Source organism: Pinus tabuliformis, chromosome 4_2 (genome assembly GCF_031772625.1).
Source record: "Pinus tabuliformis cultivar Carrire ecotype Pingquan chromosome 4_2, CPIR1, whole genome shotgun sequence".
NCBI lineage: Eukaryota > Viridiplantae > Streptophyta > Pinopsida > Pinales > Pinaceae > Pinus > Pinus tabuliformis.
The window spans coordinates 170,107,532-170,179,620 of record NC_142304.1 but is presented as its reverse complement, the minus strand read 5'-3'; positions in this window follow the sequence as shown (position 1 = coordinate 170,179,620).

The window sequence follows — 72,089 nt, the reverse complement described above, 5'->3', positions numbered from 1 at the left end:
CAGCCAATACCTGATAAGGCTGACACTCTCATTGTTAGTGTATTCTTGTTGATTTTTTTCTAAGACTGATAAACGCTGATAACCACATTATCGACATTTCCCTGTTTATTACAAGTTGCTTTCACTAACACTGAAATTGTCATCATTTTACAAAAAAAAAAAGAATCAGACTCAAACTAAAAAGAGACAACAGGCTAAAATATCAAGACTCTTCCATAACGGAGCATGGCATAAACACAATTATATTGAACAACGTCAAGTATGATATCTAGAAGAATGAAATAGAGTTTATAATGAAAAATCCAAGGAAGATATTATAGCTTGCAATTCAAGTTCGATCCATGGGCACCTTGATTAAAAATGAATGCATGGAGAAGGACTCTTGCACAATATGGAGATGAATCTTGTGGAAGGGTGCCGATATCAAAGGATTCAAGTAAGAAAATACTTTTATGAAAGGGCCATCATGTTAATATTTTGGTATTGGTTATCGAGTTGACATATTATTTTGCTACCTAGAAGAATATTGCAAAAATACATAATGGTAGTTGAGGAAATCTCAATTGTTGGTTTTGAACTCGATTCAAAGAACATATGGATTGAGTTTATAATAATTAAAGGATTATGCAGTAAATATGTTTATATCATCATCTTCGAATTGAAAGGTAGCAGTATAAAAGGATAACCTAATGTTCATGAAGACCACTTTCATGTTTAGAGGGAACTATAATTAAATAAGGCTCAATATAATGCCTTTATTGATGATGATAATTAAAGGAATGTGATAAGAAAGGTTGATGGCTTGAAACTTGTCACAATATTAAAGAAATAGTATCAATCCATAATATCCAGGAAGGTAAAAACTAAACATGATGAGATGAAAAATAAACGAGGAGGCATGCAACTACTACTTGAAGATCTCCTTGAAGAATTGGTAATTGACACACTTATGAAGACAAGCTAAAGAGCTTGTGGTTATAACTTCCCATTTGAAAGGAAGTGGAAGAATCTCTATGTTTTAGAGGGAGTAGGAAGCCTCCTTAAATAATTGAAAAGGGTAAAATATCAATTCCCTAATCAAAGTGGGAATGAGGATATCCTCCCAGGTTGAGAGGGAGTGATGATGGACATTATATTCTATTTCTATCATGTGTCATAAACCAGGCTAAGATTAATAGTCGTACATCTAAGTGAATCCCATTGTAGGGAGGATGGAGAATTGGATAATAATTTAATATTACTACTCCTTGAGGACAAAGAATCCAAGATAGGAATTATTCTTGTTGACCAAATCTCTTTGAGGATTGGATAGGTATCCAAGACAAGAGTGCTCGAAGAGGACTAATATTCTTTGAGGATTGTTATAGACATTTTTGGGCACTGCAACCCCAATCATATATGTCCATAAACCAAGGGCTCCTAATTCCCTAAAAGTTTTGTGTCACACCCTAAAGGAACAAGGTCAGCTGATTACATCATCTCCCAGAAGTTCTCCAAAGAAAACTGCTCAGAACTGGTCAAATCTGGACCATACAGACTGCCCAGTGCAGAAGGTGCGATGCATCCCACCTGCCTAGAGTAAAAGGTGCGATGCATACTGGATATCTCTTCTGCAGGGTGCGATGAGTGAGAGTGGACAAATGGCAGAGATAGTTTGCAAGGTGGTTCGACATGGAATCTTCCTGAAACTTCTCCTATGACACTTGCCTCTCTGAATTTGCCCAGGGATGAGTAAGAGACCATCAATCTCCAAGTGGAATCAAGAACTATCAGAGAGAGGACACTAATCAAATCTCAAAAGTTGACTCACCTCCCTGCAATCATCTATATATGGATCCCTCATCCCAGAGATCCGGAGGCTGGAATTTTGTATCTTGTAAGGAAGTGTTGTTGGTTTCTTGGTGTAACATCATAGTGTTGGGTGATCTAAGCTTTTCATGAGGTGAAGAAGGGCTCTCTTGCTGAGAGGATGATGCTGGGTCAGAACAATTGGTTGTAATCCTCTTTGCTATTCTTGATATTAATAAAGTTATTCAAGTTTTCCTCCACATTCTTGTATAATTGATGATATATACATTTGTGTGGTCAATATATATCTGGTCCTCTATTGTTTGTGATAGTAGATCTCTGTTCTTGGATAGTGTTATGCTGCTTTGATTCCACAGGTGCTCTTTGAAGCTAGGTAGACGAGGAAGCGAGTGGCAAAGACCTATCAGAAGGGAGAGGAATCAAGCAAGGAACCAATCGCAAGACAGAGGTTGATCTCCTTTTTTCCCCTCTTATCTACTTCTCATAAAGGAAAATGAAAGTAGTTTTAGTTTGTTTGTTTCTAAGATAGCTACCAGTCTTAGTGGGACTAGCAACTCTGCATAGAAACTAGATTTCTCGATAAGAAGGATTATAAATCCAATATAAGAATAGTCCTAAAAGAACTTACCAAGTGAACATTTAGATGGGGTATCTACCTTGAAGAGGTAGTGTGGTGTCTCATGTAAAGCCTCCCAACATTATGCTCTAATATAAGAACTTGTCATGTTAAGGCCTTACTATGTTGACAATGTTGGGCGTGATGTTTATGCTTAGAGATGGCTTACCAATCCAACTCTTGTTATGTGAACTCTTTAGTTTGGGAATATCCTTATACCAATTGTGAAATTCTGAAGACATCCCTAGTTAAGAGGAAGTGTTGGAAAATATAACTAGTTTTGGTCTTCATAATTTTCATCGTACTCATTTCATTATGTATATCTTATGTTACAATAAAAAGAAGAAAGAATAATATTATTTTACATGGGTTTCATGCTCCATATTTTTTGTCAACTAGGTCAAGCATGTTATTAATTCTTCTAGGATTTTTCAAGTCAAAAGAATATTTTTCTTGAGTCAAGAAAGTCTTTATCATTTTTATAAGACCCTATTAGGAAATTTCTAACATGTAAAAGATATTGTTTTGAGTCTAGAAATTCAATGTGAGCCTCCAAGAATAAGTGGCCCTTTTAGTGAAAATTTGGCCTAAAAGAGATTATTCGACCTCCTCATATTGGTATACATAAGAGTATCTTTGACCTCCTTAGAACATAATCAATTTGCAACATGAAGGACTCAATCTTAAGCAAGAAAGACATAACAAAAGGAGAGAAAGTCAAAGAAGAACAAATAAAGTCAAATTAGAAAATAAGAACTCAATTTGTACCTATTTTCTCTCACACGTGTGAAGGAATTAAAGTTTCCGGATTTGTTGTAGGGTTGAAGATCGCAGGTTAAGATTACAGGCTTGGAAGTAGGGCCAAAATCTTGTTTTAACCTAGTTTGACTCTTGTTTACTTTGGAGACTTTGACTATTTTGAAGGAGGATCTTTTGGAGATCTTAATCTTGAATGCAAGCTAGGGTTTATGTTTTATAGAAGCCAAAATTACAAATCTGAAGTACAAGGCTGAAATTTCTAAAGTGAAGCAGATTTGAAGAGATTTGACCTTGGTTTTCTTGGTCAAACTTTGAATTTTTTGGGATTGATTCTTGGAGGGCTAACTTGGGGCTTGGAGGAGGCCTTGAATTTGGTCTTAGGGTCTTGAATTTCTTAGTTGATTAGATTCTATAAGAAGAAAAAATATTATTTCTGGGTTTCCCCTTGAAGGGGTTTTCCCCTTGAAGGGGTTTTCCCCTTGGAGAGGTTTTCCCCTGGCTTGGAGCATAATTCTTATGTCTATTCTTTTTTATCCTGATAATTGTTTGATTAAAATAATGTAACAACGAATAAGTTCACAAGATTTTATCAAGGATAAGGAGAATTTGTTTTAATAACTTCCCTACTACATTCTCCAACATGGTATTAAAGCTACGGTGAAGAAAGAGAAGGGAACTTGAAGATCATATTGAGAAGGGATTACTTGTCAAGGGGAATCACTTGTAAAGGAATATTAGTACAATTTTTCATTGAAGACCTTATCATCCAAAGAAGGATAAATCTCTCACTGAAGGAAGGAAGTATAAGCCTTAGTTGAGGGCTCTCTAGTGAGCTACATCATCTTGAAGAGAAATTAAACATCTAAGAATTTTGGGATCATCACCCACAATCTGAAGATGCTTGAAGATACTATTATTGAAGGCATCCTAGAATTCATCATTCCAAGACATCTTTGAAGTACCTTTGAAGGTCCTAAAAGTATCAGTATAGTTGGATACCTCTTTGAAAGAGAAAACTCTTGGTTGACAAGTAAGTGTCATATTGTCTTTTATGTCTCAATCTATAGATCATATGGCTACATTTTGCAAGGAGAGAAACAAGATCGTTGGATCAACAGACCTCCTAGCATGGAAGAAGAGGATTGACTTGGCAATCACATAAAATGAAGTTATAAAATATGTTCTTCGTGAAGTTTTTAGAAAAATAAAAGAAGGGAGAAGTGGGGACACAAAGGATCATTGTTGAATCCATTGAGTATAATCTTGTTCCCTTTCTTGTTAATTTTAATACATCCAAGGATATGTATGATAAGTTGGTAAAGTTATACTCTATAAGTACATCAAGACAAATATCCTTAAGAAATCAACTATATAGGATAAGGAGGTAAAAAGATTAAGATATGGCAACTTATCTCGTGAATATATCAAAATTAAGGGACCGGTTGCAACAGATTGGGGAAGTTGTTTCTTATTCATAAATGACAACTTATGTATTAAATTCTTTGTCACCTAATTAGAGAAGTTGTGCAACTAGTATCTACTCGAAAAAGGATACTATTCATTTTGATGAGTTATGGGCTCAATGTATCTTGGAAGAAACTAGAATAAAGGAAAAGGATGACATTGAATCAAATGAAAATTCTCAAGCCTTTATTGCAAGGTCCAAGAAGAGGAAGAAAGGGAAGTGTGGAAAGTCCAAATGGAAACCAGATATGTCCAAGATTCAATGTTTTGGATGTGATGAATATGGAAACTTTAAGAGGGATTTTCCAAAAAATATGAGCAATAAAATAAAGGAAAGAAGTGAAGCCCTCATAGCCGAAGAGAAGGGAGAACTTGAGAAGAATCCAAAAGGAGAAGATCCCAAGGATCCTTACTATTAAAGGAAGCTCCATCTCTATCGGGTTCATTATGAAATTTATCTTTCTTTTATTAAGTATAAAATAGAGTAGAATGCATTATTAGAAGAGTCTTGGTTTTTGTAAAAGAGTGGAATCATAAAAAGAAGCAAATGATAGTAGAGAAATTAAAGTCTACATAATCAATTTTATTTTAAAGGAATCATATAGCTTAAAAGAATGATAAGATTGGGACCATATTGCATATTATACTTCATCCAAGCATTTTATAACATCATGTTAGAGGTATTCATTTTGCAAAGAGGGATCATCAAGATCTAGTAAGAACCATTATTTATGAAGGTTATTGGAAGAATAATTACGATAGGTATATATTCCATCTAGTATGGAAACAATACTCTTGAAGGATGAAGGAATGCAAATGGTTGAGTTGCAGTATAAGAGGCATAATCAAAGTCTTTCTCCTTTTGGAAAAAGAAACCTATATTCTATAGGTATAAGAAGTAAGATCATTCAAGAAAGGATGGCTAGATGGTTGTATGGAAGCAAAGGTATGCATATATTAAGTAACTCTTCTCTAGGGTATGGTTCATATCTACAAGAATCTTGCAAAACAGTTGGTTATAAAAGTATGCTTGATAAGTCTTCCATGTGATTACTAAATGCTTGAAATAAAAAGTTTGATATGTTTAGTAATGGTTAGAAGATCAAGACTCTTCCACAATGGATCATGTCATAAACAAAATGATATTGATCAACGCCAAGTATGATCTACAAAAGAATGAAATAGTGTTAATAATGAAAAATCCAAGGGAGATGTTGTAGCTTGCAATTCAAGTTCGATCCATGGGAACCTTGATTAAAAATGAACGCATGGAGAAGGATTATTATACAATATGGAGATGAATCTTGTGGTGGGATGTTGATATCAAAGGATTCAAGTAATAAAATACTTTTATGAAAGGGCCATCATGTTAATATTTTGGTATTGGTTATGTAGTTGACATATTGTTTTGCTACTTGGAAGGATATTGCATAAATGCATAATGGTAGTTGAGGAAAGCTCAATTGTTGGTGTTGAACTCAATTAAAAGAACATGTGGATTGAGTTGATAATACTTTAAGGATTATGTAGTCCAGATGTTTACATCATAATCTTGTATTGAAACATAGTAGTATAAAAGTATAACCTAATCTTCATGAAGACCAGTTTCATGTTTATAGGGAACTTTGATTAAATAAGGCTCAATATAATGCCTTTATCGATGGCGATAACTAAAGGAAAGTGATATGAAATGTTTATGACCTAAACCTTATCACAATATTAAAGAAAGAGTATGGATCCAAAGTATCTGAGAAGGTAAAATCTCAACACGATGAGATGTAAAAGAAAGGAAGAGCCATACAACTACTAGTTGAAGATCTCCTTGAAGAACTGGTAGATGACACACTTATGAAGAAAAGCTAAAGATATTTTGGTTATGGCTTCCAATTTTAAAGGAAGTGAAGAATATCCCCTATGTTTTAGAGGGAGTAGGAATCCTCCTTAAATAATTGAAAAGAAACAAAATTCCCTAATCAAAATGGGAATGAGGGTATCTTCCTTGGTTGAGAAGGAGTGATTATGGAATTGTATTATGTTTCTATCATGTGTCAGGAACTAGGCCAAGACTAACAACCATATGTCTAAGTGAAGGCCATGATAGAGAGAATGGAGGATTGGATAAGCATCTTAGATTAGTACTCCTTGAGGACAAAGAATCCAAGATAGGAAGTATTCTTGTTGACCAACACTCTTTGAGGATTGGACAAGTATCCAGGACAAGTGTGGCTAAAGAGGACCAATATTCTTTGAGGATTGGGAATCCAAGATAAGAATAGTCCTAAAAGGAAATAAATAGTGAAGCTGCAGATGGGGTATGTACCTTGAAGAGGTAGTGTGGGGTCTCACGTAAATCCTCCCAACATTATGCTCTAATATAAGAGCTTGTCAAAATATCCCTTACTATGTTCACAATGTTGGTCATGATGTTGATGCTTAGAGATGGCTTACCAATCCAAATCTTCTTATGAGAACTCTTCAGTTTAAAATTATCCATATACCAATTGTGCGATTATGAATACCTCTCTAGTTAAGAAGGAGTGTTGGAAAATGTAACTATTTTCGGTCTTCATAATTTTCATTGTACTCATGTCATTATGTATATCTTATCTTATAATAAAAATAAGAAACAAAAATATTATTTTAATCATTAGTTTCATGCTTCATTTTGTTCGTCAATAAGGTCAAGCATCTTCTTCATGCTTCTAGGTTTTTTCAAGTCAAAATACTATTTTTCTTGAGTCAAGAGTGTCTTTATCATTTGTGTAAGAACCTATTGGGAAAGTGGTAACATGTAAAAGATATTCTTTTGAGTCTATAAAGTCAATGTGATCCTCCAAGCACAAGTCATCCCTATCAGTGACGAGTCAGACTAAAAGAGGTTATTCGACCTCCTCGGATTCATACATATAAGAGAAAGTTATAACTCCTTACAACACAATTCGGTCTGCAACAAGAAGGACTTGATTTGAAGCAAGAAAGACATAACAAAAGGAGCGAAATCAAAGGAGAAGGAAGAAAATAAAAGGAGAAAAGAAGAACTCACTTTTGGACCTAATTTCTCTCACATGTGCAAAGGAATTAGGGTTTCTGCAGTTGTTGCAGAGCCAAAGATTGCAGGTTGAGATTGTAGACTTGGTTAGAGGGCCAAAATCTTGTTTTGACCTGGTTTGAATCTATTTGACTTTGAATACTTTGACTAGTTTCAAGAAGGATATTTTGGAGAGATTACTCTTGAAATTAAGCTAGGGTTTATTTAGTCTAGAAGTTGAAATTATAGATTTAAAGCAGAAGGCCAAAATTTTTGACATGAAGCATATATGAAGATATTTGACCTTAGCTGACTTGGTCAAACTTTTACTTGTTTGGGATTGATTCTCGGAGGGCTGACTTGGGGCTTTGGGGAGGTCTTTAATTTGTTCTTAGGTTCTTGGATTTATCATTTGATCAGATTATATAAGAAGAGAAGAGATTCTTTCTGGGTTCTCCCCTTGGAGGGGTTTTTCCCTGACTTGGAGACTAATTCTTGTGTCTATCATCTCTATTGTTTTTTCTCTTGATAATTGTTTTATAAAAATAATTTGACAAAGAACATAAGAAGATAACACAAGTTCACAAGATTTTATCAAGGATAAGGAGAATTTGTTTTAATAATTTCCCTACTACATTCTACGACATGGTATCAGAGCTAAGGTGAAAAAATAGAGGGAAGATTTAAGATCATCTTAAGAAGGGATAACTTGTCAAGGGGAATCATTTGCAAAAGGACACAAAGAAAGGATAAGAATACTTATTGAATTAGAAGGAATATTCCTACAATATTTCATTGAAGACATCATCATCTTAAGAAGGATCAAGCTCTCATTGAAGGAAGGAAGGATAATCTCTTGCTGAAGGGTCTCTAGCATACTCTGTTAGGTCCCTATACTATATTTCCCTTATTGTTATTGTTAGTGTAACCCCTATTGTTATTGTTGTGCCCCATAGAACCGCGCTATTGTTATTGTTGTGCCCTTGCATTGTTATTGTTATGTAGGCTTTGATTATATTGTGACCCCTTAGACTCCTATATATACCGAGGCCTTATCATTTGTATAATCCAAGAATTTTTCATTTATGTGATGTAAAGGAGGTTGTTGTTGGGTGTGGAGCCTAATTATCTTCTTTATTCAGAGGTATCACCGCATTGGACCCCAGTTCGTAATATCGTGCAATACCACCCGTCTGCAAGGGGGGTCTCGGGGGGCAACAACGATCTTTAGGATATCCCCCCCCACCTGGCGGCACAGTGCCCCCAAAGCTAAAAATAGATCTAAAATTTCCTTGTAAAATGTTGTAATTTCATAGTCAATCTAGGTTGTTCATTAGGTTGAGATCTAACGGTAGAAGTTATGTTTAATTTAGGGTTTTTTCCCTAGAAGGCAACCCCTCCCTATATATGAGGGAATTGTATTACGTCTATGTATATTTGTATTCTAAGTGAGAAAGAGAGAGGAGATTATGTGAGAGAAAAGAGGGAAATACAACGGATCTATTGTAGGTTGTATCTCTTCAGTTTGCTAGATAATATAAAAGGAAGGATTGACTATTTCTCCATGGACGTAGCCCAAATTGGGTGAACCATGTATATCTATGTCTCTCTTTTTTAATGTGTTTTATGTGTTTATATTTCTGCAATATATTTATGTGTTCCATTTCTCTGTAGTATATAATTTTCTAACAACTAGTATCATAGCCGAAGGTCTATTTGGCTAATAAATTCGTAGGAGAGAAGGGTTCTTGGTTTGAGTGGGAGCAATGGTAGAATATGGTAGGTTTAGGGTCGAAAAATTTAATGTGCAAAACTACCAGCTATGGAAGATGCATATGGAAGATTATCTGTATCAAAGAGATGTGTACCGACCATTGAGCGGAAAGACAAAGAAGCCGACGAGTATGACAGACACAGAATGGGATATTCTCGACAGAAAGGCACTTGGAAAAATACAATTGTGCCTAGCAGCGTCGGTATCATTTAATATTTCAAAGGAAATGACAACAAGGGTTTAATGAATGCATTGGCCAAACTATATGAAATACCTCAGCCTCAAATAAGGTATTTATTATGAAGCGTTTATTTAATATGAAGATGTCAGAAGGTGGATTTGTTACTGATCATTTAAATGAATTTAATATAGTTACTAGCCAGTTAAGTTCTATAGGGGTAACTTTTGATGATGAAGTTAGGGCTTTGTTATTTCTGTGCTCATTGCTAGAAAGTTAGAATGGTTTAGTTATGGCTTTTAGTAACTTTGTCTCCGTATCTAGTACTTTAAAGTTTTGTGATGTTGTCGGTGCTATCATTAGTGAGGAAATGCGACGAAAAGCTCTGGTGAGACATCAAGTAATGCTTTGACTGCAAAGACTAGGGGAAGAAAAATGGAAAGAGGAAAGATCCCAAGATATCACAGTAAGTCAAGGAAAGGCAGATCCAAGTCCATATCGAGGATAGTGTGTTGGAAATGCGGGAAGAAAGGACACTTGAAGAAAGACTTCAAGTCTCGGAAGGGAAAAGAAGGAGATGTGCAACAAGAAAACAATCATGAAGCGAATGTGACAGGTGATGTGTTGCAAGATGCTTTGATTCTTTCATTAAAAAATATTATTGATGCCTGGGTGGTAGATTTAGGGGCATCATTCCATACCACACTTGATAGGAAACATTTGCATGATTATGTTCAAGGATATTTTTGACAGGTTCTATTGGGTGATGATAAACCATGTAAAATCATTCGAATGTGTACAATTTTCATAAAACAACAGAATGGAAATCAATGGCTATTGAAGGAGGTAAGGCATGTTCCAGATATGAAGAAAAATCTTATTTCAATAGTTCAGTTGGAAGGTGAAGGATGTGTGACTACTTTTACAGATAAAACTTGGAAGGTCACTAAAGGAGCCCTAGTAATAGAAAAAGAACAAAAGGTTGGTACATTGTATTTATGCATTGGTAATTCTATTTTTTTTAATGCTTTAACCTCTACATTAGAAGACATGGCATTTTGGCATCATAGGCTTAGAAACATGAGTGAAAAGGGGATGCAAATTCTTCACTCAAGAAATTTTTTTCCAGGTTTGAAGCATGTTTATTTAAAATTCTGTGAGAATTGTGTTTATGGAAAACAAAAGAGAGTCAGATTCCTCAAAGTTGGGAAAGAAAAGAAGAGCGAACAATTAGAACTTGTGCATACAGATGTATGGGGACATGCTCATGTATCATCTCTCGGTGGATCTCGCTATTATGTTACTTTTATTGATGATGCAACCAGAAAAACCTAGATTTATTGTATTCGAAATAAATCTGATGTATTTGATACTTTCAAGAAATGGAAAGCTTTGGTTGAAAATGAGATAGGAAAAAGTTTGGAGTGTCTCAGATCAGAAAATGGAGGTGAATATTGTAGCAAAGAGCTTGATAGGTCCTATTCAGAGAATGGAATTTGCAGAGAGAAGATAGTTCCAGGAACACCACAAGAAAATGGTGTGTCAGAAAGGATGAACAGGACAATCATGGAGCGTGCAAGGTGCATGAGATTGCATGCAAGTTTGCCTTTATAATTTTTTGCAGATGTTGTAGATACTATTGTTTATCTAATAAACAGAGGGCCTTCAAGTTCCTTGGAAGGTGGTATTCTAGAGGAGGCATGGATAAGTAAAAAGGTAAACTACTCTTTTTTTAAGGACTTTTGGTTGTGAAGCCTTTGTCCACATTAATAAAGAAAATAGAACAAAGTTTGAGGAAAAATCAAAGAAATGTACCTTTATTCGATATGGTGTTAATGATTTTGGTTCACTTTTATCAGTATGAAAAACACAAAATAATTATAAGTAGAGATGTCATATTCAATGAAAAGGTTTTGTATAAGGATCAACTGCAGGAAAAGAAACAGTAAAAAGAAAACAAAGAATACACAGTGCTTGATGAGATCATAGAAAAAGTGATGGTGCCTGAAAATCATAATGATCAACAACCAGAACAAAAACATTAACCACAACAACAACAAGCACCTCAAACACCTGAAATTGGTGTTAGAAGATCTACCAAGATAAGTAGACCCCCTGAACGATACTCTCCTTCATTACATTATGTATTGTTGACTGATTCTGGCGAACCAGAATGTTATGAAGAAGCAGTGTAGGTAGAAACCAAGAAGAAGTGGGAGCAAGCCATGAAAGAAGAGATGGACTCCTTAGCACATAACCAGAATTGGGACTTAGTCAGGTTGCCTGCAGGTAAAACAACATTGCAAAATAAATGGGTTTACAGGTTGAAGGAAGAAGATGGAGGTAGAAAAAGGTATAAAGCTAGACTTGTGGTGAAGGGATTTGCACAGAAAAGGGTATAGACTTTGATGAGATATTTTCTCCTATTGTTAAAATGACTTCAATCAGAACTATTTTAATTCTAATAGCAACTAAAGATTTGCATCTTGAGTAGCTATATGTAAAGATAATTTTTCTCCATGGGGATTTGGAGGAAGAGATATATATGCAGCAGCCACAAGGATATGAGGTAAAAGGGAAGGAGAAACTAGTGTGCAGGTTGAAGAAGAGCTTGTATGGCTTAAAACAAGCTCTAAGGCAATGGTATCTAAAATTTGACAGGTCTATGTCTGAACAAGATTATACTAGATGTCACTTTGATCATTTTGTTTATCTCTAAAGGCAAAATGATGGCAGCTATATTATATTGTTATTGTATGTAGATGACATGCTTGTTGCGGGTTCTAACATGCAGGAAATAAATGTGCTCAAAATAAAATTGGAAAACTCATTTGCAATGAAGGATTTGGGTGCTGCAAAAGAAATACTTCGTATGAGAATAACTAGAGATAGAAAGAATCGAAAATTAACATTGTCTCAAAGTGAGTACATAGAAAAGGTGTTGAAATGATTTAATATGCAGAATTCAAAACCAATTAGTATACCTTTGGCTAGCCATTTCAAACTAAGTAAGGAGGTGTGTCCCAAGACTCAGGAATAAATGAATTATATGTCTAAAGTTCCATATGCATCAGCAATTGGAAGCTTAATGTATGCAATGGTCTGCACAAGGCGTGATATTGCACATGCAGTGGGAGTTGTAAGCAGGTACATGAACAATCAAGGAAAAGAACATTGGATGGTGGTGAAGTGGATTCTCAGGTATTTGAGAGGTACCACAAATCAAGCATTATGCTTTGGTGGTTCAAACTTTTCTCTACAGGGATATGTTGATGCAGATATGGAAGGTGATAAAGATAACAGGAGGAGAAAAATAGGGTATTTGTTTACTGTAGGTGGAACAACTTTCAGTTGGGTTTCAAAACTGCAAAGTGTTTTTTTACTCTCAACAATGGAAGTAGAGTATGTTTCTGCTACAGAGGCTAGTAAAGAAATGATTTGGTTACAAAGTTTTCTGGATGAATTGGGTAAGAAGCAGGAGTTGGGCAGGTTATACAATGAGAGCCAGAGTGCCATACTTCTTACAAAGAACTCTGCATTTCATTCCAAGACTAAACATATACATCTCAAGTACCATTTCATATGGCCAGTGTTGGAAGATGGATAGTTGAAGCTAGAAAATATACACACTAGCCAGAATCCTGCAGATATGTTAACAAAAGTTGTAACTAGGGAGAAACTGAGATTCTTCTCTGTTTCAATTGGTGCTCAAGTATGATGAAGAATATGAGAAAGAACCAAGTCCAAAGTGGAGTCATTTTCCAACAAATGAAGCAGCGGTGGAGTTGCTATAATTAGTCTCCAAGTGGGAGATTGTTGGGTGTGGAGCCTGATTATCTTCTTTATTCAGAGGTATCACCACATTGGACCCTAGTTCGTAATGTGATGGCAGCGCCGCCCATAATATTTGCACTGAAAGGGGGGTCCAGGGTGGGGTGACAATGATCTTTAGGAGCTCCCCCCCCCCCCCCCCCAGCGGGGGATCAAAAGCTAAAAATAGGTGTAAAATTGCCTTGTAAAATGTGGTAATTTTGTAGTCAATCTAGGTTGTTCATTAGGTGGAGATCTAACGGTAAAAGTTATATTTATGGTTATTTTCCATAGAAGGAAACCCTCACTATATATGAGGGAATTGTATTATGTCTATGTAGATATGTATTCTAAGTGAGAAACAGAGAGGAGATTGTGTGAGAGTAAAGAGGGAATTACAACAGATCTGTTGTAGGTTGTATCTTTTCAGTTTGTTGGTTAATATAAAAGGAAGGACAGGCTGTTTCTCCGTGGATGTAACCCATTTTGGGTGAACCACGTATATTTGTGTTTATATTTCTGCAATATATTTTATGTGTTCCATTGCTCTGTAATATATAATTTTCTAACAGTTGCCTCCTCGAAGATGATATTTCTCAAGCCATTCATCTATATTTTATTCTATTTTGTAAGATGGTGCATAATATTTGGTATTAGAGCTTTGGATTCTAGGGTTTCACTTCTTCAAACAAGCCATCTTGGAATTTTCACTATAACTTTTTTTCTACGAGGCTTCAAAAGCTAAAATTGAAACCACATGGAGACGAAATATTGGTGAACTTCGTATATGGATTTCAAATCCTGGTTAGCTATATTTTAGGAGATATGATTTGAGTAATTTATAGTTTTTGTAGGCTCCAAAATTCAATCTCAAGCAGGTAACCTAGGTAAAATCATCATAACTTTCTCTCTGAGCATCGGATTTGAATATAGTAAAAAGAGGTTGAAATCGAGTAGAATGTAGTTTTTTGGGTATCAATTTTAGGGATGAAGGTCAAAACAATTACACTTGGCACACCGTACAATTTTGATCTACTGAAAAGTCTACTGAACTAAGGATTTTTAAAAACTTACCACAAGGTCAAGAAGAAATCTTTTTGGTGTTAGCGTCCTATCGCAATAAGTGTTCATATTTCATGATTGACAGTTGAAAGTGCCAAATATGTCATCTTTTCATGCTGCAAGGTTCCATATTTCCAGAAAGAGGCTAAAGAAGAGGCCATGAAAGTGAGCCAGTCTAAATGTCACTACTGCATTCCAAATTTTGATGAGTTAATCCAATTTTGATGAGTTTTTCAGTTAAGGGAAGTCAAAACAACTTAATCTTGGCTTCCTTAGGTTTCAATTTCTTGTTTTAGAATATAGAGAATAAATATATGTCCAAACAGCTTAATCTTGGTAGATTTGTAGATAGGTAGAGAAACAAGGGTGCTCAACAGCTTAATCTAAGCCCCTGGATGATATAAGGGTACGTTTAGATAGGAGGGAAATCAAAAGAAAAAGGATAATTAGGGTCTGCAAGTCCAAGTGCAGCCATGCAAAAAGAAGAAAAAATGCTAGGTAAGTAGGCTGGGTAAGTAGTTTTTGTGGTTGCAGAATCAAGCTATGTGATCCATTTCATGTTTTTCTCAGATCACAAGTATAAGGCAATTTCCCTTTGAAGGAGCTCAAGTGAGGCATGTCTAATTCCCCTTTCTTCTAAATCTCCAAATCACTCACTAACATCCCCTTGAGGACCTTGTGATCTGCCCAACCAGTCCTATCATAACTTCATTTTTGTAAAATACCAAGTCAAGCTTTGACTTTCTTCAGTGAAAAGAAGCCACATTTCTTGTGTAAAAATCATGTCTCCACAGTCCATTCACTTCCTCTGTCTAAGTTTCATCTCACAAAATTAGCCTCTCCCCAACACTTCACCTCACAAATTCATATTAACTCCTAACTCTACTATCTAACTCCCTAGATCATCTCCTTATCCCCTATTACACAAAAAACTATATAAAATCCCAAAAATATTACATATCCCACCCTATAGCACTATAGCTATGTACATACAATTCTAGGAAATAATAGTCCATCTGGGACTGTTATTAGCCCATCCGTGTTATAACTACGGGATTGGTCTAACCTTTGGTTAGGCTAATAACCGATTTCTACCCCTTCCCCCTTAAAACCTTATATTTCTACCCCTCTACAGTCACTTTCCCAAAGTTAATGTTTAAATGTTTTATTAAACATTAAATTATCATTTCCCCCCACTTAAAACTAACCCATAAAACCCACATTTCCAAAGTTTTGGACCCCCCCGTCGCACATTTTTGTTTAAATATTACAGGCGGGTCCCGTCCCTAACCTCCCGCTACCTCACCTACCCCGCCAGCCGTCCGATGGCCAGCGCCCGAGATCAACGGTGGGCAGTTATTCCTGCACCCCGATCTACCGGAGGTTAACGTCCGGGGGATGGGTGGTTTCCCTGCCGTACCCCCGCCACGTGTCAGCCTCCCAATGTGTTCGGAGGCCCCTCCCCCAATACCGCCTGTGCCGAAAGGTGGTGCGGGGAAAACTGGATACCACCTTCCGCCCTCCTACGTCAACGCCAGGTCTTCATGATGTCATCAACCTGCGTCGGCCTCCTGCCACCGTGTCCTGTGCCACGTCACTGCCACGTCGCTGCCACCGTGTCACCACCACGTCACCCTACCATACTGCTGATGTCACCCTGCCACGTCACTGCCGTACTGGGACCCACTGCTGACGTCATCACCGAAAAGGGCGCGAAGCACGAAATCTGTAGCAAGGGATGCCCGGAATGAAAAACCGAGGCAGTTTTTGATGCGCGATTAGCGCACATCGCTAAGAAAAATAGGCCAAAATGGAAGCCCTCTCATGGCGCAGCTACCAGCAGGCCCGAAATTCACAAAATGACAGGAATTTCTTCACGCAGGATTCGGAAAAGGGGCAAAGACAGTTCTTAAGGCAAACAGAGGGTCGAACAGGAGCCATAAAATGTCGATGGGACAGTTTAAGGCATACAGAAGACAACAAGGAGCCCAGGTTCAGTGAAAGTGTATCAGAGGAAGCAGTGAAGACTATCAGTTAGTATTTTTGGTGGAAATCTGCATTTCCGAAGCAGGTAAACATTAAAGAGGCCCCCATCAAAGTCAATAGAGCAATGTTGGGCCATCAAATCTCACCAGATCGAAGTTAATGCATAAGGCCACCTAAGGGCAGCGCTGCAGAAATCAAAGCACAGTTATGGCCAAATGCTAGCACAGAGCTCTAAAGACATCATAGTTACTCATTTTTAAGGCGGTTGCCCCCAGCGCAGCATTAGATAGATATTTTGGGCATTTATTTCAAGCATAGGTTAGGTTAAAGGAATTTATTGCATTAGATATGTCTCAGATCTGATTCTTGTAGATATTTTGCTTATAAAACCACCCTAATTTACTGTTTAGAGGGTGGGTTGGTTGATTCTCTCCACTAGAGACTCGCTCTGTATATTTGATGTTTTCCTTAATCAAAGACTGTTGAAAAGCTTGGAGGATGGATTGTTTACTGTTTGTTTAATGGTTGAAGAATGAATATGGAATTCTTGTGCTGCAACATGACTCAATAAGTGTTTTCTACCTCTATTTTCCATTGATATATGCTCATATCATACATATGTCATCATCTAAAATAGCAGAAAAAATGAATAGCTTAGACTTTGTTTAACTACACTCTATGCTCAATTTCTGTTGTTTCTTTATGTTTTCCTCTGAATTGGTAAATATGAATTCCCTTTGGCTCATATTTCTCCTAATTCACCCATGTTTAACAGTTATCTAGGGATTCTTTACTGCTCCTAGATAGAGCTCATTCTCCTTCCCTCTGTTAAGCTGAACGAGAGATTCTTAATTTCCTCTCATTCCTTAACCCTCAATCCATCTCCATTTAGCTTGAATGTTGTTTCGTGTGTAGCTATCTTGCTCCATATTCCTCTTGTGACCTAGAAAACGCACCAGCAGTCCTACTCCTTGACTCCATTCCCAATGGTTTGAAACTTTCATACTATACCTACCTCTCTACTTGGAGGCATCATCCTTCCCACCAAAACTTAAACAAAACCCCTTGAACTCAATAACTAGCCTAAAATCATCATCAACAAAGCTAAATCATTAAGAGATATCCCTCTCTGATTGCAGGCGGGCTAGCACCTGCAGTCCAAAGATTGGTTTGTGGTTACCTCGGTTGTATTCCCTTGGGAGTCAAAGGGAACAACCTGAGTGATAACATAATGGCGACTCCACTGGGGAAACCAATGAATGTTCTAATTGTTGTATATTCCTTAAAACTACAGATGAAGCCTGAATGTCAGCCAGGGAGCCTTTGAAACTGTTCTTGCTTTGCATTTACAGGAGTAAATAAATGTTGCTTCAGTCAATCTTCATGCTAGTTTTAAGCTGTAGATAGCTATTCCAAAATTTGATCAGTTTCTTGCTAATTCTAAAAACATTCACAGAAAATACCAAAACAAGTTCAGAATCTGGCTCCCAAAAGGAACTCACATTATACAAGGTCAAATCCAGACCCAAATCCCCCAGCTGCTTTTGAAAATCCCAATTTAATCCCAAGGAACCTCAAGAAGCTAGAGCGAAGAGAAGATTTTGCTGATTCTAGTCCTGAAACAGTCCAGCCAAGCTGTGTTCCAACCCCTGTCAAAGTTTTATTTCGTTCAACCCCTACTTCCCCTTGTTCATCATCCACCTCTCAAAGCACTCCTTCCACACCTCCATTCACTACACATACTCCCATTACCACTATTATTACCACTGTTCCAGTTGTTCCATTTATCCCTGTTGTTCCACCTATCCCTGTGAATATGGCGAATAGATATGCTCCGTTACAGTTGCCTGCTAATCCAGGGGCTATGCCTCAGGATTACCAAACTAAAATCACATACTTCGATGGTACTGGTTCTTGCACAACCCTTCAGCATACCAAGAATATGCAAGACTATTTTGAGAACTACGAGATAGATGATGATAGCATGAGAATGAAGATTTTTTTCCAAAGCTTAACAGGAGATGTAAGACCCTGGTTTAGAAGCCTTGCTGCAAATTCCATAGCTAACCCTGAGGCCCTTTACCAAACATTTCTTAACATATGGGAGAAAAAGAAAGATCCCTTGCACATATTATCTGAATATGACACCATCAAAAGAGGCCCTCAAGAGTTTGTCTTAGACTATTGTGCGATATTTAATAATGTCTATAATGCAATACCACAGAACTTAAGACCTCCACCTAATCTTGCTTTGTATAAATTCCCTGATGGTTTTGATACTGACATGGCTTATCAGTTAAGGGAAAGAGCCCCTCAAAGCCTAGCAGACATGCAAGATGTTGCAGTTAGCGTAGAGGCAAATCTGATTGCCAAAAGAAACAGAGCTAGAACTGAGAGAAGAACCACCTTTAAGGAAGAACCCACAGCCTTAGACCAAAAGATGGATGCCATTATTAGTGGCATGCATAGGCTAGGAGATAGAGTGGAAAGCGTTGAAAGGAAATCTACATGGGAAGGACAACATCCCAATACCATAAGGAACTCAAATTTCAGGAAAACTCAGAACACAAATGCTGGTAGGTCTAGCCCAGACCATGATATAAGGCCTCCTTTCCAAGAGAACTACACAGAAGCATCCACATCTAGTGAGCAGACAGAAGACACTCACATGAATTTGATGGATCTAAAGGGTGAGCAACAAATTTTCCTAACCCAAGAAGACCAAGATGACCATGAAATAAATCAATTTCGGACTAAGTCAGGTGAGTCTTTTGATTTTAAGCAAGGTTATGATTCAACTGTTTATGAGGTCCACAAACAGTATAAGCTGAGGACAAGAACCATAGATGTGCCCGAAAAGGTTAAACCAAGTGATACCAAAAAGCCTAAGAAGATCAAAGAAAAGGCTGCCCTCATAGAAACTGCTGATAAAACAGTCCCAAATCTAAAGGATGTCACCATAGAGGATGTCACAGACATGCAGCCCTCTAATGATCACCCTCTACCACCTTCTTCCTCAAAAGAAGATTTGAACAGCTCTCCTAAAAACCTTTCCAAATCAGAAATAGTTCAAGAAATCAATGAAGAATAAGAGAAAACCACTGAAAGTGCAATTGAAAAGGGAAATCTGCCAGTCACAATACTAAATCAAAGTCAGAAAAACCTTTTGATTTAGAGGCAGAAATAGGTAAACTGAAGATATCCATCCCTTTATCTGAACTTGCCAAACATGATATCTATAGGTAGCAAATCAAAAGATCGCTGCAAATGCCAGAGAATAGGGATGATGTGAATGTATTAGATGATCAACCTGAGCTCCTTTTCGGTCCTGAAGTCAATGGTAAATCAGGAAATGGAGTTGTGGTACCATTCTATGTCAGTTTGCACATTCATGATAAAGTATTGCATAATGCTATGTTTGACTCAGGTGCCCCACACAACCTTATGCCCAAAGCTGTAATGGAGAAGCTAAACCTTGATGTTACAAGACCCTACAAAGACTTATTCTCCTTTGACTCAAGTCAGGTCAAGTGTTTAGGCTTAATCAAAGACTTATGTGTCTCCTTAGTCCAATACCCAAACAAGACAATCCTCATGGATGTGGTGGTTGCTGACATTCCACCAAAGTATGGCATGCTATTGTCAAGATCTTGGGGAGCAAACCTCCAAGGATCTCTCCAACTAGACCTCTCCTATGCCACTATATCTGTCTTTGGGCAACCAAAGAGACTATATAGAGAAACACTCATGAAGTATGTGGTAAGTAGTGAGGAAAAGCCCCAAAACTTCCCTATCTACTCAATCCATTTTGATATGGATTCTTTTAATTTATTTAATGATGAAACAAGTCCTCTCACTGATGATAAACCGTTGGCTTTATAACTGGACATACACATCAATGAAGAATCGGTTGTCCATACTGAGTGAAACTGTCAAAACAATCAAGGCAACCAGCATACAAGAAGAACCTCCCCAAATAGAAAATTCAAATCTGCCCACTACAAGAATGACTGAAACTCTTAATACTAACCACAAGCAAGAAATCACATGGTATTTAGAGTTTGATGGCTCTGTTAACAAGTTAGGAGCAAGGGCAGGTGTATGGATTCACAATACACACAACAATCATGCAGAAGGCCATGCCTACAGACTAAACTTCAAATGTACCAACAACATGGCAGAGTATGAGGCTCTCCTTTTAGGCCTTAAACTGCTCAAAGCTCTAGGAGCTGCAAAAGTATCCATTCTAGGTGACTCCAATTTAGTCATACAGCAAATGAAAGGCAAATTTATCACTAATGACAATAGGATGAGGGCCTATAGGACTGCTGCCACTAATATACTCAATGCATTCACTGAATCCAAGCTTGCCAAGATTTCAAGAGATCATAACATTCATGCACACAGCCTAGCCACTTTTGCTAGTACATGCAAGCTGCCCTTTGAGCCAAATCACCATTTCACTGCTGAGATAAAACATAGGCCTGCTATCCCAAATAATGTTAAATATTGGAAAGTGTTTGAAAATTATGCCCAGATTAACAATTTCCTCACTCTTGAGCATGAGTTTTCAAATATTAACATTGACATGGATGCTATGACGGATGAACAACAACAAACAAATGAAAATCAGCAAGCTGTAACAGCTGTAACAGCCAAACACATGCTAAACCCAACTGTTTTTGACAATGCAAACATAGAAGAGCTGAAACAAATGCATTTGGAGGAACTAGCCGAAACAGAGGTCGAGATCGTTGATCTAAAAGATAACTTTCTCCCTGCTGGCCTCACTCCGTTAGAAGATATGTTTGATGCAAATGATGTTCCCAAAAAGCCAAAGATGCAGCCCTTAAACGCTGCTATAGAAGAACACAACATTGGGACAACAGAGAAGCCCAAAATGATCAAACTATCTCAATCTTTGCCACACGATCAAAAGCCCAAATATGTTGATTTGTTTAAAGAATTCCAAGATGTTTTGCTTGGAGTTTTGAGGACTTGAAGTCCTATGACACCTCAGTGATCCAACACACCATTTCCTTAAAACCAAATCAAAGGCCCTTCAAACAGAAACTAAGGAGAATCAATCCTGTGCTTCTCCCTTTGATTGAAAAGGAAGTGAAAAGAATGTTTGAAGCAGGTATCATAGCACCCATCAGATTTTCTGAATGGGTATCCAATCTTGTTCCCACAAGAAAGAATACAGGTGAGATTAGGCTATGTGTAGATCTAAGAAATTTAAACCAAGTCTCCCTAAAAGACCACTACCCATTGCCAAAAATGGACCACATCCTACAAAGAGTAGTGGTCATCTAGAATCTCTTTGCTAGATGGCTTTTCAGGTTTTAATCAAATACTGGTTCACCCGAATGACCAAGACAAGACAGCCTTTACCACACCGTGGGGAACATTTAAGTATGTTAAAATGCCTTTCGGACTAAAGAACGTTGGTGCTACCTTTCAAAGGGCCATGGACATTGCATTTTCCAAGGAAATCCATGATTTCTTGGTTGTCTATCTTGATGACCTTACCCCTTTCTCCAAATCTAACTAAGAGCACCTCAAACACCTAAGGCAGATATTCATGACATGTAGGAAATACGGCATTTCCTTGAACCCCAAGAAGTCTCTCTTTAGCCTTGAAGAAGGTAAATTACTAGGCCATATCATCTCAAAAGATGGGATCAGAATTGATCCTGAAAGAATTCAAGCCATCCTTCAAATCCCATTTCCAAGAAACATAAAAGAGTTGCAAGCATTCCTTGGAAAGATCAATTTCCTAAGGAGATTTATCCCAAATCTAGCCGAGCTAATAAGACTTTTAAGCAACATGTTAAAAAAGGATGCCAAGGTAAAATGGTCTCTTGAAACCAAGCAAGCCTTTGAGAGTATCAAAATTGCCTTAACCCAAGCTCCAGTCCTCACAAATCCTCAATTTGACAAAGACTTTAGCATTTTTTCTTTTGCATCTGAACACACCATAGTTGTTGTCCTTTTGCAAAAGGATGATCAAGGAGCTGAAAATCCAATTGCATTTTTCAGCCGAGCCTTAAGAGATGCCCCTTTGAAGTACCAAATCATGGAGAAGCAGGCCTATGCCCTTGTTAAAGCAATCAAAGATTTCCGAGTTTACATTTTATATTCACATGTGATTGCCTATGTCCCAAATGCTGTTGTAAAAGACATATTAACCCAAGAGGGGTTAGAAGGCAAAAGAGGCAAGTGGATTACTAACATCCTTGAGTATGACATAGAAATAAAACCAACCAAGCTCATAAAGGGACAAGGTTTAGCCAAAATGATGTCCGAAACAAACTTTCAAGCCTTAGACATTAACCAACTGGACAATGAACAGGAGCTGGCGACTCCACAGATCAATGAAACCTTTTTGTAATCCCCATGGTATGCTGATATATGCTTTGTATTGTTAAACCTGTTTGCTCCCCCAGGATTGTCCAGAACCAAGAAAAGATTTTTAAAGATGAAGGCTTCAAAGTTTTGTGTCATAGATGGTGCTTTATTTTGGAAAAATCATGAAGGCATATTGCTTAATTGTTTAACCATGAATGAAACTAACGATGTCATGAAAGAATTCCATGCAGGGGACTGTGGAGGACATCTATATTGGAAGTCCACTGCTGATAAAATTTTAAGGGCTGGTTTTTATTGGCCCTCTTTGTTTGCAGATGTAAAGAAGTTTTCCATCTCATGTCATAAATGCCAAATCTTTGAGGGCAAAAGAAAGCTGTTACCTTTGCCTCTTAAGCCCATCTCAACCGAGAAGCCTTTCCAACAATGGGGTCTTGACTTCGTTGGAGAAATCCACCCCTCTTCCTCAGGCCAGCATAAGTGGATTCTAACATCCACCAACTATTTCACTAAATGGATTGAAGCCATCCCATGTAGACAGGCCAATGACTCCATCATTATCCAATTCCTTGAGACCAACATCCTTTCTAGATTTGGCTGCCCTGAGAAGATCATTACTGACAATGTCGCTGCCTTCAAATCCAAAAAAATGATCAATTTTTGCCATAAATTTCACATTACCCTGGGCCACTCCACAGCCTATTACCCTCAAGGTAATGGCCTGGCTGAATCATCCAACAAAAGCCTCATCAACATCATAAAGAAAGTGCTAGAAGAAAACAAGAAGAACTGGCATAGAAAGCTCACAAATGTCCTATGGGCAGACAGACTTTCAACAAAGAAATCCATTGGGATGAGCCCTTATGAGCTGGTGTATGGCATGGAGGCCAGATTTCCATCTTCCTTGGGCATTCATATCATCAAGTTGTTACAAGAGATCCAAGCTGAACCAAATAATGTTCAACGAAGAATCAACCAGACCATTCATCTTCAGCAAACAAGAGAACAGGTCAATGACAGAGCTCAAATTTTGCAAGAGAAGCTCAAAAGGATGTTTGATAAGAGAGCTAAGGCTGAGGATTTCTGTGTTGGCAACAAAGTTCTAAGGTGGGACTCATGAAGAGAAGACAAGGGAAAACATGCAAAATTTGATTTTTTATGGAAAGGTCCATTTGTTATCAGCGCTGTGCAGGGCAATAACACATATTTCCTCAAATCTGAAGAGGACGGCATAACTGAAGAAGGCCCTGTCAATGGCCAAATGCTAAAGCATTATTATGATCCCTGTTGTTGAAAACAACGCAGCTGTATTATATTTGTACATAAATACTTGTATTTTCAGCACTTTGTTTTTTTAGTAGGCCAAATAATGGAACAGTGCAGCAAAGTTCTTTAAAGGCAGAACCAAAGCAAGTCCTCCATTCAGATCTCTGTCATTGCACTAGTCTCAGCAAAAGAGCAGGCAATTTTTCAGTCAATAGTATTAAAAGAAATGAGGATTTTCAGTTTACATCAGCACCCCTTTTTCAAAACAGAATCAAGGGAAGTGCTCCAATTTTGTTCCCCTATGTTGTGTTTATTTCAAAGGCAAGTTCTCAGGCACAGGTGCATGTGATGATAGAGCGCGCAGAAGAAAGCAGGCATTGCTGCTATTGTATAAAAATTCAGTTTATGAGAATGTTGTGTTCAGGTTTCAAATTTTCAATCATTTGACAGCCAGCACAAGGGATTTCAGTCTACAGCAACAATAGAAGGTCAAGGCAGTCTGACCTGCTGTTCTTGGCTTTTCACAAGGAAAAGCCATCCCCAAGTGGAGCCACTGTTAGCCTCCTATCACAATAGGTGTTCATATTTCATGATTGACAGTTGAAAGTGCCAAATATGTCATCTTTTCATGCTGCAAGGTTCCATATTTCCAGAAAGAGGCCAAAGAAGAGGCCATGAAAGTGTGCCAGTCTAAATTCCACTACTGCATTCCAAATTTTGATCAGTTAATCCAATTTTGATGAGTTTTTCAGTTAAGGGAAGTCCAAACAGCTTAATCTTGGCTTCCCTAGGGTTCAATTTCTTGTTGTAGAATATAGAGAATAAATATCTGTCCAAACATCTTAATCTTGGCAGATTTGTAGATAGGTAGAGAAACAAGGGTGCTCAACAGCTTAATCTAAGCCCCTAGATGATATAAGGGTACATTTAGATAGGAGGGTAGTCAAAAGAAAAAGGATAATCAGGGCCTGCAAGTCCAAGTGCACCCATGCGAAAAGAAGAAAAAATGCTAGGTAAGTAGGTTGGGTAAGTAGTTTTTTGGTTGCAGAATCAAGCTATGTAATCCATTTCATGTTTTTCTCAGATCACAAGTATAAGGCAATTTCCCTTTGAAGGAGCTCAAGCAAGGCATGTCTAATTCCCCTTTCTTCTAAATCTCCAAATCACTCACTAACATCCCCTTGAGGATCTTGGGATCTGCCCAACCAGTCCTGTCGTCACTTCATTTTTGTAAAATACCAAGTCAAGCTTTGACTTTCTTCAGTGAAAAGAAGCCACATTTCTTGTGTAAAAATCATGTCTCCACAGTCCATTCACTTCTTCTGTCTAAGTTTCAGCTCACAAACTTAGCCTCTCCCCAACACTTCACCTCACAAATTCATATTAACTCCTAACTCTACTATCTAACTCCCTAGATCATCTCCTTATCCCCTATTACACAAAAAACTATATAAAATCCAAAAAATATTACATATCCCACCCTATAGCACTATAGCTATGTACATACAGTTCTGGGAAATAATAGTCCATCTAGGACTGTTATTAGCCCATCCGTGTTATAACTCTGGGATTGGTCTAACCTCTGGTTAGGCTAATAACCGATTTCTACCCCTTCCCTCTTAAAACCTTATATTTCTACCCCTCTGCAGTCACTTTCCCAAAGCTAATGTTTAAATGTTTTATTAAACATTAAATTATCATTTCCCCCGCTTAAAACTAACCCATAAAACCCACATTTCCAAAGTTTTGGACCCCCCCCCCCCCCCCCCGTCGCGCATTTTTGTTTAAATATTACGAGTGGGTCCCATCCCTAACCTCCCGCTACCTCACCTACCCCTCCAGCCGTCTGATGGCCAGCGCCCGAGATCAACGGTGGGCTGTTATTCCTGCGCCTTGATTTGCTGGAGGTTAACGTTCGGGGGATGGGTGGTTTCCCTACCGTACCCCCGCCACATGTCAGCCTCCCGGTGTGTTCGCAGGTCCCTCCCCCAATACCGCCTATGCCGAAAGGTGGTGCGGAGAAAACCAGATACCACCTTCCACCCTCCTACGTCAGCACCAGGTCTTCATGACGTCATCAACCTGCGTCGGCCTCCTGCCACCGTGTCCTGTGCCACGTCACTGCCACGTCGCTGCCACCGTGTCACCGCCACGTCACCCTGCCATACTGTTGATGTCACCCTGCCACGTCACCGCCGTACTAGGACCCACCGCTGACGTCATCACCGAAAAGGGTGTGAAGCGCGAAATCTGCAACAAGGGATGCCCGGAATGAAAAACCGAGGCAGTTTTTGATGTGTGATTAGTGCTTAGCACTAATCGCACATCGCTAAGAAAAATATGCCAAAATGGAAGCCCTCTCATGGCACAGCTACCAGCAGGCCCGAAATTCACAAAATGACAGGAATTTCTTCACGCAGGATTCAAAAAAGGGGGAAAGGCAGTTCTTAAGGCAAACAGAGGGCCAAACAGCAGCCATAAAATGTCGATGGGACAGTTTAAGGCATATAGAAGATAACAAGGAGCCCAGGTTCAGTGAAAGTGTATCAGAGGAAGCGGCAAAGACTATCAGTTAGTATTTTTGGTGGAAATCTGCATTTCCGAAGCAGGTAAACATTAAAGAGGCCCCCATCAAAGTCAATAGAGCAGTGTTGGGCCATCAAAGCTCACCAGATCGAAGTTAATGCATAAGGCCACCTAAGGGCAGCGCTGCAGAAATCAAAGCACAGTTATGGCCAAATGCCAGCACAGAGCTCTAAAGACATCATAGTTACTCATTTTTAAGGCGACTGCCCCCGGCGCAACATTAGATAGATATTTTGGGCATTTATTTCAAGCATAGGTTAGGTTAAAGGCATTTATTGCATCATATCTGTCTTAGATCTGATTCTTGTAGATATTTTGCTGATAAAACCACCCTAATTTACTGTTTAGAGGGTGGGTTGGTTGATTCTCTCCACTAGAGACTCGCTCTATATATTTGATGTTTTCCTTAATCAAAGACTGCTGAAAAGCTTGGAGGATGGACTGTTTACTGTTTGTTTGATGGTTGAAGAATGAATATGGAATTCTTGTGCTGCAACATGACTCAATAAGCGTTTTCTACCTCTGTTTTCCATTGATATATGCTCATATCATACATATGTCATCATCTAAAATAGCAGAAAAAATGAATAGCTTAGACTTTGTTTAACTACACTTTATGCTCAATTTTTGCTATTTCTTTATGTTTTCCTCTGAATTGGTAATGAATATGAATTCCCTTTGGCTCATATTTCTCCTAATTCACCCATGTTTAACAGTTATCTAGGGATTCTTTACTGCTCCTAGATAGAGCTCATTCTCCTTCCCTCTGTTAAGCTGAACGAGAGATTCTTAATTGCCTCTCATTCCTTAACCCTCAATCCATCTCCATTTAGCTTGAATGTTGTTTCATTTGTAGCTATCTTGCTCCATATTCCTCTTGTGACCTATAAAACGCACCAGTAGTCCTACTCCTTGACTCCATGCCCAATGGTTTGAAACTTTCATACTATACCTACCTCTCTACTTGGAGGCATCATCCTTCCCACCAAAACTTAAAAAAAACCCCTTGAACTCAATAACTAGCCTAAAATCATCATCAACAAAGCTAAATCATTAAGAGAGAGCCCTCTCTGATTGCAGGCGGGCTAGCACCTGCAGTCCAAAGATTGGTTTGTGGTTACTTCGGCCGCATTCCCTTGGGAGTCAAAGGGAACAACCTGAGTGATAACATTTGGGATGGCCTTAAATTTGATATTAATAAGCCTTTTGGCGGAATGTTTGGTTTTCCAACAAAATAAAGTTGAGACAATTAAAACTCCAAGTCTGTTACAACCTTGAGTCATTCTAAGTCAATGTTGGGAGGAGGTCTCAATGGATTTTATCACATGTTTACCCAAGTCTGAAGGAAATAGTGTCATCATGGTGGTAGTTGATAGACTTTCTAATTATGAGCACTTTTATGCATTATCTCATTCATTTAAATCTAGTATAGTTTCTATTACATTTATGGAAACAATTCAAAAGCTACATGGAAACCCAAATATTATTGTAACTAGCAGAGATCCCATTTTCACTCGAACTTTTTAGACAAAATTGTTTTCTTATCTTGGTACTCAATTAGCTCATAGCTCATCTTACCATCCTCAATCTGATGAGAAAAATGAGATAATTAACAAAAGTTTCGAAGGATATATTCTTTTCTTTGTATACAATAAACAAACACAATGGGTCAAGTGGTTACCTCTAACTAAATGGTGGTATAACACTTCCTTCCATAATGCAGCAAAAATGGCCCCATTTATGGCACTTTATGGATATCATCCACCATCCATCACATAATCTTTAAGGTACAGTGTTGAGGTTGAAGCAGTGGAAGATCACATCGAGCAACAAAAGCAAGTTCTCCAACTCTTAAAGGATAACCTCACTCTGGTGCAAATTGAATGAAACAACAGGAAAATCAACATCATAGTGAAAGAAGTTTTGATATAGGCGACTAGGTATTTTTACAGCTACAACCATACAAACAAATGTCCCTCAAGCAAGCTAAGAAGGATGGTAAATTATCACCCAAGTACTATGGTCCTTACAATTTGTTGTAAAATATTGGTACTATGGCATACAAGTTGGAGTTGCCTACATCTTCCCAAGTACACCAAGTTTTCCATGTTTCATGATTAAAGATGGTTATCAGTGACAATTTCCTAGTTCAAACAGTGTTTCCAGAACTCGACGAAGAAGGAAAATCATATTTGAGCCTGAAGTAGTCACGAACAAGAGAACCTGAAAACTACATAATCAATTAATTTAATAGTATCTCATTAAGTGGAAGAACTTACCCATTGAATATTCCCCATGGGAGGATGAGAATTTTATACATAATCATCCAGAACTACTCAAGTGTTGAGGACAACAATTTTTTTAAGGAAAGGGGCATGTTAGGTCTCTATATTACTAGTGTATTCCCCTTATTGTTATTGTTAGTGTAGTGCCTATTGTTATTGTTGTGCCCATGTATCCCCCATGTTGTTATTGTTGTGCTCCATAAAAACCCACTATTGTTATTGTTGTGCCCTTACATTATTAATGTTATGTAGGCTCTGATTATATTATGACCCCTTAGACTCCTATATATACCAAGGAGGTCTTATCATTCGTATCATCCAAGAATTACTTATTTATGTGATGTCAAGGAGGTTTACCCCTTGAAGAGTCTATTTTTCAAGTCGTTCATCTATATTTTCTTCTATTTTGTGAGTTGGTTACATAACACACTCCATCATCTTGAAGAGAAAGGAAGCATTAAAGAATTTTGGGATCATCATCCACGCTTTGAAGCTTCTTGAAGATATTATTGGTGAAGGCATCCTATAGGTCATCATTCTAGGGCATCTTTGAAGTCTCTTTGAAGGTCCTAAACGTATCAAGATATTTTGAGACATATTTGAAAGAGAAAACTCCTTGTTGATAAGTAAGTGTCATATTGTCTTCTATGTCTCAATATACAAAACATATGGCTACATTTTGTAAGGATAAAAACAAGCTCATTAGATCAACAAACTTCCTAGCATGGAAGAAGAGGATTGACTTGGCACTCATGAAAATGGTCGTAAAATATGTTCTCGGTGAATTTGCTAGAAAAATACAAGAAGTGAGAAGTGAGAGCACAAAGGATCATTGTTGAATCCAATGAGGATCATATTATTCCCTTTGTTTCTGATTTGAAGACATCTAATGCTATGTATGATAAGTTGGTAAAGTTGTACTCTATAAGTACATTAGGTCAGAAGATATCCTTAAGAAATCAACTATATAGGATAAGGAAGTCAAAATATGAAGATATGGTCACTTATCTCATGAATATATCACAAATAATGGATCAATTGCAAGGAATTGGGGAATTTGTTTCCAATTCAGAGATGGCTATTTGTTTCCAAGAAGAAGAAAAAAGGGAAGTTTGGAAATTCCAAAGGGAAACCAAATATATCCAAGATTCAATGTTTTGGATGCAATGCATATGGAAACTTTAAGAGGGATTTCCCAAACAGTAAGAACAAATAAATAAAGGAGATAAGTGAAGCCCTCATAGCCAAAAATAAGTGAGAACTTGAGAAGAATCCAAAAGGAGAAGATCCCAAGGATCTTTATTATTAAAGGAAGCTCCATCTCTATCAGGTTATTTATGCAATTTTTCTTTATTTTATTAAGTAGAAAGTAGAGTAGCATGCATTATTATAAGATTCTTGGTTTTTGTAAAAGCATGGCATCATAAAAAGAAGCATATGATAGTAGAGAAATTAGAGTCTAAATAATCAATTTGCTTTGAAGTGAATCATCTAGCTTAAAAGAATGAGAAGATTGAGATCATATTGCATATTATAGTTCATCCAATAATTTTCTAACATCATGTTATAGGTAGTCATTTTTCAAAGAGGGATCATTAAGAGCCAATAAGAATTATCATATATTGTTAAACAAACATAAAATGGACATAAAATGAAGGATAATCATGAGATGCCTTTATTATTCACAAGATATAAATTTATAATACAATGTGTTGTAACATTATTTAGTTTTGATAAGTTAGCATGTTAGTTAAAATAATTCAAAATGTTAAGTTAGGATATGGATTCAAAAGAAAGAAAAGTTAAAATGTTAGGTAAATTTAATGTTTTATAGGCATCCATATCAATAAAATGTTAGGTGTTAGCTGCCCTAAATAAAAAAGGCAAAAGGAAAATAAAATGTTAGTGAAGCAAAAAGAAAAGAAAGGCTTCATTTTATGCTTTCATAAATGCACGGGCTGCTAGTCTAAATGTGCCACAAGTCAATGATTAAATGATATTTTCATGTGCAGATAATAAGGCAAAGGAGTAAACCATTACTCAAAGGATTATTTTGGTATTTATCCTATCCGTAAGTTTGAAAATCCCAAAACATTATCCTTTTAATCGTATTTCTCTTCACCCACTATCCCTAAGTCGATATACTCTTCATATATCACATATATTCCCTATCATTCATTTCCTGACCCCACCAAATAGCCTTGTCACGTCATGATAGGTCCCTATAATACTAGTGATTACCCCATTACTATTGTAGTTGTATCCCTTATTAACATTGTTGTGCCCCTATTGCCCCCATATTTTTATTACTGTGCCCCATAGAATCCCTCTATTGTTATTTTTGTGGCTTTATAATATTATTGTTAGGTCGGTTGGGTTATATTGTGACTCCTTAGACTCCTATATATAGAAAGAAGGTTTTGTCATTTGAATCATCCAAGAATTGTTCATTTATGTAATGTAAAGGAGGTTTCCCCCTCGAAGAGGCTAAATTCTAAGGCGTTGATCTATCTTTTCTATCTTTTCTTGAGCTGGTTTCATAACATTTGGTATCAGAGCTTTGGATTCTAGGGTTTAGCTGCTCCCAACAGGTCATCGTGGAATTTTAGCTATAACTTTTTTTCTGCGACGTTTTAGAAGTAAAAAAAAAAACCATTTGAGAAGACATCACGCTAAATCTCGGGTCTGAATTTCAAAACTTTTTGTGCTATATTTGCGGAGATATGATCTGAGGAAGTTGGTCTTCTTGCAGACTCCTGAATTACATTCCAAACAGGTGACCTAGGGAAAATCATCATAACTTTCTTTCTGAGCATCAGATTGAAATTTCATAAGAAGGTACAGAAAGAGGACGGACTATAGTTTCTTGTATATATTTTTTCAGAGTCAAAGGTTGAAACAGTGACTCGTGGCACGTCGTACAAGTTTGCTCTACTGAACTACTCTATAAGAAGGTCACTGTGGGAGATTTTTCATAACTCTTCCTAGGAGAATCCAATTTGGATCAAACTGGTGGCATTAGAAAGAGGACACAGAAGGCTACTACAGGTCGTAATTTCAGAACTGGATGATCCGAAATTACAGAGATACATCAGATTCAATATCAGGCTTCTACGAAGTGAAAAAAGCTGTGTAGTTTTTTTTTTAATTTTTGTGTAAGCTTGGTTTGAAGGAATTCAAAAGGAATAGTAAAGCATTATTATCGGTAACTGATGCCCCGAGGAAAGAAAATGCAAACACCTAGTAAGGAACCTGAAAGCTCTAGCATGACTCATGAAGAAGAGGAAGAAATGCTACATGATATATCAAAATTACAAGAACAAGTGCAACAAATGTCACACTCACAAAAGCTAACAAAAGCTAAGATAAATGGCGTGGAATCTAAGATAAATGTCATGGAATCTAAGATAAAGGTCATGGAAGCTAAGATGGATGATTCGAAGACATATTTGAAGAGAGACATGGCAGATTTGAAGACAAATTTGAAGACAGACATGGCAGATTTGAAGATAGATTTGACAAATTTTCTACAAGAAATACTTACTAATGGTGAAAAGGTTGTAAAAGAAACTCATGATGCAAACAAAAGAAATGCTAATCATGATTCCATAGACTCTAATGTTGTATCGAAGACCCACCATATTCCAAAAATCGATATGAGGAAGTTTGATGGCAAGGATCCTGCAACATGGATATTACAGATGGAGCAATTTTTCGATCTCAATAATGTGAAAAACACACAAAAGGTACGTATTGCAACTTTATATTTGGAACCAAATCAATTTGTATGGTATCAATGGCTTTGCTCTCTTAAACAAATTATCACTTGGGCAATTTTTACGGAAGAATTGACAGCACATTATGAGGATACAAAAAGCAACACCTTTTTTAGCCAATTGATAAGTCTCAAACAAAAGGGTTCAATAATGGAGCACATTGAGGAGTTCCAAAAATTGAACATAAGGGTAAAAAATATTTCAGAAGAGCATAGGATTGATGTGTTCATAGGGACTTTAAGGGAAAATATCCAACATGATGTTGCCCCTAGCCTTCCACAACCTATAAGGTTGACACCACAACAATTGGAAGAAAAAAGATCAAAAGGGCTTTGTTACAGTTGTGATAGAAAATACACTAAATGTCATAAGTGTGCTGAGAAGAAATTATTCTACATAGATTGTGAAGAGGAAGAAGAAAAGGAGCAATAAAGGTCAAAGGAAGAGGATATACTCCAAGAACAAAGCCTAGATAAATAAGAAATGAATCCGACCATATCTTGTAATGCATTGGCTGGAATTACGACTCCTCAAACCATCAAGATAGAAGGACAAATCAAGAAGAAAAAGCTAACAGTGTTGATTGATTCAGGAAGTACCCACAATTTTATTCATTGTAAGGTAGCAAAAGAATTGAATTGCTTCTGATATCCAGCACCAGAGTGTCAAGTGATGATTGCAAATGGAGGAACAATAAATTTCTCGGGAAAGTGCCATAATATCAAGCTATCCATGGGAGAATATGTATTGACTAGCCCAATGCTTTCCATTCCAATGGGGGGTGTTGATGTTGTACTAGGAGTCCAATGGCTACAATCCTTGGGTACAATAGCTTTTAATTTTCAAGAACTCTTCATGAAATTTTCTGCGAAAGGAAAGGAAGTTGAATTAAGGGGTATCACAGGGAAACCGGGAAAGATAATCAGCTCTAACGGTATGACAAAGCTTCTAAAAAAGGAACAAAGAGGTGTAATTGCACAATTATGTTCGCTAGATGTTTCCACATTGGAATCATCTATTTCTCCAGATCTCCAAAAAGTATTGGACAATCATTCCAAGGTATTTAAGACTCCCAAAGGTATCCCACCTATTCGTGATCATGATCATGCTATTCATCTGATTCTAGGAAGTGTTCCTCCAAACATCAGGCCGTACAGATATCCCTATGCCCAAAAGAGTGAAATTGAATGTATGGTTGCAGAAATGCTAGAGGCTGGTATAATTCAACCTAGTCAAAGTTCTTTCTTGGCTCCAGTAGTATTGGTGCACAAGAAGGATGGATCATGGTGCATGTGTCCATATTATAGGGAGCTCAACAAGCTCACTATTAAAGATAAGTTTCCCATTCCTGTCATTGATGAATTGTTGTATGAATTGCATGGATCAATTTACTTCACCAAGTTTGACCTTCGTTCAAGATATCATCAAATCAGAATGAAGACCGAAGACATTCCAAAAACAACATTTAGAACTCATGAGGGTCATTATGAATTTTTGGTCATGCCTTTTGGCCTTACTAATGCACCTTCTACATTTCAAGGTTTGATGAATTCCATTTTCAAACCCTTCCTTATAAAATTTGTGTTAGTATTTTTTGATGATATACTAATCTATAGCAAGTCTTGGAAGGATCATGTTGAACATGTTGACAAGGTGCTACAACTATTGGAGGAGAAACAATTATATGCAAAAAGATCCAAATGTTTCTTTGGAGTACAAGAGGTGGAATATCTGGGTCATATTGTATCTCATGAAGGAGTTAAGGTAGACCCTAGCAAAGTTAAAGCCATTAAGGAATGGAAAATTCCCACATCCATAAAGCATCTGCGAGGATTTCTTGGGTTGACAGGGTATTATCGCAAGTTTGTTAAGAATTATGGGAGAATAGCAGCACCTCTAACAACATTATTGAAGAAAGATGCATTTTCATGGACTCCAGAAGCAACAAAGGCCTTCGAACATCTTAAAGACGCAATGTGCCAAGCACCGGCCTTAGCTACACCAGATTTCACATAAGCCTTTATTTTGGAATGTGATGTGTTACACTAAAATTTGTCACCATGACTATTTGCAGTCAGTATGGCTCCATCAATAACCATACTGTCCTCCTTGGCAAGTCTTACACTTCTGCTCCTCATGTCAAACTCCAAAAAAGAGAGAAAGCCTTTAAAAAATCAATATAACTCTGGTTCCGCACTTTCTCTTACTCTTACCTGCGGGCACGCACCTCAAGTACATAATACCTGCGTACTTGTACGCTCTGTCTGTAAAGGGGTGGGTGCGTACCCCTGTAAAAGTCAAAAGGCACAAGTTTTACTTCAAAAAACTTACTTGCGATCGATTCTAGAGCATTCTAGAAGATGGTTTGACGTGGATTGAGCGCCTCTAGATGGTTCATGCATCCCAATGAAAGAGGAACTTATCCCATGAAGAGGGGAGCTATCCCTTTGAAAGAGGGGCTTATCCCATTGATGGTGGACCTGTTTAACTTCCTCCAAAGCATTATAAATACAGGCATTGGGCCAGAGGCAAAGGAGGTTGAAAGTTGAACATTCCTAAGGGTAGATGCTGCTGAAATTAGGACTCCCTTATAGAGCTTGAGAGGAGAGATCACATTCCTTTCTTAGCTTCATTTGGAAGTGGGTGAGCTGATCAAAGTAGAGGAGAACTCTTGCTGGACCCTGGGAGGGACCTGCACAACACCAAGGCGTTGGTTGTAAGGTTTCTTTTGTTTCCAATTAATACAATTAAGTTCATTTTTCTCAACAAGTTGTTATATATAATTTGTTTCATAAACTCCTTGGTCTTTATGATGAATATGTTTTATTATATGAGTTATTCAGGTGCTATGTAATCGTTTGCTTGTTTGTGTATGCAGGTTTCAAGGAGAGGAGCTCATCTGGATCGAAGAGGCTTGGCTGCTACAAACAGTGTTGGACTAAAGGTAAGCCTTAAACACCTGGTTGCTTTTATTTTAAATGCATATTTAGGGAAAGATAGTGCTTGATTGTTTTGTTTGTCACTAGAAAAGCCTTAGTTTCTAGGGAGGTCGGTTTTGTCCGCAAAATTGACTCTTTCCACATGAAAAAATGGCGACTCCGCTGGGGAATCCATGGATTTGATTGATTTCTCTTTTGATTGATACTTTGACCAGAGAAACTGTATTTTCTATTTCTGTTTTTGACTTGATGATTGTGGGATAGTATAGTTCCTTGTTAGGTAGATTGTAGAGAGTAGTTATGAGCATAGTTCCTTATCTTGTGTCAAGCTCGTTTAAAAAATTAAACAAGGGTTTTGAGGATAGTTCTTTTCCTGTGTTAACCTCACTAAAAAATGAAACAACTCCCACAATTCTGTCCAAGATTTTGAAAGTAAACCTTCATTTCATCCACCTGGTTGAATGCAATGAAGCTTGGGGGGCATGTACCTTGATTTGCGTCATTATGCTGGGGGCATGTGAAATTATAACAAGCATAGTTTTTCGTTTCAAGCTTACGTAAACATGAAACCAAATCCGAGCATAGTTCTTTTCCTGTGTCAAGCTCGTTAAAAAATGAAACAAATCCTCCTCTAATTGAGTCGAGAGTTTGACTAGACCTCATAAATGTTAAGTTGTATATTTAGGTTAGTTATTTCAGTTTTTTGCATAATTTTCTTACAGTTTTAGGTCGAGTCTTTCAAATGATCTCGTAACTGAACCTTCATTCCATCCAGCTATCAATTAATGTACTTAGTTGAATGAAATGAAGCTGGGGAGCATGCGCTCTAGCATTTACGCTTAGGGGGCATCAAGCACAGTTTTCTCTCTGTTTCAAGCTTGTGTAAAAATGAAACTACTTTGAAGCATAGTTTTTCTCTGTTTCAAGCTTTTGTAAAAATGAAACCTATCTCAAGTCAATTTCAGTTATTTTCAAGACTCGTTAAACTCATGAAAATCTCGAGATTATTTTGCCATCTTTCATTCTCGTAAAACAAATGAAAATGCCGAGTTCTTTCCGTCTTTTCCTGCTCATAAATTAAATTGAAAGTCGGCCATATGAGTACATTTTTATCATTTTTTCAAACTCATTAAAACTTATGAAAAAGTGAAAACCATGAGTACATTTTTATCATTTTTTCGAACTCGTTAAAACTTACGAAAAAGTGAAACCTTGGAGTTCTCTTTTAAGCCCTTTTCAGACTCCTAAAATATGAAAAGATTGCCGAGCGTTTCTTTTACACTCGTTAAAACGGAATTAAAAGACGGTCCACTTACATCTCTTTTCCGACCGTAAAAACATGAAAATATTGCCGGATTTTTGTCGTTTCGAATCCGATATTGGTTATAAAACGACATGTCGTTGATCGCTTTTTTACTTTTTTGGATCAGTGACACTAATAACGAAAAGTACTCCTTGGTCGCAAAATATCAAGCGGTTCTCTCAAGTATTATTTTATACTTTTTCGAGCTTGGGAGACACAAATTTACGAAAAAGGTCAAACCTGGAGTCTTCTTAGGTTTTTCAGACTCTCTAAAATTGAAAAACGCCGAGTTTTTCCTATACTGGACTCGTTAAAATTTCACAGTAAAGGACCTGTTCAATTACAAACAGGAACGAACCACTCCTTCTTAGGGTTCGAATTTAAACTAAGTTGGACTCATCCCAAGGATGAGCTTATAATCAAGCAAATGTTATCCTCCTCAAGCTTGTAAAAAATAAAGAGGTACTTGCCAGAAATGGTGGGGGAAAAGAGAGGAAAATGAGTCTATTTGTTATACTTTGTCTCGGAAAAACCTTATCACCACTCTTGAACACGACACTTTTCATTCACCTGGGTTGGGAAATCCTTTGCCTAACAGTTGATCAAACCACATTGAAAGTCTTCAGCCGGTTTCCGGGTATTAACTTTGGGACAATTGTCACCAAACCATCTGTGGTGTCGTTATGTGTTCAAGAGGAGTCTTGCAAATAAACCATTCATCTGCAAAATATCTGTCATCCATCTTGACCATCCCTGAGTCAGTCCTTACAGCTACTTTTCTTCAACTTGATCTATGATTTCGTGTTGTGGGCTTGCCTGCAACGGATCGCTTTCTATCGACTTCAGTTCATTATCTAGAAAGATGATCTAGAAATCATCAGTACCTTGGGATCTGCATGCCTCAATGGCAGGTTTCTCGCCTTTGACGACAGGTTACATCAATGACCTTCGATCAAGGGATTCTATGACATGTTCGACATCAACACATTCATTCACATCTCATGGATTGTACTGGGTACTTTGAGAGCCATTGACATCACTGGTAGTCTCTCTCACACTTGTTAACAGTTTACATCATTGACTGGTAATCAAGTGGTTTCTACCATGTTCGACATCAACTCATTTATTCGCATGGATAGAATCGTACTATTTCGAGAAGCGGAAATGAAGACCCTGGATCTAGTTTCTGCCATCTAGGCTACGAGGAGTTTTGTATTCATTATACAGTAGACTAATTATAAGCAGATGGCTGCGTCCATACTGTGTCTACGTGTGTCTATGATTATGATGTATTGCGAAATCATTCCTATATCAGAGCAGTAGTTAGTTTGTTAGTTAAGTTTTTGATCTGAGTATGGGAATGCCTACCTCAGTGATGATATGATCTCATATATGTATTTTGTGTTGAATATTTGCAGGTTCCGACCGGGCTCTCCACAAGATAATCCTCGAAATGATAAAGTGCTTCACCCTTCCTAGATGATATAAAACCATGATCTACTACAGACCTCGCACTTTAGGGGGTAATCTGTTACACTAAAATTTGTCACCATGACTATTTGCAGTCAGTATGGCTCCATCAATAACCATACTGTCCTCCTTGGAAAGTCTTACACCTCTGCTCCTCATGTCAAACTCCAAAAAAGAGAGAAAGCCTTTAAAAAATCAATATAACTCTGGTTCCACACTTTCTCTTACTCTTACCTGCGGGCACGCACCTCAAGTACATAATACCTGCGTACTTGTACACTCTGTCTGTAAAGGGGTGGGTGCGTACCCCTGTAAAAGTCAAAAGGCGCAAGTTTTACGTCGATTCTAGAGCATTCTAGAAGATGGTTTGACGTGGATTGAGCGCCTCCAGATGGTTCATGCATCCCAATGAAAGAGGAACTTATCCCATGAAGAGGGGAGCTATCCCTTTGAAAGAGGGGCTTATCTCATTGATGGTGGACCTGTTTAACTTCCTCCAAAGCATTGTAAATACAGGCATTGGGCCAGAGGCAAAGGAGGTTGAAAGTTGAACATTCCTAATGGTAGATGTTGCTGAAATTAGGACTCCCTTATAGAGCTTGAGAGGAGAGATCACATTCCTTTCTTAGCTTCATTTGGAAGTGGGTGAGCTGATCAAAGTAAAGGAGAACTCTTGCTGGACCCTAGGAGGGACCTGCACAACACCAAGGCATTGGTTGTAAGGTTTCTTTTATTTCCAATTAATACAATTAAGTTCATTTTTCTCAACAAGTTGTTATATATAATTTGTTTCATAAACTCCTTGGTCTTTATGATGAATATGTTTTATTATATGAGTTATTCAGGTGCTATGTAATCGTTTGCTTGTTTGTGTATGCAGGCTTCAAGGAGAGGAGCTCATCTGGATCGAAGAGGCTTGGCTGCTACAAACAGCGTTGGACTAAAGGTAAGCCTTAAACACCTGGTTGCTTTTATTTTAAATGCATATTTAGGGAAAGATAATGCTTGATTGTTTTGTTTGTCACTAGAAAAGCCTTAGTTTCTAGGGAGGTCGGTTTTGTCCGCAAAATTGACTCTTTCCGCATGACATGATGCTTCAGGAAATCAAATTGGTGTTGTTTTAATGCAAGATGAAAGACCCATTGCTTTTGAAAGTTGTCCAATCAAGGGAAAGTTTTTACACAAAGCTATTTATGAGAAGGAAATGTTGGCAATACTACACGCACTTAAGAAATGGTGACCCTACCTAATAGGAAGACACTTCAAGGTAAAAACAGATCATGATAGCCTTAAATACTTTTTAGAGCAAAGATTATCTTCTGAAGAGCAACAAGAGTGGGTCACAAAGATGTTGGGTTATGACTTTGAAATCATCTACCAAAAAGGGAAGCAAAATGTGGTGGCAGATGCACTCTCATGAAAGGATGAGGATGTGGAAGCGTTGTTGTGCACCATTTCTATTATCCAACCAGATTGGATAAATGAAGAAAGGGAGGAGTGGAAGAATTATGAAGAAGTGTGGGCACTTATTCGAAAGTTACAACAAGATTCCAGTACATCTGATATATTTAGCTGTCAAAATGATTCGTTATGGTAGAAAGATCGCTTATACCTCTGTAAAAATTTGCAACTCAAACAAAAGATTCTTATGGAATTGCCCACTTCTCCCTTAGGAGGGCATTCAGGATTTTTAAAAACTTACCACAAGGTTAAGAACGAATTTTTTTGGGATGGCCTTAAATCAGATATTCAAAAGTTTGTGGCAGAATGTTTGGTTTTCCAACAAAATAAAGTTGAAACAATTAAGACCCCGGGTCTATTACAACCTTTATCCATTCCAAGCCAACGTTGGGAAGAGGTTTCAATGGATTTTATCACAGGTTTACCCAAGTCTGAGGGAAAGAGTTTCATCATGGTGGTAGTTGACAGACTTACCAAGTATGCACACTTTTGTGCATTATCACATCCATTGAAAGCCAGTATAGTTTCTACTACATTTATGGAAACAATTCAAAAGCTACATGGAAACCCAAAGATTATTGTAAGTGACAGAGATCATATGTTCACTGGAAACTTTTGGACAGAATTATTTTCTTGTCTTGGTACTCAGTTAGCTCATAGCTCATCTTATCATCCTCAATCTGATGGGAAAACTGAGATAGTAAACAAATGTTTGGAAGGATATCTTCGTTGCTTTGTATCTGATAAACAGACACAATGGGTCAAATGTTTGCCTCTGGCTGAATGGTGGTATAACACTTCCTTCCACACAGCAACAAAAATGACCCCATTTATGGCACTTTATGGATATCAGCCACCATCCATCACATCATATTTAAGAGAAAATTCTAAGGTTCAAGCAGTGGAACATCACATTGAACATCAACAACAGGTCCTCCAACTCTTAAAGGATAACCTCGTATTGGCACAAAACAGAATGAAACAACAGGCAGATCAACATCGCAGCGAAAGAAGTTTTGATGTAGGCAATTGGGTATTCCTACGGCTACAACCATATAAACAAATGTCCCTCAAGCAAGCTAAGAAGGATAACAAATTATCACCAAAGTATTATGGTCCGTACAAGGTGTTGCAAAAGATTGGTACTATGGCATACAACTTGGAGCTTCCTGCAGCATCTCGAGTGCACCCAGTTTTCCTTGTTTCATGTTTAAAGAAGGTTATAGGCGACAAGCTCCCAGTTCAAACAATATTGCCAGAACTTGACGAGGAAGGAAAAATTATATTGGAACCGGAAGCAATCACAGAAACAAGAACTCGACAGCTACGAAATCGATCAATTTCGGAGTATCTCATCAAGTGGAAGAACTTATCTGCTGAAGATTCCACATGGGAGGATGAGAATTTTATACAGAAGCATCCAAAACTACTCAAGCGTTGAGGACAACACTCTTTTTGAAGGAGAGGGGCATGATAGGTCCCTATAATACTAGTGATTGCCCCATTACTATTGTAGTTGTATCCCTTATTAACATTGTTGTGCCCTTATTGCCCCCATTTTTTATTATTGTGCCCCATAGAATCCCTCTATTGTTATTTTTGTGGCTTTATATTATTATCGTTAGGTTGGCTATGTTATATTGTGACTCCTTAAACTCCTATATATAGAAAGAAGGTTTTGTCATTTGAATCATCCAAGAATTGTTCATTTATGTAATGTAAAGGAGGTTTCCCCCTCGAAGACATTGAATTCTAAGGCATTGATATATCTTTTCTATCTTTCCTTGAGCTGGTTTCATAACACATCACGATTAATCTTCTGTTACATCGTACTCCATCTCCACCTATTTTCCCACATCCAATGGTCCATATATGATTTTGGCCCCCTTTCACCATCCGACCTTTACCGCTAGTGTGGGGGTCTAAAATGGGTGGTATACCAAACCACACCCACCCCTACATTTCATCTCCTCAACGTTTCAGACCCCCCTTGAGTGAAACCACTAACCACTCTCCCCCCGCTCCGAAAAGCTGATTCCATCACTCCTGATACCGCTTTCCTATTTGTTGTGTTCTCTCCATTCACCTTCTGCCACCTCATATATCCATTAAACTCCATAAAATCACATTTATTCCCTCCAAAATTAACCTGTTAAGCATTCAATTAGCTTAGTAATTAATTCAACGGACCCACGCCACCTTCAACGGAAAACCAAATTAGTTATATAAACCTCTTTTCTATTTGAGAACCAGTTACTGAATTCAATCTCTATCACTGTTAATTGATTTCCTACAGCTATTACTTGACTCAATTCTGACAGTTTCAATCACCTGCGACATCTCTACTCAATCATTATCAGCCTGTTACTTCTTATTTTGCCTCTAGAGCCTGACTTTTCTCTATTTTTTTCCACTCTCAAACTCCCAATCCCATTCACTATCACTCTTAGTCATAGCCAAGATGCCTCCAAAGGACAAAGGACCAGAGGAAATTGTCAATCCTCTTATCCATCCTCCTATAAACCTTCATCACATTCCTATGGCTGACCGAGATTACAAAATCCATGAGACACTCTGTTAACTCAACCTCTTCGAGATGCATTTCTGGCTCGAAGAAAACTATATAGATAAATCAGATGATATCCAACTATGGGAATCAAATGTACCCCACTACATCATTCCTCGTACCCACAACACCCCAGAATTTATTAGAAAATGTCATGCATCCTATTTGCCAAGCCAAAGGGCCATAGTCACTCTCACTGGAGAAATTCTGTTTACCATAACCCCTCAGGCTATTGATCAGATGATGCAAGCCCCCTCAGTAGAGAATGCTACCCTAGTTTCCTATGAAGCACTGATTGAACTATACCAGAAACTAGACTTTGCCAAGAGAGCCAAAACTCTTGAGTTGTTTTTTACACAAGATGCTTCATTACCAAATAAAAATCCTCCTTATCCCTCCTCCATTTTCCCTGAGAGAGCCAAGAAAATTGTCACTATTGTATCTACCTCCTTGGCTACTAATTTGATCAATGGGTTGATGAGACCATTATCGGATTTTTGTCCATATTTTCTGTTCATTCTAAGCCCTCCATTATGTTTAATTTAATCCATTTTCCTGTAGAGTCCATTCATCAGAAACTTGTTGAATTTCCAACTAAGGAGGTATTCAAATATGCCTCTATATTGGTGTACATGTTTCTATACTTTCAGGGGGACAACATTAACCTTTCTTTGCAAAACCTAGATGAAAAAGGAAACCAGCAGTCAGTCATCTTTTGGACTACTATGGACATGAAAAAGAAAAAAGAGTACACTTATAAACAATTTACAGAGATGTTTGTTTACCCAGCAATAGGTCTCCTAAGCAACATAATAGAATCGAGGATTAGTGAAGAAATCAAAAGGATGTTGCAACTATCAGATCAAGTTCAGATGGTGGACTGGTACCTTCATGAAAATTATATAGAAATAAGAATATTTGGATGTGAGCTCCCACCTTACAAACTGCCAAAATTCCTCCCAATGAGGTTTTTTTCCTTGGAGTACATAAGGCAGATGATCAACATGGATGAAATCCACTTTGTTGTTGCCAATAAGAAATCCTAGTTTAAAATAAAAACACAGGTTGGCCCTTTCATTTGCAACAGCAGTGTAGCAGGGGAACATGCAGATAAGCTCCTGAAGGAAATGTAGTTCAACATCATTTTTACCTGGTCCTATGATCCATTAGGGATCATTTCTAGATTAACGGTAGAAACCAAGTCTACTCCTTACTTTTACACAGCCAGGTTAGAAATAGAAAAGTACAAGAATCAGTTAGAGTGGGTTGAGAACACTTTACAGGAGGTAGAAGAACAACATGTATCATCATCTATAGTGCAAACTCCTACCATGCAGGAGAATACAACCAAGAGGAGAAGAGAGGAAGAGTCCCATTTAGGGACTGACATCTTTAATGAAGGGTTTAAAATAATGTACAAAAATATGGCCAAGCTTAGTTCCAGACTGAGCCTTAGCAAAGATTCAGAGCAGTAGACCATTATCACCACTAATGAGCCACTTGTTTCCTCATTAGTGGGTGATCAGTCCACACAGTCTCCTACCACCTCCACAACTTCACAAGATAAGAAACAAATAATGCAGATAGGTACATCTACTTCAAGCGAGTCAGAGAAGAGCTTAATGGACATCTCTAAGGAGATAAAAGTTAGAAATGAAGCCTTGAATATTAACTCTTACAACCAATTTTGGAAATAGACTTCTAGTGCCCAAAGCAGTCTGTTGTCATCCTTTGACTCAGAAAAGGGAAAAATGAAAATGGCATTCCTCCAAACACAAGTCCCCTAGCCCAAGGGAGCATCAGACTACAAAGAGACAACTTTTGAGTTTGATGTAAAGGATATACATCCCATTAACCAAATGGAGATGTGTAAGCAAACTAAGGAAATGATTTTCTCTATTGTCACTAATGTTGCCATGAATTTGTCCAAATTACGGGTTACATTAGCAAATTTCCAGTCACAGCTAAAGATGGAGAAGGTCTCTACACTTGCCAAAGACACCAATATTAAAACCCTGGAGGATTTGGTAATCAAACTGGGTTATGATCCTGCAAACATCAATGATGTAGAGGAACTTGTCAAGAAGAAGAATTTGGATATAGCAGCGTTGAGGAAGCAATTAAAATTGCCAACTATTGAAGATCCTCTCGCTAAGGATATTACATAGAGAGAGACTCAGAAGGTAGATATGATGAAGTTCATCATGGAGCAAACCGCACAACTTACGAAAATGGAGATAGAGATGGAGAAATTGATCAAAGAAAAGGAGAAAGCTGCTAAAAAGACTACCCCTTTAGAAACACTTCCTATCACAATCATTCCTATGGCCATCCCAACTACGAGAAGTACAGGAGACGCTGCAGACTAGTTGTCGAATGCAATCCAAAATATGTCTCTTCAGACTGAAGAAATCAAGAAGTTGCTGGATCAAGTGAAAATTCTAGAGGATCATCGCCAGAAATATGATATTTTTCATGCAGCAGAGCTTCAGAGAGCACATAATCAGATAGAATTATGGAAGAATTTAGCAACTGAGTCTTCAATTAGCCACACTCTAGGTCATGTCAAGGAAATCATATGGAACAAAATCATTGAGGAGATAGATGAAATCTGGCCATGTATCCAGATTATTTTTTAGTAAAAGGAGTTGATGGAAAAGGAAAAGCAAACCATGGCCAATATAAATTCTCAACTAGGAGAGATGCCTGCTACAGCCAAGAGCATTATAAAGTCCCTCAACTCCAAGTATAGATATGAACTGGATGATCTAGGAGTGGATGAAAGAACATAAACCATCATGGAGGTGAACAAAGTTCTAACCAAGAAGAACTTAGTTGTACAGTTGAAAGAGAAGTATCACACTCTTGAAGTAGAAGTCAACAGATTTTTCACAAGGATTGATGCAATGAACAAGAAGGGTCTTCCTTCACTATTTGTTATCAATGATAAACTAATGACCAAGGAAGACTACATGAAGAAGCTCTAGGATATTGCTAGGGATACAACCAAGTTCTCCAACATCAGAGGTTCCATGACAGGTGGGGCATTTTATGAAGCCATCAACAACATATGTTTTATTCAATATGAGATAAAACATATTTTCACTATAAAACCCACTTTTGCCCGGTATACTAAGGCAAATGAAATCTATCGTAAGGTAACCAAGATAGAAATCCCAAATGCAGAATGGTGGGAGACGTCGTGTAAATTCCAGGATTAGAGGATAGATCAGCTCCGCTAGCGCAGCACTCGAATCTTGGCCACTCAGCAACAACTTTCCTTCAAAACAGGGCCAAATGTTCAGATTCATTCTTTTTTATTGAATTACATATGTTTCTATTAGTTTTAAGTAATAATAGAATGTCGTGTCACTCGGGCATTTATTGTAATATTTTGTAATTTTGTTTAAATACTTCATCCTGTCGAAGTATTGAGGGTTTCACAATTGAACCAGTTATCACACAGATTTGTACTAATCTGGAGCATTTTTTATTAGATAAAAGATTCTAGATTTACTTCATATGGATTGTCTCTCGGTGAGTTGTTTTCATCATGTTTTTCATTATGTATTCTTCATATAACTTAATTCTTTCACATTCATCTGATTGAAAATTTAATTGAATCTCAGTTTCATTTTCAATCCGTTGTGAAGTTGCATTTAAATAAGAGATTAATTTGCAAGACTATCTGTTATTGTAAATTCCTCTTTGAACTTAAATTGCACTAGACTTTTGTAATTGTTTAATTATATTTTGTTGATCTAGGAAACATTGTTTTCTTAATTTCTTTTTATAAATGGTTAAATACTCAGTTTGAATATTAAATCACTTATACTTTTCTATATTCTACTTATCCATCCCATTTAAATAAAAATAACCATATTTATTTAAAGAACAACCTTTTTATTATTATTAAGGATCTTTCTAAGTTTAAAGCACCTATTTTTAAATAGTTCAGTGGTCATCCAAACCATTAAAATCAACAAAACATTTTAGATGCTTTGGCATAGCCAATTGACCTTAGGTTATCTCAAAGGACAACACAATGGTGTGACTATTGGATTCACATTCCAAGGTCTCTTGGACTCCCTTTGATTTCTTTAACTTCCACACCATTACCCTTAGCAGATTAGGTGTCCAACATTCCCCTTCTTAATCTGAAAGGGTATATATGAGTCCAAAAGGAGATTTGTAATACAAAATGTGCAAAATTTCATGGAAAAATGTTCTCTCTGAAAATATGGCATACGGTGGGAGAAATCGAGGTCTCAACCGGTGATGGTTTAAGGATTATCACCAACACTGGAACACTTAATGCAGTTCCTGGAACTCTTACAAATTTGGCAAGAAGTTGAGGTCTTCTTCTAGAGGAAGTGGTCCTTAATTCTTTGAAGAGGAAGGCCTTCAACCTAGGAAAAGGGAGGTCTACAACTTGCGGTGGTTTAAGTAAGGCCACTAACGAAAGGAACGCTTAGTGAGATTTCGAGATCTCTTCCAAATATTGCAAGAAGTTGGAGTCTTCTACTAGAGGAAGTGATCCTTAATTATTTGAAGAGGGAGACCTTCAACCTAGAAAAAGGGAGGCCTTCAACTTGTGGTGGTTTAAGGAAAGCCACCAACCATAGTCATGATTATGGGCTTATGTGTCACTAGCTACAACTCTAAATATGGGTATGGTTGTCTCTGGCTGTAGGCTCAGCTAGTAGGTTTAGGTTGTGGCTCAGTCTTGCTTGATGTGGCTTTGAAACTTGTAGATGACCATCATTTCCCTCCCTGTAAGATATAATGTGAGAATATGAAGGAAACTCAACTGCAAGATTCTTTAGTACTCGTGAACAAATTCTGTTATATGAGTGAAATATCTTATTGGTTTTTGAAGCCCATTGCCAAGAAGCAACCCATCCAAGGTGAATCTTTGTTCTTGTAAGAGACTTGTTTTTGAATCATATGTTTGAAGAATGAGTGTGCTAACCACAATGCTTGCACGGTTGAATATCAAAACAATGATCTTTCATATGGAAAACTCTGTCACAATGTTGGCATTTCACAATATGTTGTTGTAGAGGAGGAGGAACGGGTGAAGATGAACTGTCCTGAAGAAATCCAACACTTTGAAATTAGATTGGCTTAGAATAGTCTAGAATATGAAAGGACACAACCTTATCATATCTAAGACCAGTTTTGTGCTTGTTTTTGACAAGCTCTTCCCAAGGTTTGATAATGGGTTTGGGAAGTGCAAACTAAATTTCTTCATCTTTGTGCACATATTCTCCAATGAGATAGATGATTTAAACAATTTCTAGTTGTTGATGAGATTCTATCTCAATATCAAACAATGGACTATTCTGAACAAAAACAAGTTCAAAATAACAACTCTTTTGTTGTAATCCATCTCACTATAGTTGTGACTCAAACTATAAAAATTCAATTTTTTCTTGTGCATTTTGCAGACAGGTTTTAATGTAAGAAAGACCACTTTTTCTAATTCATGAGGGGAATTTTGAGGTGTAAAATGGGCCTCCTAAGGAAATTATAAAATAATAGTCGAAATAATAAAACAAGATTAGATTACAATATCAAATTTTAGAGGGAAAAAAAGAAAAAACTACTTTTTGAACTCATATTTTCAACTTATCTCCCTATGGGTTTACTCAAATTTTGAGCGGGAACACTCGTTGGATGCAAAAAACTGATTTGTAATCTAAGAAGTACCCATGTTTCATACTTTTGATGGACCCTGCTACACGGAAAATAAGAAATACATGAGTAACATGATTGCAATCATTTTTTTCATGTATCTCTCATTTTTAGTGTAGTAGGGTCCATTGAAAGTATGCAACATGAGTACTCCATGGATGAGGAATTAAATTTTGCATCCAACAAGTACTCCCTCTCAAAATTTAAGTAAAACCTTAGGGAGATAAGTTAAAAAAGTAGTTTTAATATTTTAATATTTTTTAATATTTTTACTTTTTTACTCCAAAAATGGTGAATCATCCCCCATGATTGACATCATCATCTTGACTCCTATTTGTTTTTATAAAGTTTATTTTGGTTGTACATTTTTCTTATGAGGCCCATTTTAGACCTCAAAAGTTCTCTAATGCAACATATGATGTCTCTAAATCTATGGATATATGGACAACGTACACCATCACTACCTTCAATATATTTTACATAACATTTATGTTTCTTCAACAAATTTAAATAGAGCCGCACAGAGATTAGATTTCAACACTATGTCATCACTTGTTTCTTGTCGTTTAGAAGTTGAACGGGTAGATGATAAGAAGCAATATGACACCAAATGAATAAGTACTAGCTGCTATCATATAACTTACGATTCGAACCGTTACTACCACAAAAATATCTTGGAATGGAGCAAGAAAATGCAATTGCAATAGAGTGGGAGATGAATCGAAAAACTGCTTCACAAAAATCAATGGAGAGAGTGATATCTCATAAGGATAGGCAGATTGGAACCACTTGTACTGACTTTCATAAATATGTCACTGTAAACTAGTCACATTTCCCACTAAAAACATTGTAAGCTCACCATACCAAGCTCTGTATGGAACATGACCATACAACCAACAAAAATGTTGTCAAAAGAGTCAACACGGTGTATACACTTGTAGGTCATAGTTCACAGTGCATTATACTTATAATATATATGCCGATCACATATCTTATAGCCTTAAAAAGGGACAACTCATTTCATAAATTTTATGAACCATACCAATCTTTGTTTTACATATGGTAAATATCATAACCAACGCACATAGAAACAACCTTCAAAAATTACATTCAACGCATAAGAAACAACCAACTCAATTCTTCATACCATATGCCCTTTTAAAAGAGCTCAACACAACATGGAATTGAACCTACACACCACATTCAAGTTTCCACATACAACATATGCAATGACAAACCTAGTCCTCACAGGTTAACACAGATAATCAAAAACATTTAATTTTCCAACAACTGCACCCATGCAAGCATTGTGATACTAGTGTACAAAACTCAACGCAACTAACCAGAACCAATGGGAGGTTTAAGTTTTCAATGCTTTGAAAATAAATTATGACTTGAATCTTGCATTAACCAGTTGATCACTACATCATAAGAATGACTAAACAACACACCAAATTCCCATCATACTGCCAGTCGCATGGAGTCGGCTGGTGAAGGAACCTTTGAGGCCAATAATATTCCTAGATTTTTGTTGTTGTTGTTGTTTCTTACTACTACGAAATGATTTGTTCAATGGTTACTGTTCAAAAGTTAAGAAGCTAAATCACATCTAGAATTTTTCTAGTGAGAGGATTCGTAGTACAATGGGTTATTCAATAAAAGGAAGTCGAGGTGCGAGTTTTGGTTTCCAAGTAAGTGTATTAGAGCAAACAATGATATTGGTATAGAAAAGACACATTCAAGTAATGGGCAGGATAGGCACATAGAGAATGGGTACACTCAACACATCCCTTTGTCCAGATTTTCCCTCAACACTCAACACAAAAATTAAAAACTCAACACATCCCTATGGACAAGTTCAAAATGAGGAATAGAATGCTCAGTTTTGAAAAATAGATAGGGCAGAAATGACAAGCACAAAACTAGTAGCTCGCACTTTGAGAAGGACATGTATTCACCTGCTATGATATGATGTTAAACACACATAAAATATATATAATATGAAGGATAATCATGATATGTCTTTATTATTGACAAGATATACATTTATAATACAATGGTGTGAATCTCGGATTCATCTTCCAAGGTCTCTTGGACTCACTTTGGTTGTTCAACTTCTACACCATAACCCTTAGCGGATTAGGTGTCCAACATCTAGGAAGGTTATTGGAAGAGGCATTATGATTGGTGTATATTCAATATAGTATGGAAATAATTCTCTTGAAGGATGAAGGAATGTAGATGGTCAAGTTACAGTATAAAGGCACAATTAAAGTGTTTCTCCTTTTAAGAAAAGAAACCTAAATTCAATAGGTATAAGAAGAAAGCTCATTCAAGAAAGGATGACTAGATGGTTGGATGGAAGCAAAGGTGTGCATATTTTAAGTAACTCTTCTCTAGGGTAGGATTCATATCTACATGAATATTACAAAAAGAGTTGGTTATAAAAGTATGCTCGATAAATCTTCCATGTGATTACTCGATGCCTGAAAGAAGAAGTTTTATATGCTTCGTAATGGCTAAAAGATCAAGGCTCTTCCAAAAGGGAGAATGGAATAAACACAATGATATTGATCAACATCAAGTATAATCTTTGGAAGAATTAAAGAGAGTTGATAATCAGAACTCCAAGGAAGATATTGTAGCTTACAATTCAAGTTCGATCCATGGGAACCTTGATTAAAAATGAATGCATGTAGAAGGAATCTTGTACAATATGAAGATGAAAATTGTGGAAGGATACTCATCTCAAAGGATTAAAGTAAGAAAATAGTTTGATGAAAGGGCCATCATGTTAATATTTTGGTATTGATTATCTAGTTGACATATTGTTTCTCTACTTGGAAGGATATTTCATAAATGGATAATGACAGTTTAGGAAATATCAATTGTTGGTGTTGAAATCGATTCAAAGAACATATGATTGAGTTGATAATCCTTAAAGTATTAAGTAGCCAAGATGTTTACATCATCATCTTGGAATTTAAAGGTAGAAGTATAAAAGGATAACCTAATGTTCATGAATATTACTTTCATGTGTTAGAGGGTACTATGATTAAATAAGGTCCAATATATTTCCTTTATCAATGATGATATCTAAAGGAAAGTGATATTAAATGTTGATGGCCTGAAACTTGTCATAGGATTAAAGAAAGAGGATGGCTCCATAATATCTAGGAAGGTAAAACCTCAACATGGTGAGATGCAAGAGAAAGGAGGATCCTTGCAACCACGACTTGAATATATCCTTGAACAACTTGTATCTTCCACACTTATGAAGAAAAGATAAGCATATTGTGCTTATGAATTCCCATTTGAAAGGAAGTGAAAGAATATCCTCTATGTTTGAGAGGGAGTAGGAAACCTCTTTAAATAATTGAAAAGGAGCAAAGATCAATTCCTGAATCAAAATGGGAATGAGGATATCCTCCCCGTTTGAGAGGGAGTGATAATGGACATTGTATTCTCTTCTATCATGTGTCATGAACCAAGAAAAAACTCACTGCCGCATTTCTATGTGAAGGCCATGGTTGGGAGAATGGAGGATTAGATAATCATATGATATTAATACTCCTTGAGGACAAATAATATAATATAGGAAGTGTTATATATAACCAAAAGTCTTTGAAGATTGGACTGGTATCCAAGGCAAGAGCAGTCGAAGAGGATCGACATTGTTTGAGGATTGGGAATCCAAGTTAAGAATAGTCCTAAAAGGACATACGTAGTAAAAATTTGGATCAAGTATGTACTTTGAAGTGGTAGTGTGGCGTCTCATGTAAAGCCTCCCAACATTATTCTCTAATATAAGAGCTTTTCAAGTTAAGACCCTACTATGTTGACAATGCTAGTAATGGTGTTGATGCTTAGAGATGGCTTATCAATATAACTCTTCTTATGAGTATTCTTCAGTTTGAGAATGTCCTTGTACCAATTGTGCAATTATGAAAAACGCCCTATTTAAGAGGGAGTGTTGGAAAATGTAACTATTTTCAATCTTCATAATTCACATTGTACGCATTTCATTGTGTATATCTTATGTTACAGGAAAAAGAAGAAAGAAAAATATTATTTTAAGAACGGGTTTCATGATCCATTTTGTTGGTCAATAAGGTCAAGCATGTTCTTCATGCTTCTAGGTTTTTTCAAGTCATAATAATATTTTTCTTGAGTCAAGAGTCTTTATCATTTTTATAAGACCTTATTGGGAAAGTTGTAACATGTAAGTGATATTGTTTTGAGTCTAAAAAGTCAATGTGAGCCTCCAATCACAAGTCAGCCCTATCAATGACAATTTGACCTAAAATAGGTTATTCAACCTCCTCAGATTTGTATATATAAGGGAAAATTCTACCTCCTTAGAGCACAATTTGATCTACAATAAGGACTTTCTCAGAAGCAAGAAAGACATAATAAAAGGAGAAAAAGTTAACGAAGAAGGAAGAAAGTCAAAGGAGGAAAGAAGAACTCATTTTTGGACCTCTTTTCTTTCACAAGTGCGACTGAATTAGGATTTCTACAGTTGTTGCAAGGCCGAATATTATAGGTCGATATTACAGACTTGGAAGGAGGCCGAAATCTTGTTTTGAACTATTTTGACTCCTATTGAATTTGGATACTTTGACTATTTTGAAGAAGGATATTTTGGAGAGCTTACTCTTGAAAGTAAGCTAGGGTTTCTATAGTCTAGAAGTTTAAATTACATATCTGAAGCAAAAGTCTGAAATTTCTGAGGTGAAGAATATTTGAAGAGATTTCAAAGGTTGACTTAGTCAAAATTTTCTTGTTTAGGATTGATTCCTAGATGGATAAATTTGGGCTTGGAGGAGGTATTGACTTAGGTATTAGGGTCTTGTATTTCTCATTCAATTAGATTATTTCAGAAGAGAAGAGATTCTTTTTGGGTTTTCCCCTTGGAGGAGTTTTTCCTTGGCTTGGAACCCGATTCTTGTGTTTATTGTCTCTATTGTTTTTGCTCTAGATAATTGTTTAATGAAAATAATATAACAAATAACATAATAGGATAACATAAGTTCACAATATTTTATCAAGGATAAGGAGAATTTATTGTAAGAGATGCCCTACAACATTCTCCAACATGGTATCATATCTAAGGTGAAGAAAGAGAATGTAACTTGAAGATCATCTTAAGAAATGATTACTTGTCAAGGGGAATCATTTTCAAAAGGGTATAAATAAATAATAAGAATACCTATTCACCAAGAAGAAATATTACTACAAGCTTTTGTTGAATACCTCATCATCTTAAGAAGGATCAAGCTCTCATTGAAGGAACAAAGGACAAACTCTTGTTGAATTATCTATAATGAACACCATCATCTTGAAGAGAAAGGAAACATCAAAGGATTTTGGGATCATCATCCACACTCTAAAGTTTCTTGGAGATACTATTATTGAAGGAATCTTAGAAGTCATCATTCTAAGGCATCTTTGAAGTCTCTTTGAAGGTCCTAAAAATATCAACATTGTTGGAGACATATTCAAAAATGAAAAGTCTTGCTTAACAAGTAAGCGTCATATTTTTTTTATGTCTCAATTTACAGATCATATGGATACAGTTTTCAATTAGAGAAATAAGTTCATTGGATCAATGAACTTCCTGGCATGGAAGAACATGATTGACTTGGCGCTCATAAAAAATGAACTCATAAAATATGTTCTTTGTGAAGTTTCTAGAAAAATAAAAGAAGGTAGAATTGAGGGCACAAAGGATCATTGTTGAATCCATTAAGGATGATCTTGTTCCCTTTGTTGCTGATTTCAAGACATCCAAGGCTATGTATGATAAGTTGGTAAAGTTGTACTCTATAAGTGCATCAGGCCATAATATATCCTTAAGAAATCAACTATATAGGATAAGGAAGTCAAAAGATGAAGGTGTGGCCACTTATATCATGAATATATCACAAATAAGGGATCATTTGAAAGGGCTTGGAGAACTTGTTTCTGATTCATAAATGACTACTTGTGTATTAAATGATTTTCCACCAGATTGGAGCATCTTTGAAACTAATATCTACTCAGAAAAGGATACTAATCCTTTTGATGCATTATGGGCTCAATGTATCTTGAAAGAAATTAGAATAAAGGAAAATGATGCCACTGAATCAAATGAAAAGTCTCAATCCTTTATTGAAAGGTCCAAGAAGAAGAATAAAGGGAAGTTTGGAAAGTCCTAAGGGAAACCAAGTATGTTCAAGATTCAATGCTTTGGATGCAATGAATATGGACACTTTAAGAGGGATTTTCAAAACAAGAATAAGAAAAAAAGAAAGGAAAGAAGTGAAGCCCTCATAGCCGAAGAGAAGGGAGAACCTGAGAAGAAGCCAAAAGGAGAGGATCCCAAGGATCTTTACTATGAAAGGAAGCTCCATCTCTATTAGGTTATTTATGCATTTTTTCTTTCTTTTATTAAGTAGAAAGTAGAGTAGCATGCATTATTATAGGAGTCTTGGTTTTTGTAAAAGCATGGAATCATAAAAAGAAGCATATGATAGTAGAGAAATTAGAGTCTACATAATCAATTTTCTTTGAAAGGAATCATCTAGATTAAAAGAATGATAAGATTGGGACCACATTTCATATTATAGTTCATCCAAGAATTTTATAACATCATTTTAGAGGTATTCATTTTTCAAAGAGGGATCATCAAGATCCAATAAGAACCGTCATTTGGGAAGGTTCTTGGAAGAAGAATTATGACTAGTATATATTCCATCTAGTATGGAAACAATATTATTGAAGGATGACGGAATGAAAATGGTAGAGTAGTAGTATAAAAGGCATACTTAAAGTATTTCTCCTTTTGGGAAATGAAACCTATATTCAATAGGTATAAGAAGCAAGCTCATCTAGGAAAGGATGGATAGATGGTTTTATGGAAACAAAGCTATGCATATTTTAAGGAACTCTTCTATAAGGTAGGTTCCATATCTACAAGAATATTGTAGAAAGAGGTGGTTACAAAAGTATGCTCAACAAGTATTCCATGTGATTGATCTATGCTTGAAAGAAGAATTTCGATATGCTTCATAATTTCTAAAATATAAAGAATCTTCCATAAGGTATCATGGCATAAACACAACGATATTGACCAATATCAAGTATGATCTCTAGAATAATGAAAGAGATTTGATAATGAGAGCTCCAAGTAATATGTTGTAGCTTGCAATTCAATTTAGATCCATGGGCACCTTGATTAAAAATGAATGCATGGAGAAGGACCCTCGTACAATATGGAGATGAATCTTATGGAAGGATGTTAATCTCAAAGGATTCAAGTAAGAAAATACTTTGATGAAAGGGCCATCATGTTAATATTTTGGTATTGGTTATGTAGTTTACATATTGTTTTGTTACCTGGAAGGATATTGCATAAATGCATAATGGGAGTTAAGGAAATATCCATTGTTGGTATTGAACTCGATTCAAAGAAAATGTGGATTGAGTTGATAATCCTTAAGGGATTATGTAGTAAATATGTTTACATCATCTTCTTGGAATTGAAAGGTAGTAGTATAAAAGGATAACCTAATGTTCATGAATATCACTTTCATGTTTAGAGGGAAATATGATTAAATAAGGCTCAATATAATGCCTTTATCGATTACGATAACTAAAGGAAATTGATATGAATGGTTGATGACATGAAACTTGTCATAATATTAAAGAAAGAGGATGGATCCATAATACCCAGGAAGGTAAAATCTCAACATGATGAGATGAAAAATAAAGGAGGAGCCATGTGATGATCCCTAGTATTGCATCAAGGATGTTGCAAATTCCAAGGCTCTCAACTTAAATTATCAACTCGGGGTTCTTACAAAATTAGAGGTGAAAGTGTTATATGCACAATAGGTTAAGTTCTTCTCATGTTACCCTCAGTCATTAGATCAGATCAAGTTATTCAGAGACCAATCCTTCAGCTAACTACAAAAATAATTCCTTATGAAATCATATCATGATTGCAAGGAAAATTAACATGATTCTAACTACAGAAATGAAAACCATTCATTTAATGTAAAGGCTAGTTGTAATTGCATGAAAAGAATAGACTTGTATAATTGCAGAAGTAAACTGTGTTACTCTACTTTCAAACCAATCAAATTAATATTCTACTTGCATGAATAATTTATCTAATTGCAACTTGCTTGAAAATGAGGAATTCAATCTTCAACTCAACTATGGAATTAAAAAATACTAAGTCTAATTCTACTTGTTGTTTTGTGTTTGCAGCGAGGCAAATATAGGATTGGAGTGGTATTGGATTCTCCTTAATCATGAAACCAAAGCTTGACGACCATTATTCAACTTCAAAATATATGAGTCAGGGTTTGGAGGAAATATGGTTGGATTTAGGCAGTGCTACAAGACTGTTATAGGAAGTGATATAGGAGGCCATGATTTGCTACAAGAGTGGGTCCGAGAGCTTTCTGAGGACAAGGATGGTGTCTTGATGGTGGAGGAAGGTGGATGAAGGTGAATGAAGGGTGTGAGATCCCTTTTTCCAAGCCCACGGTGACCTTCATTGTCCCTATAAGGGTGATCTCAACGGTATAGTTTGAGAGCAGTATGAGGAGTCCAGGAGGAAGGTGGAATGGCCTAAGTGGATGTGGATGAGTGTAATAACCCCTGCAAGTCAACAACAATCCCTGCAAACTAATCAAGTACATGCATTAAATGATCAATATTGCAACAAAATGAATCAAAGTGGAAAGAATGAGTTGAATTTTATTTCTTTAAGATCTACTCTACCCTACAACATATACCTACTCTAATTTCCAGATCAATTAACTTCTAAGTTTCATAAACCAAGCATGCATAAGAATTACAAAAAAAAATTTAACCATTTCTAAGAAATCACAAATACATGCTTTTGGCTTGTGGTTGTAGATCCTCCAACCACACTTCCCATAAGAGAGGTGGTGGTCAAACCTGCAACTAGAATTTCTATAATGTTATCCCTAATTAAGCAAGGAAATAAAAACAATAAATTGAACAAGAACAATGAAAGGATACATGAGAGGGACTAAAGCCTTTGGGTTGGGCCTAAACCCAAGGGTTTCAACCCTCCAAAGTTAACTCGATGTCGGCCAACAATAACATTTTCATTGACAGAAAATAAGAGTCACATACATCACATGAAAGATGAAATTAATAGTATCAAGCACTAGTATCTCAATAGCTAATCCTATCTCCCACAAAATTTCGAATCCTAATGAGCCTTTAGGCTTGTTTATTTATACAAAAATTAGATGAGGGGTAGCTCCCTTGAAAGGAGGATTGCTTCCCTCCAAAATATCGAAATTGGTGGATCTAGTTCCCTTGGATCTTCACATGCACATGAGTTTATTGGCTGCTAGTGAATTTGAGCTATTGGTGGGGAATATTTGATCTCAATCCAAGTTAGAGAGTTAATGTAGTGGAAAATCCTTTGATATTCTCTCTAGATGTATCAAACAAGCCCCGACATAGTAAATATATCCAAAAAAACTTCTTTTACCTACATATTAATCGCATTAGACCATGAAATACGACAAACACCTTTTAGTATTCCTACTAAGCATATTATGGCTAAACATGTAAATTAATGTGAGAAAAGGAGAATTTTAAGGGTTGTAGGATAGCAGAATGGGCCTCAAAATATACCTATTAATGGGACCCATCATCACCCCCCTGTTGAAGGTGTTTCTCATCCTCTAAGAAACTCAATCTCTGATGTGAAGTTAATTCATGACCTTGGTGGCCTCTTTGACATCCCAAGGGATTTTAGATGGTGTGCCTTCCTGTGGATAGAACCCCACATTTGCTTCTATGTCTATCCACTCCTTTTGTTCTTATGCTTGGTCTCTTCTTTCATATAGTCCAAACATTAAGGGAGGACTGAGTTTGAGCTCTATCTAATTGATCTTCAACCTTTGCATGATTATTTTGTAGAGTGGGGTTCTCCCCAAGGCATTCCTTAGTCTTTCTGGAGAGTGATACTCTCTGGTTTTCAAACTGTGACGTAGAGCATGCCATCTTCTTTGGCAAGCCTGGAAACCTTCTATCCCCAACATCCTAAAGTTGTCCTCAAAATGGGGGATAGTTTGTTCTTGTGTTGCCATATACCGAGGTGCCAATTTAGGATCATTGGAGATGAGGTTTTGGTTACGGATGACAACCTTGGGGCTGACTAATTCTACTATGATGTATAAAGTCTCCTTCTCTTATTTCTTCATCACCCTCCTTACTTATTCAACTCTTGTTTCTTCATGGGTCAAAGAAGAGGCTAGTTCCATTAGTTTCATTTCCCCCAATCTTGAGTTGGGGTCCCAAAAGTTGATGTTTGTGAGGATCATATTGTGTATGTAGAACTCAATCAATTTGGTACTATCCTCAATACTTCCCTTTTTTCAAAAGTCATAAACTTTCTATAGTCTTGGAAGGGTAGCGATCCATACTGTGCTAATGTATTTATATGGAGTTGTAGCCACTCCTCCTTGAGGAAGATGGCATAGGATTTAGATGGTTTCTTTCATTGTATGGCTTCCATGGATAAAATTTCCACAGTTACAAGTTGTATATGTTTTTCATGCAGCTTCTCTCTTAGCCTTTTGTTCTCTGTTTGTAGCTTCTCCTTCATGACTGACTCCCTTAGCCTTAATTTATTCAATTCCTTTCTCATTTCATTCACTTTTTCCTCCATGAGGCCCACATCTTCCACCTTCTTGGATCTTGAAATTTGCATCCATCTATGAGTTCTTCCTCTTTCCCTTTCCAACTAAAAAAAGAGTGGTATTGCAAATTTCTTAGGTATAATCCTACCTCTATCAATATATTTGTAGTAGGATCCAAGGTTAGGTTGTGGACCAGACTACTAGTGTTCTTTGATACCACCTTATTTTCCTTTTGATGTGGATGCTTCTTCCTATAAAATATCCTATATCTCTTGTAGTAGTCCTTGTTTCTCCTGTAGCCATCCTTTTTCTCCCTGTAGTAGACTTGTTTTTGTCCGTAGCTCCTTTGTTTTCTCTTGTAACATGGTAGCTTGTGCTTTGAGCCTCTTATATGTGACTGCTCTTGTAGTGGGACTCCCTATGGTTGGAAAAGGTTGTTCACGCTTGGCTTTACGGGAGGTAACCTTTTCCTTCACTAGGTCCCACTTCTTCTCTTTTGTTGGTTGATTCATTAGTGGTGATAGGGACTTTTGAAGAAGGATGAGGCTTCCATTTCCTTATCCTATTTCTCTTTATCATTTTAAATTACAAGGGGCCTTGCCTATGATTCCTTCTCTTGGGATTGACAGGTATGCCAAGTGTGGCTGATGTGGCATCTACCTCTTGTTCTGTGTTTCATGGTGAGAGGCTTATTTTCTTCCCTTGTCTTCCTATCCTTTAAGGTTTGGAGGGATCCTCAAGGTTCTCTTCCTTTACTCTTTGTTTCTCTCCCTTTTTTTTCCTTTGTTTCTACTTTCTTCTCCTCTTATTCCTTTGTTTTTCTTCTTCCTTCTCTGTTTTTGTTTTCTCCTTCTCTTCTTCCTTTTCTTCTTTACCCCTAATACTAGATGTTGGTGTTTCTTCTTTCTATGTGGAGGTAAGGGCTTCTGTTTCAATTAAGACCTCCCTTTCCATGTCCACAAATTCATTCCACAACATAGGGTTCCTTAGGTGGCTTAAGGCATCCATGACAACGAGCTAGATGAGGTCATGATGTGAAATGTGTTGGTGCTTCCCTTCCCTCACTTTCTCGCTCATTTCAATGTTGGACTATAAGATTAAATGTGGAACACTGAGTCTTTTTGGAATTGGTAACTCTGTTTGGAACCTTAGCTCATAGAGCAGCCCGAATTGATAGCCATACAATGCTCAACCTCCCCTCACAGGATTTGTACTTGAGTATATGATAGACCACTTCATCCCAAGGGTAAGGGAGTGTTAACGGGAAAAGTGTCTACTTAGAACGCCCCTATCCCACTAAGGTGTGACAGTACCTTAGAAACAAACAAGGAAAACTACTTTCGTATTCTTCTTTATGAACTATAAACGAAGAGGAATAGGATGAACCAACCTGTGTCTTGCGCTAGTCCTTTGATCCAATCTCTCTCCTCTTTGACAGCTTCCAGCTACCTGCTCCCTTACTTGCCCAGCTTCACCAAGTTCCTACAAGATCACAGAAGAGGAAAACTATACAAAGACATGGATTCATATTCATAAATAGCTTAGGATCAGATTTAAGCTAAACATGCAAATATAACAAAACATCATTGATACACAAGCATGTAGGAGAAACTCAAATAGTTTTATTGATATAACAAGAAGGTCCAGGAGGAGTTACAATCGATGATTCTTGATCCAGCATCAACCCCCCAGCAAAGGAATCCCCTCTTCACCTCCAACAAAGCATAAATCACCCAATACACTGATCTCTATCTCAAAACTAACAGCAATTCTCTGCAAAGTACAAAATTCCAGCCTCCGGATCTCTGGGATGAGGGATCCATATATAGATGTATGTAAAGAGGATGAGTCAGCTTATGATTTGACTAGTGGCTTCTCTATGTCAGTTCTTGCTTCCACTTGGAGACTGAGAGCCTCTTACTCATCCTTGGTCGAACTCAGTGAGGCAAGTGTCATTGGGGAAGATTCTGGAAGCTTCCATTGTCTGTCCACCTCGTGGAATGACACTGCCATTTGTCATTTCCCGCTCAGCGCACCCTGGTAGTGCATTTAGGTGCGTTGTAACGCCCCTAGCTAGTGTACTGGGGTGCTATGCAATGCAGCTAGCTAGTGGAGCAGCTGAAATGATCTTGATTTGACTGATTCTGAGCAGTTTCTGGTGGAGAACTTCTGGGAGAAGCTGTAATTGGTTGACCTTGTTCCTCTAGGGGTAGGAACAACACTTTTAGGGACTTAGGATCCCTTGGTTTATGGACATTTCATGCTTAGAGCTGTAAGGCACAAAAATGTCTATAACAGTTGCCCCCTAAAGTATAAGGCCGTTTATCGGGTGAAATGCTTTATTAGGAGGATCCGAAGTTCTTTCAATGCTGGGAGGAGACCTGTAATAAGATACAATACAACACATTATCTTCATATTGTTTTCATGATCTAGCTGAGGCGGGCATTCCCATGCTCAGCTTTATAAATTCATTTTTATGTACACAGGACAGACAATCGTCTGATGGTAGATTGATGATTCTGATAAAGTCATCATCCTTTTGGTAGGATGATTATCTGTGCTGCAATGCTGTACATGTCAATGTTTTTATTTTTCCTGAATATATATCGCAGCCCGGATGGATGAAACTAGATCCGGGGTCTTCAATCTCGTCCGATCTTCACTCGAAGTACAAGTCGATCCATGTGAGAAATGTTTTGAAGTCGAACATGGAAAGACATCGCTTGATTACCAGTCGATGATGTAAACTGTTAACAAGCGCGAGAGGAATCACCGATAATGATGATGACCCTCAAGGTACTGCAGTACAATTCACGTGGTGTGAATAAAGGACTTGGCATCGAACACCACGCAAAATCTTTCGGTCGAAGGTCATTGATGTATACCTGTCGCCGGAAGTGAGAAACTTGCCATTGAGGCATGCAAGCTTCAAAGTACTGAATGGGGTGTTCCTAGATCAACTTCTTGGATAATGAGCTGATGTTGACAAGAAGCGATCCGTCAAAGGAGGGCCTTGATGAATCCCACATCAATGACACAGAACGGAGAAAATGATTTTGATGGAGGTGAAAACGATCTGATGATATATGGTTCAGGATGGCGGTCATGAAGGAATGAAGTATAATGTATGGTAGTGGATGGGACACGGGTGACTTCTCTGGATGACTTCTCTTGAACATGTCGGCGACACTTATGTGATGGATTGGTAGCATTTACCCCAAATGTGGATGGTATGGTGTGACCATGGTGATGTGACCGGTGAATGAAACAACCCAACCCGATTCAGGCATGGAATGGAAGTGTAATGTTTAAGAGCGACTTGCTACCAATAAAGATTCTTTGAGTTTCTTCCCAATTTTTCCCCAGTCATTGCTGACCAGTACCTCTTTATTTTTGTCAATCTTGAGGAGGATAACATATGCTTGTTCTATAATTTTCCCTTCGGGCAAACCCATCGCTATGTTTTAATGAGCCTAGCGATAGTGAAACTCGTTCTCGTCTAAAGACAAGTTTGTCGCTATTAATCTTTTTAACGAGTTTAACGACAAAGATAACTTGGTCCTTTTCATTTTTAGAGAGTCTGAAAAGGTACGTAAAGGTAACACCGAAATTCCTTTTTCGTCATCTAATCCCTTAAGTCCGAAAAAGTATAAAACAATACAGAAGGGATGAATTTTCGATAGTTTTAATGAGCCGAACAAAACAAGCGCTCGATCTTTTTGTGCAATAATCCCTCAGGTCCAAAAAGATTAAAATCTAGAGGAGGGATAGCACTTACGGTCGCTTTAACGAGCTGGAAGGCCAAAACTCGGAAATCTTTTCATATTTTACGAGTCAGTTGAAAAGAGCTTAAAGAAGACTCGTCTTTTGAGGAACGAGTGATAAAATGGTTAGCAGCTGATTCCAGGTAATGGTTGGAATTTTCCAATCATGGTAGTGTCACAAGGATGGCTAGTGAAATCACTCTTCGCAGTTGTTCCTCAAAATGGGTAAACAATCAAATGGAGGTGAATGATCGGCCAATGGAAAAGTGGAGGTGACGGTGCAAACACGACCAAGGCTTTAATGGCTGAAATCTTCATTCACGGTGGTTATTTACCGGGGAATAGTTCATTTTTTAATGAGCTTAAATGTGGGTGGAAACACTTGCTCATGTCTTAGGTTTATTTTTTAACGAGCTTGAACTATGTGCTAAAACTGCTCGATTAGATGGTCTTGTTTCGATTTTTACCATAAATAGCTTTGTCTTTCCAAAGATAGTATTGTATCTTCAACTGCTTCATCAAACTAGTTAGAAATGAACAATATTTGCTTGAAAATGAGATTAAAACGCTAATATTTTACTTTGAACTACCTAAAAGCAATCAAAAAGTGTTTTTTACCTCTCATTTTACCATTTCATTTGAACTTGGTTTGTTGGAGCTTTGGAGGTGCCTTTTCCCCCTTGATTTTCATCAGCTGATTTCGGGAGATTCTGTGGACGATTCTCGGCGCCGTCTAGACCAGGTAGGAGCTAAACCCGAGCTCTTTCATTTCATGGTTTCCTTTTTGCATTCTGTGCTTCATTCCCTGCTTTTCTGAGCCCCTGGGGTTTGATGGGCTCGTTCTGCCATCAACGCACCCTGAGTACATCAAAACCTGCACTGAATGTTGGCCAGTATGAAGGAAGTTTGACATTCAACGCAGGTGGAACACTGCTGCAGGTGCGTTGGGCGCAGAAAGGGAATTTGTTGCACAATTTTTTATGAAAATTTTTGCCTGTTTCTCATCAAAATCAGGATCTAACTCCTCTCTTGTTTTTTTTCAGAGATCTCGGAGCAAGATGACCCTTACATGGCGAGAATGAGAACATGAATAAGAGGGCATGATTTCCCTACATGATCCGGTTACAGTGAACGTGCTGCGGAACTGTGGCTTGCTGAAGTTCTTCCGCATCTCTAGCATGAGACAGCAGATCAACCTACCGCAGTATTTGCTCAATGCTTGGGATCCTATCAATCAAGTTTTCCAGATTAGGGGCAAATCTATCCCCTTGACTGCAGTAGACATTTACTTCTTGACTGGCTTGTCGAGGCGGGGTGCCCCCATCTCTTTGTCAGGTTCGGCCCGAGGAGGTGACTCTATGAGAGATTATGTCCGCCAGTATTGTAGGGAAGGATCTCAGCCGAGTAAAGACGGCAAGATCATCATCCATGATGTCACTGACAGGTCCCTTAGGTCTATCCTGTTCACTTTTGGTAGGATGGCCGGTAGTGCGTCTCTTCATGTAGCCAACAGATCCTATATGCAGCATGCCTTGGAATGTCTCCAACCGAAAGTATTCAACTGGTGCGACGCAGTACTTCTTGTGATGAAAGATCAGTTGACCAAGATAAAGGACGGGAGGTTGAAGAACTTTGGGTTTGGTTCTATTTTGACCGCCTTTGCCTTGGAGAAGATACCACTGATGCAGCCGCAGTACATTGCACTCGACTTACCTTCTCCTACTGAACCACGTATGCAGAGATGGGTTGACCATATGTCTAGGCATGCTGGCCAGTCTCAAATTTCGTTTTCTGATACCTTCTTCAGGTGGTTTGATCGTCAGGAGATGGTTTATGCCGAGTATCCATATGCTGGCATGGACTTCCGGGGTGATCCAGATTTAGTACTGCCGGATGGCGAGCAGTGGGGTGCTATTGGTAAAATCTTTGACCATATCACTGTTTACTGTTTTTTATTTATAATGTCCTTGTGCTTTATTCTATCAAGACTTTAATCAAACTCATGTGTACATGCAGATGTTGGTCCTGTTCGTCCAGTAGTTCGCCTGAGAGTGCCAGCCGTTGCCCCAGCAGGAGAGGCCGTCGGGAGGGTTATTCTTCGTGACCTCGATGTGGCCGAGACTCTCACAGCTGTGCAGGAGCAGGTTGAGAGCCTTACTCTCGGTATTCCAGATGTGAGGATCGACGAGCTACCTTTGCAGTTACAGCGGCATACTACTGGTGTGCCCAGACGATGGACTCGTCTCTTACGCATGATCGCACAGCTGTGACTTGCTATCATGAGCATCATTAGACTAGGGTGCCCCCTAGCATTTTTGTTTTTGGGTCATGTGACCGATTTTGTCTTGGTTACAGAACATTATATGTAAACCATAAACAGATATATATATTTTGATTTTCGGGGTTTTATTTTGGTTGAGCTATATGATCCACATGTAAAACATTGATGATGTGTTTCTTTTTATAAATGTTGCAAATGTCTATCTAACACATAGTTTGCTAATGAGTCGGTTAATGTGTTTAAGTTTCTGGAAATATGTTGGTATTGAATAAGATCAAATTGTCTTTCCAAAATCTTAACCCTTAGGAACATGCGATAAATAGCTGGGTTTCGGACGGAATATATACCATTGAGTTGTAGTATTACGAGTTGTGAGTCTAGCCTGACAATTAGTCGGCGTATACCATGGGTGATGGCATCAGAGAGAAGTTCTATCAACACACCATACTCAGCGATGTTATTCATTGATTGACCAATACATACACCTCTGAAACTTACTAACTCGCCGCTTGGATCAAAAATGGCCCAGGCTGCGGAGGACAGGTTCCGCGAACTACGACTCGCTCCGTCGGCATATCCAACACATGTCTCCAAAAGGTTTGACATCTGCAATAAATGTAAAAAGGTGGATTACTCGACCAAAACAAACATTTTAGCGAAAACAAAATATAACAAAAGCATATTGGTTACTATTTAAGCATAGTAACGCTTGAGGTACAACCCATTACAAGGTTGCGCCAGTGGAACTCTGTCATAATCCATTAACTCGTAGGCTCCTTTTGCCAACACTCGTTTAACAATATAGGGGCCCATCCATAAAGACTTAAATTTACCTGCTCCCAATTTATCGGATTCTTGGTCGTACAGCAAGACCGAGTCACCTTCTGAGAAGACACGGGGTTTGACATTTTTGTCGAACTGCGCCTTGACTCGTTTATTATGGGCTTCATTAGCCAGAGCGGCATCACGACGGGTTTCATCCAATTGGATTAATTCCAAGAAACGAGCCTCTTCTTCTGAAGTTCCGAGGAGGAGATCGATTGCGACTTTAAGAGACGAGATTTCGCACTGGACTGGTAAGACTGCTTCCAGGCCATATACCAGTTGGAAGGGTGTGAACCCGGTTGCATTCCTTACCGATGTTCAGTAAGCCCACAAGGCTGAGTACAGGATTAGGTGCCACCTTCTTTTGTGAACTCCGATCATCCTTTGCAACATGCGCTTCAGGACCTTGTTGATTGCTTCAACTTGTCCGTTGGCTTGCGGATAATACGGAGTAGAGCTGTCGTGAGACAATCCTAGTTTGGCAGCTAATTCGAGCATCATGTGATTGTGAAAATGCGATCCATGATCTGTGACTATAGCCTGTGGTACGCCGAATCTGGCGACTACATGATTGAAAAAGAAAAGGGCAGATGTTTCACCAGTATTATCTAATGTAGGCACCGCCTCGGCCCATTTGGTAAAATAGTCAACTGCGACTATGATATACCCATGACCCCCGGTCGAGGTGGGGTTACATGTCATGAAATCGATGCCCCATTTGGCAAACGGCCCAACAACAACTATTGGTTGTAGAGGTGCGGGTGGTCTTCTGGTTTTGCTATCAAAAATTTGACAAGCATGGCAACTTCTGACTGCGGTTATGCAATCTTTGAACATTGTTGGCCAGAAGTATCCTGCTCGTAAGATTTTTTTTGTTGTAGCATATCCAGATTGATGCCCCCCACAGGCTCCTGAATGACACTCATTCAGGGCTTTTTCGGCCTCCTCATGGGTGAGGCACCTTCTCAGAACTATATCGATACCACGACGATAAAGTGTATCACCGACGATCATGTAGTCTTTTGCTTGGTATCGAATACGTTTTTGTTCAGAGTGTGAGGTGTTTGGCCTAAACTTTTGGGTTTGGAGATAAATTATTATATCTCCATACCACTCATTGCTTGTAGATATCAGAAATAAATTCTCATCCACGATTGATTCTTCGGATGTTTCATCGTTGGACGACGATGGGAGATCGCATAATAATTCTGCAAAAACTAGAGCTTTCTTTGATTTGGATTTTACAAATTCCATATCAAACTCTTGAAGGATCGCTATCCATTTTGAATATTTGCCCCCCAGCAACTGTCGCGACAATATATAAGTCATGGGGTTGCAATCGGACAGAATGGTAGTTTTCCGAAAGAGGACATAGTGTCGAAATCTTTGTATCGCTTGAACCGCTGCAAGCGCTAGTTTTTCAACGTAAGAATATTTGCTTTCTGTATCATTTAAGTTCTTACTTAAATAATATATAGGATGTTCAATTCCATCGACTTCTTGAACTAAAACCATTGTGATGGTTGTATCTGCTGCAGCCAGATACAGGTTAAAATCTCTTTGATAATCGGGGGCGTACATTAAAGATTCTTTTATTAGGGAATCTTTTAAAGCATCAAAGGAAGCTCGCGCGACCTGATCCCAGACAAAGGGTACCTCCTTTTTCAAAAGACGTGTATAACCTTTAGCAAGTTTGGCATAATTTGGAATGAACCTCCTCAGAAAGTTTTCTTTCCCTTGGAGTTTCTGAATCTGAAGCAAATTTGAAGGTGGAGGCAAATTTATGATTGCCTGGACTTGCACAGGTTGAGACGAATCCCATCCTTGGAGACTACGAAGCCAAGTAAACGACCAGAACTGACACAAAATACACATTTGTGTGGATTGAGTCGTATCTTGTAGTGTCGGCAATGTAGAAATATCGCTCTTAAATGCTGCGGATGATTAGTCCGCTTTCGCGAATGAGCCGGAAGGTCATCGAGGTATGGTTGAACGATGTTTTTGATGTCATGGAAAGCATAATTCATTTCCCTCTGAAACGTCGCCCCTGCGTTCTTTAAACCAAAGGGTAATTTTCGATATGCGAATGTGCCCCACGGACAAATGAATGCAGTCTTTGACTGGTCCTGCAGGCGGATATTTATTTGATTATACCCGGAAAATCCATCCATGAATGAAAAGATTTTGCATCCGGCGCATTCATCAATTATTTGGTCGATGAAGGGTGTAGGGTGGTTGTGTTTTGGACAAGCTTGATTTACATCCCTGTAATCGACACACACTCTAATTGTCCCTTGTTTCTTCATAACAGGGACAATATTCGATACCCAATCGGTTAGAGGAACCGGGTAGATGAAACCAGCATGGAGAAGTTTTTCAACTTCTGCCTTAATGGCAGCGGCTTTCTTGGGGTGTACCTGCCTTAGCCGTTGTCGTATTGGTTTAACATCCGGATACATCTTAATTTCGTGTTCAACGATACTCGAGTCGATGCCTGGCATTTCACTGTATGACCAAGCAAAGACATCTCTGAATTCGCGAAAAAGAGCGTTATATATTTCCAGTTCTGAAGGAGAACAACATTTGCCAACATAAATATTCTCTACAACATCTGTTTTAGTCGAGATATTTATGGCTATAGTCTCTTCAATGTTGGATAAGTTTCGCTCGGAATCCACCGTATTTACAGTATTTGAAAGAAAATCAAATACTGAGGGATGATTAAGGTCATGTTGAGTCTCTTCTTCACAATCCGGAAGAAGGGAACGATGGTGGGAATCATTCCATGGTGCTCCTTCAACTACCATATCTTGGAGAATTCCCTCGTCGGTGACATGCACTTGCGACCAAGGATCTGAAGGAGTACCATATTCTCTAGACCTATCTATCCAAACTCTTGATGAGCATTGATTTGGGTTTGCCTCCCATGCCAGAAACATTGATTGCTATAATATTTCTATTGAGCTTGGGGGTAAAACCATTGCATGATCCATGTTGATATCGTTTTCTAAGATCTTTGTGGAAGATATCATATTGCAGGTTCCTATCGACGCTACTTCCGCCAGATTGATTGGAGGTGGAAGAGCGAAAGTTCCCATTAGTATAGGATCTTTTAGTAGGCCTACTCCGATATTCTGAAGCGAATGGGGGCTTCCATGGATCATGGGAATGCTTCCTGTAACTTGAGAACCATTGGGGAGGAAGTTTTTTTGATCGACGATTGTAATCCCTCCTTGAAAGGGAAATGCAATCTTTCTAAAATAGGTCGACACAACAGCTGCCATGGCATATATCCATGGTCTTCCTAGTAGGATGTTGTAATCAAGATTCCCATCGATGACTTCAACATCTATTTCTACTGTTTTTCCCCCTAGTTCCACCTTCAAGTTATTTAGGATACCATATGGGGTATATGTCCTTCCGTCGAATGCTTTTAACGTCGTCGCAGACCGCGACAAGGTTGGAGATCCTAAAGTTTTCCAGCAACTCATCGACATAATGCATGTAGATGCCCCCTCATCAATAATTGTTCGGTGAACAGTTTTGTTGAGGGCTTTCACTTGAACAAGGAAAGCTAGTTGAGCCGGTAACTGAGGATCGTATCCTTTGTGGTCGAAGGATACAAGATTGGAATCCTTTGGGTCAATCCCACCAATCGCCGATAACAAAGCCTGCCTTTGGGATGGGCAATTTTGTAGTACTTCAAGAGTCGACATAGCGGATGGCGATTGGGCCAAATCTTCCACTATGTTATAATGTTGCGCCGCTCTAGCGCGGGGATTAAACGTCGACTTGTGTACTACTCCCTTTGGCGGTTTTATTTTTAATTCAGGAATGATGGGTGGTACAACTTCTGTCGAAGTTGTGGTCGAACTACTTGGTTGATCTTTATCCTTGTTGTTCGAAAGCTGCGGATTCTCGTAATCTTTGTTCCTTGTCGAAATCAAAGCATCATTCTGTTGTTTCAAAATCGACAACATTAGCACTTGAGACGGGGAAGCATTTCCACTTTCAACCAGATTTGCTCCTGGATTTGGAAATGGATCAGTTAACACCGCTGAAGTTTTCGAACTCTTAAAGAATTTTTTAATCTCAGCTCTGTGTGGACAATCTGCGGTCCAATGATCCCCATCACATATATAGCATGGATTTTTTGGTTTCCTATTTCCAGGAGGGTTTGAAGAAGATTTTTCAGGTGATGATTCATCTTGTTTCTTCTTCTTCCCTTTGCCTTTCTTCTTGCTTCCTGGTTGTTTGGTTTCTTTGCCCTTATCCATCGATACGGCATTTACTTCCGAAGCAAGAAGTTCGTCTTTTGCATTTTGATCTGAAATCTTACGGGCCTTCTTAGATGTAGCCTTTGTCGATTTCGTGTCTGTTGTACCAATCACGCCATCGCCGACGTGAGAGTCATTGTTCGATTTAGGAGGAGGAGGAATTGAGAATTCCAGTCTAGGGGCGTCAGGTATTTTGTCGTAGAGCGTGCCGGACTGAGTATATATCAAGTCCAGATATTGCACATGAGCTATAACTTGCTCTTCCGTTACGACTCCCCCCTTTGCCACATCTTCCGTAATGGAAGGTACTAATGACTTGATAAACCATTCAGCTAATAGCTGATCGGGAACGTACGTTTTTACCATCCTACGACGACGTCGCCACTCATGTATATGATCAGATATGTGAGTGGTTGTTGTCTGTTTGAAGTTGGTAAGGAGTTCTGTTCCCGTTTCATACCTTATCGGTAATTGAAAATGGGTTAAAAAGGTTGTGGCTAAGGTACTGAAGTTGTCGAACGAAGCTCTAGGCAATTTAATATACCATTTTGCTGTTGGACCCGTTAATTTCCTCTAAAAGAGGCGAAGCCTTATCGAATCATCATTTAGGGTGTTTGATGAACACCATAGATGAAATTTCATCACGTGATTCGATGGGTCTTCACCCGGATTTCCATTAAATTTAGGAATATCTGATGGAAGTTTATGCGGAATTGCTGGCCACCAAGGGGTGTAAGCAATTGGATCGTTCGTTAACCAGTTTAAATCAGGTAACTCTAAAGTTGCCACGAATGGTAACTGTTGATTCAGGTTAGGTGAAGCATACCCAGGGTAAGATGGGATTGCCTGAGCAGTTGGTCTTTGCATGCCAGCATAATGCATTTGATGCTGGTATGACTGATACGGTTGGTGGACATGACCATTGTAAAATGGTTTATTTTGACCGTTTTGAATGTATGGTTGTCCACTGTTCGCAAAGATTTGCTGCTCAGAACCTTGGTATACTTGTTGGAATTGTGGTTGTTGGTATTGCACCAGCCACGGTTGAGAAGCCATGTGTTGTTGCGCTATACTAACCGTTGGACCAAGGTGTGGGGTAATTGTACCCGTCTGGACCTGTGTCGCCCCACTAGTTGGTGATTGTGGATGAGTCACAGGGTCAAGGGGCTATTGCATTACAACCTGAGAAATCTGAGGTTGACATACAACAGGCAGCGTTTGAACTTGTGACACCGTCACGATAGCTGGTGTAGTCGGGATATTCGACATAGGTACACATTGTTACATCGAATACAGAACCCTTGGTTGTTGAGGTAGTATAGGTACGCAACCACTTGAGGTGATTCCGGTATAACCTAAATATTGTTGTGAACTCCCATATGGATATCCTCCCGGAGGGGATAATGATAGGGCATGCTGCCCCCCATACGGTGGTAATCCAGAACTCAAGGGGATTGTTTGCCCTTGGGGACCAGACTGCCCAAATTGACCTTCAAATGGATCAATTTGTTGAGACTCAACACAAGAGTTTCTGGATATTATTCCGGTTGAACAAACAGGAACGGACCAGACTGTCGAAATAACCCCTCAGTGGGCTCCTTCTAGCGGTTGAGAGCTAGTTGGGACAGATGGTATGCCAGCAAACATTGTCAGAGTGACGGCAGGGAGTTCTGTTGTCGTTGTGTCAAACGACACAGTCCTAGATGTTGACGGTTGTTCAGACATTTGGAGTCTATCCAAAAGATTACCTAGTGATTCTACAGGAACTTCCACTGGTAGACCAACTTCTGATGAAGAAGGAAATAGAGTGACCCTGACTCCAAAGTGCGTTGGAGTACTTGTTTGAGGATCTTCTGCAATTTCTTCAATCGCAATCAAACCAGGTGGAAGGGGAAGACCGTCAGGTCCGTAAAATATTTCTGGTGCCGAAGAAGGGGTGGAATCGACAGCGACAGATGTTTGAAGAGCAAGACTCTTCGAACCAGTTGTAGATGGAATTGGTTCGGTAACACAAGTGCTTACTCTCAGACTAGGATCAGTATCACTGTCCCTCTGTGG